At 40.2% G+C, this 72,089-nt stretch overlaps 6 protein-coding genes across 6 annotated transcripts; 1 reads left to right on the top strand and 5 right to left on the bottom strand.

Moving 5' to 3' along the window:
• Window positions 1–4,003: 4,003 nt before the first annotated feature.
• On the bottom strand, window positions 4,004–5,017 carry LOC103666282 (olfactory receptor 4D11). Its single transcript, XM_008694293.2, has one exon. The coding sequence runs from the start codon at window positions 4,937–4,939 to the stop codon at window positions 4,004–4,006; it is 936 nt and encodes a 311-aa protein (XP_008692515.1). The 5' UTR covers window positions 4,940–5,017.
• Window positions 5,018–16,084: 11,067 nt separating this feature from the next.
• Window positions 16,085–17,020, bottom strand: LOC103666151 (olfactory receptor 4D10). The gene has a single exon (XM_008694178.2). The coding sequence runs from the start codon at window positions 17,018–17,020 to the stop codon at window positions 16,085–16,087; it is 936 nt and encodes a 311-aa protein (XP_008692400.2).
• A 10,854-nt stretch (window positions 17,021–27,874) lies between these two features.
• On the bottom strand, window positions 27,875–32,099 carry LOC103666281 (olfactory receptor 4D11-like). Its single transcript, XM_008694292.2, has one exon. It carries the CDS (start codon window positions 28,808–28,810, stop codon window positions 27,875–27,877), a length of 936 nt encoding a protein of 311 aa, XP_008692514.1. The 5' UTR covers window positions 28,811–32,099.
• A 3,615-nt stretch (window positions 32,100–35,714) lies between these two features.
• On the bottom strand, window positions 35,715–37,299 carry LOC103666149 (olfactory receptor 4D6). The gene has a single exon (XM_008694177.2). The coding sequence runs from the start codon at window positions 36,708–36,710 to the stop codon at window positions 35,754–35,756; it is 957 nt and encodes a 318-aa protein (XP_008692399.2). The 5' UTR covers window positions 36,711–37,299; the 3' UTR covers window positions 35,715–35,753.
• Window positions 37,300–52,731: 15,432 nt separating this feature from the next.
• LOC103666148 (olfactory receptor 5A1) lies at window positions 52,732–53,835 on the bottom strand. Its single transcript, XM_008694176.2, has one exon. It carries the CDS (start codon window positions 53,786–53,788, stop codon window positions 52,832–52,834), a length of 957 nt encoding a protein of 318 aa, XP_008692398.1. The 5' UTR covers window positions 53,789–53,835; the 3' UTR covers window positions 52,732–52,831.
• Window positions 53,836–70,000: 16,165 nt separating this feature from the next.
• On the top strand, window positions 70,001–70,957 carry LOC103666280 (olfactory receptor 5A2). Its single transcript, XM_008694291.1, has one exon. It carries the CDS (start codon window positions 70,001–70,003, stop codon window positions 70,955–70,957), a length of 957 nt encoding a protein of 318 aa, XP_008692513.1.
• The last annotated feature ends 1,132 nt before the right edge of the window (window positions 70,958–72,089 follow it).

Genomic DNA, 72,089 nt, shown 5'->3' with positions numbered 1-72,089 from the left:
GAGAGTATTAGATTATGCATAGTGCTTTGAAACACATGCATAATACAGAGTGGGGAGGGGAAATGGACAAAGAAATACAATCGTTCATGTCTTTGCAAGGTCAAGATACAGAGCACAAGAATTTCTTAGAAATCACCCCAAAGGAGACCATCTTTAGGAAACAAGCCGTCACACATGTTGGACAGAGCCTGCAGCCAGAGGGTTACCCTCGTACCCCAGCTTCCCACTGGGCAAATGCTGCCCCATTCTCTACATGGAGTTAAATCTCTCGTGTCACAGTTTTCTTTTTTCCCAATGTTGAAAAGCCTCTACTCTTAATTGAATCCCTATAAGTTTTAGGAGCATGATTCATATTCATTAGTGCATGAGGGCATAGATAAGCGAGCCATTAAAACACCTACCTCAAAGCCCCCAAACTTCCAGTCCCAGCCAAGGAACATACACTGAATTCAGGAATTGTTTTCTTGGTGCTGTTTTTCCGCGGCAGTCACCCTCCTGGGAGCTGGGATATTAGCACCTTCTCAACTACCTTCAACACTTTGAACCTCAACATCCCACCAAGTAGAATATATCACATCCCTGAAGCCAACTCACGTTCTTCTTGTATTCTGCAAGCCCCACTTCCCCTTTTCCTAAGAGTGAAAGAACACCACTTTCATTCGCTTCATTGGAATTTTGGTTTCAATAGGAACGTCCTATACACTTGCAGTGTTTCTGAAAAATCCACGCTGGCAGCTTCTCAGTGTCAGAAGTTCACGCTTACCAACACTAACGGACTTCAGTCTCCAAGTGGGAAATTGATCCTCCTAGGGCGCTCCAGCTGCATACTAGAAAAAGTAGGTTCTGGGGAAATTCTATGTTTAATGGAAAGCCTGCCTCAAAATGAGTGATTTTGTTATTTTCTTCCTTCGGATGGGAAAAGGCAGCCTCAGGGAATCACATCTTACCGACTCTTCAGCTTTGCCTTACAGTTTCTCAGCCCCCTGGATTAGTCCCTCAGCCACAAGCCCAATATAGGAATGAGCAAAGGGAATATTGTTGGTTATGAACATGGAAGCTAAGCGGCCAATTCAGTGGAGTTCCTGTGGGAATCATTAAAATGTCACCAAGCCCTTCTCTCTCTCCCTCATCTCTTCTCTGCCCCCATCTCACACATAATGCAGAGGTCCCAGCGCACAGTCAGGACATACCCTTTTCTCTGGAGGAAGCCTATGAGACGGTGTATTATCCTCTTTGGCTCAAGAAGATAGCATTGCGTTCAGTCACACCAAGGACTGTGCCGTCTTCCTCCTGACCAAAATCGATTTGCTTGCAATGAGCTGGGAAATGAAACTTAAGTAAATGAGTATCAATGGAAAAATCAAAGCCCTGTAGCTACTGATGGGGCAGCTCGCAGAGACTGGGCAGTGTAGATTTATCTGTGCAGCATTGCCCCTATACGATTACTGTATTTTTTATTTTTTTTAAATGATTTTATTCTTAAGTAACCTCTACACCCAACGTGGGGCTCAAATTCACGAGCCCCAAATCAAGAGTCACACGTTCTGCCAACTGAGCCAGCCAGGCGCACCCCCCCAACCCCAAGGAATTACTTTAATCTACTACATGTCTGAGATCCATAGTTCACTTACAACCTAGGGAGGTAGCACAGTCACAGCTCCTGATAGTCGTCCGTTTAATTACTTCGGCATTATTTTGTTATTTGGTTCATGGGTACCCAGAGATGTTTATCACTAACGTGTTTGATTCAGGGAACAATGCAAGAAAGGGTAATTTGGAAGCTACATATACGCCCAGAGTCTGTTAAATTTTCTAGGGTTCTTAGCAGCAGAACTTAAAAAATAATAAAAAGTGATTTAAATGGAAAAAATGCAGTCCAAATTGTGATTTGATGTCACTCAGATAAATGATGCATGTTTGTGTAATCGGATGCTATTGCTTTCCCCTTCCTCTGAATTACCCATCAGGTTATGGTGTACATTTCAACATGGTTTGAGGACGTGTCAGGAGCAATGGTGTGGCAGAGGTGTCTGGGTTCTTGCCCTTTGGGATTATGCTTCTGCAATACAATAATTCAGACCCCATATATCTTTGGTGCCATCCAGTTCTGACATAGCAATAGCAATCTGATCTGAGGGAGTCGCCAGAGATAAGAAGGGAAGGAAAGGACACATTTGCACGAAATGGACTATAAGTGGCTTGTGGTATGTGTCTTTTATAGGCCATTTCATAAAGAAAAGCCTAAGGACTGTTGAGAGCAAAGCTACCTGAGTAATGTAGCAGGACTCCATGAATGGTGCCTTGGCAAGTATGGATTATTCTTAGAATTTTCATGGTAGAGGAAGTAGGTTAATATTGTAAAAAGTTAGAATTGGTTGATCAAGTGACAGGAAATGGCAAACAATTGAGCCAGTTAGTTAATGAATGCGTATGGGGCCAGCCCAGATCCGATGACAGACAGAACTGAAGTCTGTCCTCAACACTCACCACCCTTTGGCTAACTCTCCTTTGGCTCGTTTCTATCTACTGACTCTGACTTTTTGGTCTGGTCCCTTATCTCACTCTCAAAGCTAGGGTTTATCTTTGACTCATTATCTTCTTTTGATCTGAAACTCTCCTGCATTGTACCTTACCAGCTGCAGGGTGTCTCTTTAAGTGGTATAAATAGCACGCAAACCTATTGTCAGGACAGAAAGCTAGAAATGTTAAGATGATAGATGCTTTGAATTCAATGTACATTCCTTTGCTTTTTTATCCCATCAGGGTTTTTTTCCCCACAATAATGAAGAATATGGGCCATACAAGAAAAGAGTGTAATAGGCTAATGGGGGAATGAATGTGTGTGAGGCAGAGCAGTAAGGGTGACATTGAGAAGAACATTTGCCTTGCACTGAACATTTACTATCTGCTAGGTGTTGTATGTTTCATACATACCATCTCCTTTTAACCCTACCAATGACTCCATGAGATGCATAGTAGGAGTATCTTTGTATAGTGAACTATAACCTGTGGAGAGACAAAATAATTTGCTCAAGATCACACAGCTGATGGGATTTGGATCCAGGTCACCATACTTTACTTTTTACTTCTTTACCAGGCTTTCCCAGAGAAAACACCAGCCTGTACCACCTCTTCCCAAACACCAACAGATTGAAAAACGGATTAGAATTTTACCTTCGTTAACACCTCCTCTCTTCCTCTCTGACAGGAAGAATAACTCTTCAATGGTGAAGGTAATCTGAGACTGGAAAATCAGTTCTTCAATAATGAAAATGGGTTGCTTCTCATGTAGGATCCCTTCTGCCTTTTTCTAAATTTATCTTGAGAATGTGAATCTGGTATGTCTGGTTCTGCATGAGATAAATCCTTTTAGGACATATGGGGAAAGCTTCCTAAGATTCTTCATTTCTAATAGGAATCCAGGAGGACCACCATTATATAGTGTTGAGGTTCTCAAAAGGTCACGAGCCCATATGGAGTTTAAGTGGGCTGAGAAAATGTCTTAATCTGTGATAGGCCGTATGTACCCATATATGTGTACTACAGAAGCTCTGATCATAAGATCTTTTCTAGGACAGGATTGTAGTTTTGTATAGACAGTTCTGGTAATGTAACACATTACATTCACATGGAGGAAGAGAGATAGATTAGGTGTCTGAAGACTTATCTCTGCAATTTACTTGATATAAGATCTTGAGCAAATCACTCATATCTAGACTTCTATTAACTTACCTCTTGAAAAAGGATTCAATCAGTCTCTTTACCTGCCATTTAGTTGTCCTCGAATAGAAATACATCAGTCTGTTCAATCCTATAAACACAGTTACTTCATGCTCACCAGAAGCTTGAGTTATTAGTAACCTATTAACTTAAATAGGAAAATAAATTGTTATCTAGTAAGTATAGTTGGTTTATTGACAATGTAATCAAGTACATAAATACGACTCTATAGAAAAAATAATGGAAGGAGTCCTTGGCGATGAAGAGGCTGGAGATTCTTACACTATTCCATCATGAAAGCTTTGAGTCTTCTCCTCAGTCTCCTCATGGATGACTTCATCTCCTGGTTCCTCAGGGTGTAGATCATGGGGTTCAACAGTGGGGAGATGACAGTGAAGGTGACAGAGATGGCTTTATCTGTGGGGAGGGCAGTGAAGGGCCGGGCATAGACATAGATACAGGGCACAAAGTGTAGGGTCACCACAGTGATGTGGGAGGTGCAGGTGGAGATGGCTTTCCTCCTGCCCTCCCCAGTGTGAGACCTCAGCATCATCAAGATGACTGTGTAGGACACAAGCAGGAAAATAAACCACAGGGTAGTGACTAAGCCATTGTTGGAAATCATCAAGAGCTCAAGTGCAAAGGTGTCTGTACAGGCGAGTTTGAGGACCTGGGGGACATCACAGTAGAAAGTGTCAAGAACATTTGGTCCACAGAAGGGGAGGGGCAGCAGCAGGGAAATCTGCACGATGGAGTGGACAAAGCCCCCCACCCAGGAGGCTACAATAAGGGCAGTGCATCGCCCTCTACTCATGATGGTCACGTAGTGCAGGGGCTTGGAGATGGCCATGTAGCGATCAAAGGCCATCACAGAGAGAGAAAAAATGTCTGCCCCACCGAGAAGATGGAAGAAGAACATCTGTGTCATGCAGCTTGTATAGGAGATGGTCTTTATCTTTGACAGAAGGTCCATGAGGACCTTGGGAGCAGTGATGGAGGAGAAGCAGATGTCAAGCACAGCTAGATTGCGGAGCAGGAAGTACATGGGGGTGTGAAGGCGGGACTCACAGGTCACAGTGACCATGATGAGGAGGTTTCCCAGAAGAGTAATCACGTACACCAAACACAAGGAAAGAAATAAGACCAAGCTCAGGTCTTGGGACTGAGTAAGTCCCAGAAATATAAATTCTTTTACCCTTGTGCTATTTCCCAACTCCATTGAATCATGTTTCCTCTTCTTTGTGTAGCTTGAGAAAAATAAAAAATATTATTTCAGAAAGTGTTCACTGTCCCTTAATATATTGCACAGAGTCAGGTATGAGGTCTGGAAACTAGTGAGCTATTACCACGTGAAAAGCTGTCCTGAAGCTATTGCTAATGTATAGAAAATGACATCTGATTAACACAAGCATGCATCTAATTATTCTTCTGTAAATTATAAGTATTTTAGATATGGCATAAAAATAATGTTCTACGTATAGAAGTTCTAAGCATTCGAGATAAATGGGTGGATGTTAAATATTCAGAAAGGGACTACTGGGGCACGAGGAATATAACAATGGGGTCAGTTTGGTGTGTGGGTAAGGCAATGTGCCTGTTTGGTTTCTTTTCCACATTGCATGCTCCATTTATATGGTTTAAGAACCCTATCTGCAAAATGGTTCCCTTTGGACTGAACTTCAGAGAAACACTCCTCCCTTTTTTAAATTGGAAATTTAATTCTATGAAAAATGACACAATTTTAAAGCCATGAAGTTCTTCTCTATTGGTTTATTCTCACTTAACAAGACTTCTTTATTTCTACCTTTAGGTACCAAAACCCCTGCATGTTGAATAGCTCCTCAGCTGTGGAAATGAAAGTGTAACTCAGATCTTCTCTTCTGTTCATTGTTCTAGATTTGTTTCTTAAAAATTATTATTATTTTTTATAGAGCTATCGAGATACAATGGACTCATGTATTTGAAGTGTGTACTTTGATGTTTGGATATGAATATATACCCACGACGTCACCATATTTAAGATTGTTACTATATCTAACACCCGAAAAACGTTCTTGTGACCCTTTATTATATGTCCCCTTTGCCCCTCTTTCTTCAGGCAACCACTGATCTGCTTTTTGTCACTATACGTTAGTTTATATTTTCTAGAATTTTCCATACATTGAATCTTACAATATAGACTTCCTTTTTGGTTTTTTTTGCACTCATGAAATTTATCCATGCGTTTGCGTGCACCAATATTTTCTTCCGTTTAATTGTATGGATAGACCACAGTTTGTTTATCCACTCACTTGTTGATGAACATTTGGGTTGTTTTTAAGTTTTTGGCTATTACACATTAAAGCTGCTATAAATATTCATTTACAAGTCTTTGTGTGGACATATGTTTTCACTTCTCTTGGATAAGTACCCGGGAGCAGAGTGGCTGTAACTCTTAAAATTCAATAATAAGAAAACAAACAACCCAGACGAAACACAAGGGGATGAATGGTTTGAACAGACACTTCAACGAGAAGATTTAGGGACAGCAAATACACACGTGAGAAGCTGCTCAGCGTCATTTATCACTGGGGAAATGTACATTAAAACCACAGCATGCACCTATTAGAACAGCTAACATAAAAAAGACAGATGTATCAAGAACGGGTGAAAATGGAGAGGGATTGGAACTCTGGGAACAGAAAACGGCATGACCACGTGCGAAAACAGCTTGGCAGTTTCTTACGATGTGGAATGCATACTTACCGTATAATCCTACTGCTTTTGAATTTCTTTCTTTTTCTTTGACGAATCCTTGAAATGGGCTTTAATTTCTTTCTTTGCTGTTTATCTCCATTTTCTAACCGTAATCAGAAACAAAAGAAAGATGAACATCACTTCCCTCTCACTTTTTTGGGTGTGCTTTTCAGTTCCAGTGAAGATATTTCTTTTCACTAAGCTCACGTTCCCATCAAGTTTTATTTCACCTGTGTGCAATTTTTGTCCAAAGTCTATTTAATATGGAAAGCTGAAAAAGCTACTAAGAGGTATCATAGCATACAGTGGGTACCTGGGGGACTCTTGCACAACCCACCTGTTCAAATCCCAGCCAGGTACTTGCTGGTTATGCGAACATGGGCAAGTTACTTCACCACTTTGGCCTGAGTCTCTGCATTAGTATTTGGAAACAATAGCATCTCCCTCCTATGATTTTTGTGAGGATAAATGAACTAATCACTGCAAAACCATCAGTACTGAGAGCATTGCCTCATCTATGATCCATAATAAATGTGATTATATGTGTACTACCTTAAAGAAAAACTCTGGGTCGGTTACTCTCACAGACACACAGAGTCCTTAAATGGTCTGACAACCTTTTGGACAGACTGTATATTTCCCGGAACATGTATTCTAAAACAGCTTCATCAGAACATACTGTTTTGAGGAAAATAGGAGATGTTTTTCTTTCAGTGGCAGTAAGAATGGCCCAGAGCATGGTGACAGGATATGATAGCAAGAAGAGAGCTTGCCTGACTTGGCTTCCTGTCTGACATCATCTTAGCAAACCAGAGAAGTCCAGTGCTTGGTCTCTGCAGTGAGAGCTTTCTGGGCTCAAGTCCTGGCTTTGTGATTTGGGCCAAGTGAGAGACTTCACTTCTGCACCCATGGAATGGGGCTTATAATGCTCATCTCACAGGGAATCTATAAGGATTAGATGAACTAACATATGCAGAAGTGTCAGCACACAGGCTGGTTATCTGTTACAATTAGTACTACGTTGGGTAACCTTAATACTGGGACATCATTGGTAAATGGGTTGTGTTGAACTAAATGAAAGCTCAGCTACCAATCCTGACTAGTTTAAAGAGAGAGAAAATGATCATCAGAAAACATCAACTCAATAGTTATTGAGGAGATCCAACCTAGATATGAAAGTCTTCCACAGGGACCCCCATGTAAATAATAGACTCGCTACACAAAAGGGGAGAAGGTACCTCAAACCCCAAGTCAGGTCTCTTAGGAAATGTCCCATGTTCACAAACTACCTTTGGAAATTCAGACAACGTCCTCCAGCTTCTCCATCTTTCTCCTGTTTTATTTTTTTTAAAGATTTATTTATTTCTTAGAGAGAGAGAGAGAGAGAGTGCACACCTGAGTGGGGGGAGGGGCAAAGGGAGAAAGAGAGGGAGAGGATGTGAAGCAGACTCTTCACTAAGCACAGAGCCCAATGTGGGGCTCAACCCCACGACCGCAAGATCATGACCTGAGCCAAAATCAAGAGTTGGTCACTCAACCGACTGAGCCACCCAGGTGCCCCCATCACTTTCTTATTTTTAATCCATCCAATTGTTTAGCAAATATTGATGGGAAAGCTAAGTTATTTGAAAAAAGAAATACAACCAGTGGGAAAAAAATTGAAATCTAATAGTGATATCGGAGTGATGAAGACAGAGGAGCTTCGTGTAAGAAAAGAACGGTTTCTCATTAGAAGCCACGAGAAATCTGCATGGAGAGGGTGACATTTTTGTTTGGGGCACATAGGAACAGATCAAAATGGAGCTCCGGCTCTAGAGGACAACTGGAATATACAAAAGTTGCTTGTAGGGGCACTTGGGTGGCTCAGTAGGTTAAGCATCTGTTTTCGGCCCAAGTCATGATCTCAAGGTCCTGGGATTGAGCCCCACAGTTGGGCCCCACGCTCAGCATGGAGTCTGCTTGAGATTCTTTCTCTTCTTCTCCCTCTGCCCCTCTCCCCTCTTGTGCACGTTCATGCACTAACTCTCTCTCAAATAAATCAAATCTTTAAAAAAAATTTGCTTGTAGGTGGGAAGATTGGCTGGAAAGAAAGGAGGCAAACATGAAGGCATGGAAAGAAAATCATTGCTTGAAAATTTTTATTTTTTGGTAAACCTGAGGAAGGGTATGTGTTTATTGTACAATTCTTTCAACTTTTCTGAAGTTTTCAAATATTTTATTTTTCTCTCTAGTTTTAAATTTAACAAAAGAAATACCTCCCTAGATTTCAGGCTGAGGAGATCCATGTAAGGGAAACAGGGCCTGCAAAAAATCTCTCTGTGCAATTTAGGGGGGGGGGGTCCCAGAAAACAAAATGCCTTTTCTCTGATTCCATACTGAACTTATTTCTCTGTCTCCCATTTCACAGTGCCGTTTTGGTTACTATTCCTTATCTGTGCTGTCACTGAAGGTGAACCTTGGAATGGGGCAGCTCGTATGCACATCACATTTGTAGTCAAAATGTATTTGTGAATATTCATGATTATATCTAGATTTCAGTTTTTCTCACTCTTATTTGTCCCCTTACACATCTTAGGCACAGACATGCAGACACTACAGGCGCACACACTCATGCAGAGTTATACTCCTGACCTCAAGTCTCCAACCTTCTTTCAAGGGCTCCATCTGAGGTTGTGAGGTTCCTGTGAAGCTTGGGAATTCTTCATCCTCAGGAAATTGTGTTACATACCCCTCCGACAGCCAGTGATTTCAGCGGCTCCTCTTCTGCCGTTACGTGGAAAAGGGCAGACTCAGGGAGTAGTATTTTCTTGTCGCTCCCATGCTGATTCACAACGCCCCATCCTATTTACCAATTCCTTAATCCCAAAATTGGTGTGAGAATTATCAGAGGGATTATTGGTGGATGTGGCTGCGGAAAAGGTCTGCTGACGGTGAGGTTGTTTCCGTGGGAGTAATTAGGACATCATTAGGCACACGCACTTACGAACACACATTTTTGTCAGTGCCTCAAATTGTCCAGCAGTGAGAAAGATTCTGTCCTTGGCCAAACTCTACTCAGAATTTTTTAAGCAGGACTCGGCTTTTGGAACTCCGAGTCTGTCTCTTCATTGCCCAATTTTAGCAACAATCCTGCTAAGTCAGGCTGGCCAGAATGCCCCACCCTCCATGTCTGATCACCTCAGCAAGAATCTGGTGAGGTTGGTTTAGCCAGAACCCCCCTTTCATCTTGGTGTTTCCTCTTAGTAATTTTCTTGTTGGTAAATAAATAGCTATTCTTAGGGATTCTGATCAACTTCCTCAGGCAGTGTCACCCATGCAGGGGGTGTCCTGACGTGGGACACACATTAGAAGGACTGTTGGACCTGACAGAGTTATTAGGCAGGAGTGAAGGAACTGATGGGTTGATGACCAAGCTGGACGACCAAGTTCTCACAGGATACACAACTAGCCAGGAAATCCACCAGCAAATCCTACTTGCTCGACCTTAGAGTTTTTCCAGCTTCTCACCAATACCGCCCTTACTACCTTAAGTCATGTCTTTATTATTTCTAATACAGCAGCCTCTTCATTGGTCTCCCTGCTTTTGTCCTTACTCTTCTTCAGTCTATTCATCATCGTGGCCCCTGTGATTCTGTTAAAACATCATTATTCTGCTCTTCGACACCCTCTATCTTACTTGATGGGAAAGTCAAAATCCTTACAATGATCTAAAAGGTCCTAGTGCCAGGTCCTGTGGCCCCACGATCTCTCTGACCTTAACTACTACCTTCTTCCTCCTTGCTACTTCTCAACTAGTTACAAAGCTCTCCTGGCTGTTTTTTGGGTGCTCTGGGCAAAGCCCCACCACAGGGTCTTTGAACATCTGATTTGTGGACTGAGATTTGTATCATGATGTGAACATTTTTCTAGTTTCAAAAATTTTATGGTCTAAGATTTAATAAAATTTCCAGCAGCTATACATAGCATAATAAGTAAACAAATACATCCCGAGTTGATATGTTAAATAATGTGTTCCACGTCATTCTAACCTTTTTGATGTCTATGCATGGTCTGAAGGAGCTTCATACGTTTCTGTCAGTTTTTGGGAGTTATGTTATCAGAGAGTAAAAACGAATCAGTTGTTTTTTAAACCATATCCTCCAATGATTTGAGCTGCAGAAATGATTGAGAAACAATGTGAAATCATTGATTTGTCTTAATTCAACAATTTTTAATACCTTTTTACTATATTCCACTTGATGCTGATGCTGGGGATTCAATACTATGTAAAGCATAAACCTGTGGGGGAGATAGGAAGAAAGCACCAGGCGCTGATGGAATGCAATGCTCAGGTGGCCAACAGGCCTGCGGTTCAGAGGAAGGTCAGGGTACGGACGTTGCACGAGGTCACAGAACTCATAATAGGTGAGGTGCATATTCTTACTCAAGCTGGGCTAACTTCAAGGCACCTACTCTCCACCACTGGAATGTGGGCTTTAGATGGAACAATCTTCCGGTAATACTTAACTTACTAATATTAGAGAGTCAGAGGATGAACTTAATTTGGATGTGTTTATTTCAGAAAGATGTAATTACCTCATGAAAGACCTTGTAGAACTCCAATGCCCAAGATTATGTCTTTAGTATGTGTCTCAACTCCCTTCCTGGTAACAGGGCAGGAATGTAGTGGGAATCTCTGAGTATATACATAGACAGGTGTTTTTTATTTGAAAATATTATTTAGACAATTATGTAGACAACTGCAGATTCACATGCAGTTGTAAGAAATAACAGAGATGCTACCTTCATGCAGTCTCCCCATGATCATTTACATATATCAAAACATTGAGTTGTACATCTTAAGTATGTGCCATTTTTGTCATTTGTTGATCTTGAAAACCAAAGGAGCTATTTTTCCCCCAGCAAAGTGAGCTTATTTGGGAATAGCAGAGGAATTACAATTTGGGACAAGCAAAGGAAGTCTGAAAACCAGAGGGGAGGGGCTTGCTTTTATAGGGGAGAGGAGATAGCTGGGAGGGGCTGTTTTCATTGAATTCTCATTGGCTGGGCTGTTGCTGGGCAAGGAGAAATCCTCCCTTCTCCTGTTGGCTTATATAAAGTATTCTTTGTGGAAATATCAGCAAGGTGGTTTCCCTTGGCCTCCAAGGAATCAAGTTTGGGATACCCAGGGATCTTGATAATGGCTAAAGCAGCTGGTAAGATTATGGCATCTAATAATTCCTGGACATAAAGACCATTTAAAATTTTGTCCCTGTTGGAAGTGAGGAGACCTCACTGCTTCCACAGCATCCCAAAGTTACGAGCTACTCCAAAGGCTTACCTACTATTAACATAGATATTTGCAGTTTTGTCCTTGGTTAAAAATGCAGGCCTGAGCAAAAGTGTAGAATTCAGCCCATTGGGCCAAGGTAGCCAAGGGCAAAGGTGCCACCTCACTGATTTCAAAAGGAGTTTCAAGAGCATTCCCAGCATATTTACCATTTTCATCTCTTAAATAAGAACCACTGGTAAACCAGGAAAAGCCAGTGTTATCCAAAGGAGTTTCCTGTAAGTCATCACAGAGGGGTCAGGAGAAGATCTGTCAGTGTCAAACAGTCATAAGGAGTATCATCTGTAGAGGAGGGAAGAAGGGTGGCAGGGTTAAAATTATTACAGCAAGAATTATATAAGGCATGGTTAGCAAGAGGATTCCATAGGAGGTGAGACAACTAGCTGAAAGGTGTTGAGTGTGATGGGCATTAAGGAGGGCTTCAACTCCATGGGGTACAAAGATTTTTAGAGAGGATCCCATGACTATCTCTTCAGTGGTCTTGACTAAAAGGGTGTTGGTAGGAATGGCTATGAGTTAAGGGGGGTGCGTGTCCTTGTGCCATAGGCTCTAGCTGTTGGCTGTAATACCCTATGAGTCAATGGTGGGGCCCATGTTTTGGGTGAGTACCAAAAGGGTGTTCCCTTCCTTTTCAAATACAAAAAGGAAAAAGAGAAGTTGATAATTGGGATTTACCAAGCTTTCCTTTAGGGCTTTAAAAAGCTAAGTTATCTTGATCTTTCCAAATAATAGGGTCAGGTTTGTTGTTTTTTAAATAACATATATAGGGGTAAAATAAAATAAAATATATAGGGGTTGGGCCATAAGGGATTTTAGAATCCAGTTTTGACAGTATCCAGCCAGCTCAAGAAAAGTTTGCGATTGGCATTTAGTTTTGGGTTTGGGGAAGTTCAAGATGCCATGGAGCTTATTTGGATCTAAAGGTAGCCTTTGTTGTGAAATCAGGTACCCCAAATATTAAGCCTGAGTTCAAGCAAACTGCAATTTCTCCTTGGAGACTTTGCATCCCACTAAGGCTAAAAGTTTTAAGGGGTGGATGCTGTCTTGCTGTGAAGAGGCCTCAGAAAGGGAGCAGAGAAGTAAGTCACCTACATGTTGTAATAAGGTAGAGCCTCCAGGTAACTTTATACCATCCAAATTCGCTTTTAAGGTTTGGGAAAAGTAGGAAATACTTTAGGGAAGACCCTGAGACACTACTGTCCAGGCATATTGCTTTCCTTCTCAAGTGAAGGCAGACATTGACGGGCTTTATCCACTGGCTTTATACTGAAGAAGCTGCTACATAAATCAATCCCAGCGAAAATTTGCTGTTTGTGGAGATGCAGGCTAACAAAATATTGGAGCCGGAACAGCGGGGTGATGAGGAATAACAATATTGTTCATGGCTCAGAGATCCTGGACAAATCTCTATCCACAGTCTTTGGGTTTTCTCACAGGCAACATGGGAAGATCACAAAGACCAGAGCAGGGATGAGGGGGTCCTGAGTCTTATGATCTTTTTTATGGACTTGATGCCTTGAAGAGCCTCTTCAATTATAGGGTATTAATTAATTCGGGGGAAAAAAGGATGAGTATCTCTTAGGAGGTCTAACCAAAAGGGGATAGGTTTAGAGATAGGGGCCTGTTGAGGTTTGAGATTCCCTCTATTTGAATGATTTCAAATGGTTCAGAACCCCAAGGCAGGGGTTTAATAACAGGGGGTTGAGCACGAAGAGTGTAGCTCTGGTGTCAATAGGACAGGGAGAGATTAATTCCCAATCTGGAGAGTTGTTTCTCCAAGCTGGTTAAGAGAAGGATTGGGTGGAGCCCCTGTATTTCCTCGGAGTCCTGTGGGAGGGCGTTGGATAGGCCGGTCAGAGGGCTGAAGACGCTTGGAGCACATTTGTAACAATCTTTCTTGCAATGTTCTGGCTTTTTCCCAATAATAGTAGAGGCCAGGAGGGGTTTTATGTGGGGGACTCCGTTTGTTGGAACTGAAGACTCAGGATCTTAGTGGTCTTCCTTTTCGTTGAATTCTCAACGGTGCAGGTGAGCTGATTTGCTAAATTAACTAAATCTGGTGTGGAAATAGTTTCCCATTCCATCCTGCTCCTTTTAACCAGAAGGGAAAGATGCCAGTTAAGCCTATTACTGAACACAGAGTTGAAGGCTACCTGAATGGATTCAACATCCATTGGAAGGCCAGAATTTTCCTTAAAAATAATTTGTAGTTGATGGTAATCATCAGGCACAGGTTCCCTGGGTTTCTGAGTACAAGCCTGAATCTTAAATCAACAGGTTTTGGGAAAGCCTAGAGGTTGCCAGGGGAAGTCAGTGAGTGATTGTTGAGCCCGATCACGTAACAAGACAGGGGCTTGGCCTCTTGTTCGCAGTTTGGAGATTTCAGGATCATCCCAATTAGCTGCTTTCATCCAGCGTTGGGCCTGGCCTTCACCAGTGAGCATGTGAACTAGCTGGTACAAATCAGAAACCTGGTTGGTAAGTCTGAACCACTGTTAAATTCCTTGGCAGATCTATGATGATCTTCAGTAACTCTAGGAAACTCTTTGACTATGGCTCATAGTTGAGCCTTAGCCCAGGAGACACAGGAAATCATGGGCTTACCATTTAGGATCCTCAGAAGGCCTAACTTTATTTTACTTTTTATATTCTTTTAAAAGATGTTATTTATTTTGAAGAGAGAGAGAGTGAGCACGAGCACAAATGGGGTCAGGAGCAGAGGGAGAGGGACCAGCAGACTCTGCACCAACTGCAGAGCCCAACATGTGGCTGGATCCCAGGACCCTGAGATCATGATCTGAGCCAAAATCAAGAGCTACTTAACTGACGGAGTCACCCAGGCGCCCTAGAGGGCCTAAGTTTAAAGGGACAGGTTCTAATGGGTTCAGAGGAGGAGGAAGAGCAGAGAGGTTTGGAGAAAATGGGAAGTTCAGTGAGAGAAGTGGAGGGTGTGAAAGTGGGGATGGAGAGAAAGAGGATGGGAGAGGGGAAAATGTGTCCTCAGCAACTTGCGTTTTTTTGGTTGCTTGTTTGCCTCAGTTAACTTGGAAATGGCATTCTGTAGAGAGATGATTTTAGAGTCGAACACACTTGGAAGCCTCCAGATACCAGCTGAAATAGGCATCCCATTCCATTTGTGTTTTTTAAAGCTGCAGTCTCCTAAGAAAAGCAAGTTTGGGGAGATCAAAAGTGCCCCCTCATGGCCATTGGAGTTCTAAATTAATTTTGGTTAAGTTGGTCCAATTAATTTAAAATGCTCCTGAGGAGGGACCATAAGTTTTAAACATAAAACCAGACTGGGCCCTAGAAGGAGGACCTTCCTGAGAGAATTTAGCAGATTCAGATGCCATTACTCAAAACCAGAGATTTGGTAAACAGAAGGGGCAGTGTCTTCCTAACAACATAAAAGATGCCAAACACAGTCTTGGAGCTCAGCTAGGAGGGAACCCCCATCTGAGAGGAGACTTTTGGAATCCAAAGGGAAAAGACGACTCAGGGAAGCAGAGAGTGCAAGGGGCTCAAGTGGGTACCTCACATGCTTCCGGGGGCCATTTGTTCCTTAGGGGTTCATCTCCTTCAGGTTCCTTTGTGGTCACCATGTAATAGTGACCTTAAAAAACAAAAGGGCCAGTTATTTTACCAGCAAAATGAGTTTTGGGGAATGGTCGAAACTGCTCTTCAGAACAAGCCAACCATGGCAAACCATCGGCAGGTGGGGAGACCAGGGGAGACGCGCTTGCTTGTGTAGGGGAGAAGAGGAAGCTGGGAGGGGCTGTTTTTGCTGAGTTCTCATTACCTGGGCTGTTGCTGGGCGGGGAGAAATTTTTCCCTCCTCCTGCTGGCACAGTATAGGCTTCTCCTTGCTGGGGAATGAGGGGTGTGCCTCTTACAGCCAATGGCAGTGTGAGATCGCCCCCTTCAGGGCTTCCCGGCTCCATTTTAAATGAGGTTTCCTTTATTTATTTTCACACAATTATACCTCAATAGAGTTGAACATTCCAAATTGATAAAACTGCTTGAGTATATTTTGATTCTGTTTTCCTTATTTCTTCGAAGGCTGTATTGCAAAAGCAACATGTACCTCCCTGGCTAACAACTTGATTTCTTTTGTAACACGGAACCCGTATTTTGACATTATCATTGCGTGCTGAGCAGAATTTTTGAAAGTCCTCCGTATCTTAGTAGAAATATAAAAATTAATTAGAAATTCTTGAATAAGTACAGTTTATTTCACGGACAAATGTTTTCAAGGGTGATAAGAAGGAGCGAACTACCTGTCTATTCCATGTCAGAACCTGTCTATTCCATGTCAGAAGGCACGAGTCTTCTCTTCAATCTCCGCATGGCTGACTTCATCTCTTGGTTCCTCAGAGTGTAGATCAAGGGGTTCAGCAGAGGAGAGATGACAGTGAAGGTGACAGAAATGGCTTTATCTGTGGGGAGGGCAGTGAAGGGTCGGGCGTAGACATAGATACAGGGCACAAAATGTAGGGTCACTACAGTGATGTGCGAGGTGCAGGTGGAGATGGCTTTCCGTCTGCCCTCCCCTGCCTGAGACCTTACTACTAACAATATGACCATATATGACACTAAGAGGAAGAAAAACCACAGTGTAGTGAGCAGTCCATTATTGGAAATCATCAACAGCTCAAGCATAAAAATGTCTGTACAGGCGAGCCTGAGGACCTGGGGGACATCGCAGTAGAAAGTGTCAAGAATATTGGGTCCACAGAAGGGGAGGGGCAGCAACAGGGAAATCTGTACGATGGAGTGGGTAAAGCCCCCCACCCAGGAAGCCACTATTAATCCAATGCAACGGCCTCTACTCATAATGGTCACATAGTGCAGGGGCCTGGAGATGGCCACATACCGATCCAGTGCCATCACCGACAAAGAAAATACGTCCACCCCTCCAATAAGGTGGAAGAAAAACATCTGGGTAAAGCAGCCATTGAAGGAGATGGTCTTCCTCTGTGACAGAAGGTCCACCAGAACCTTGGGAGCTGTGATGGAGGAAAAGCAGATGTCGGCCACAGATAAATTACGGAGCAGGAAGTACATGGGGGTGTGAAGGCGGGACTCACAGGTCACAGTGACCATGATGAGGACGTTTCCCAGGAGAGTCGTCAAGTACACCAGAAGCAGGAAGAGAAATAAGACCAAGCTCAGTCCTTGATCCTGGGTTAGGCCAAGGAAAGTAAATTCTTTCACCCTGGTGCAGTTTTTCAGCGCCATTGAGTCATTGTGTTTTTCTCTTTTGTTTCAAGCGACTTCACATGAAAGTACTTGGCTATTTATTTCCTTTTCCTCCTAAGCACTATGCGTGCAATTCAGAGTCTTGTCCATGTGGCTGTAGTGTTTGCGATTTGTTGGGCTGTCCAAATTTTTAAGATTGTAGTCAGTTTGGTGATCAAATCAAATTATCACATGCAAAGTCATTCAATAATTCTTTTCCTATAAAGCTCATTTTGGAAAGAATAAGCATTTATGTTAAGTAGTGACCTTTATATAGCATACTTTTTAAATTTTGGTTTTTAAATTTTATTTTTTTATTCCACACAAATTCATTGATTGTCAGGAACTATCTGAAACATACAAAGTAAGAAATGTTTCCAACCACTGTAGACTTAGAGTCTACAAGTTTAATGTTCATATTAGCGAATATTCTGTTGACTTCAGGAGGGTCTTATCTTGCTAGAAAAGAATGTTCTGTTTCTTAATTCAATGATGCTGTGGCGTGGGTCACTTTCCCTGCTCTTTGCTGCTTTATGTCAGATTTCTTAAATCTGCAGCCCATTATTCCATGTAGATAACTTGTTACTATGATCATTATTTTATACTAATCAGATTATTTGCTTGATAATCATTTAAAAACACTCAAAAATTGCTATTGGAAAACAGATTGAGAGAATGTATAAATCTAAATCTCAAAGAATCACATTAATTTTTTTTATTGTGGTAAAAACACTTCAACATGAGAGCTACGCTCTTAAATTTTTAGGTGCACAGTGTCGTACGGCAATTTTCTAGAACTTCTTCATCTTCTATAACTGATGTGGTCCTTGCCCAAGTGTTGGTGAGAGAATAAGGATAATGACCTGATTTTGAGAAGTGGTGTATTCTGTATCCATCACACTCTTCTGCCTCTTTTGTGGATCAGAGCTAAGAGAGGGAGAGAACACACAGCAAGGAGAGACATTAATATCATTAGAATAATGCCTGTTTTTTCATACACTGTTAAGGGTAATTCTTACAAATTTTTATAAATTCTTATTTGTTCCACATTGTACTTAGCAAGTAAGTATTTATTGCAATCTTCATAGGTATAAGAATAAATTGGACCACATTTGTCTAAGTGTTTACACCCTAACAAAAGTGGTGATTTGTGTAAATTAATGAACATAATGCATGATAAAATGTGAAATGTGTCATGAGAGAAGTGAAGGTAGATTTTTTAAAAAAGATTTTTATTTATTTATTTGAGAAAGAAAGCACAAGCAGGGGGATGAGCAGAGGGAGAGGGAGAAGCAGACTCCTCGCTGAGCGGGGAACTCAACATGGGGCTCGATCTCAGGACTCTGAGATCATGACCTGAGCTGAAGTCAGATGCTCAACCGACTGAGCCACCCAGGTGCCCTGTGAAGGTATATTTGGTGGGAGAAGAGATATGGTAGAGATACCGTGATTTCCAGGAGCAACAAAAGCTACTACTTGGTGAGTGCTTACTATGTGTGAAGAGTTATAAAAGGTTGATACATTTATTGTATACCACTATCCGTTAGTAAATATTAATGTTATTCTTATTTTTCATAAAGAATATGAGTCTATGTTTGGCTGAAGGGAAGGAAGAGATGGAAATAGGATGGAAGAAATGGTGGGTTTTTTCCCCTTCAATCTCATATAGAGGGTCTAATTTTATATAACAGGAATGTTTGATAAAGTCTGTCTGAAGATAGGAATTTGGCAAAACAGGGCTCTGGAAACCCCATTTACATAGATCTTAGTCTGAGGTGGCCTCACTGATAAGCAACTCAAAGGATCACAACAAAGCTATGATGTCTTCCCTCACACTGAATGGACCACATTTCTGGAATCCCTCTTGCCGACAGTTATCACCCACCTTTGTTGTTTCTGTCGCTGGGAAGATCATCTTGGCTCCGAAGTGTTTGATATACCTGGAAAATATCAAAGTCAGACTATTTATACATAATCAAAATAACAACATATCAATTTCACTATGTATAATGTTAAACTCAGCTAGAAGTTTAACGTCTTTACTGAATTCCTTTGATCCTGAAATTCCAACTAAAAATTGTACAATGCAGAGTATTACCCTTGGAGACTAAATCTTAGTATCTTTGCACTCCTTCCAAGAGAAAATGTGTGCAGATTCAAAGCCTCACACCTTCAAGAACTTTTGTGTCCCTGTCTTATATACAAATCCCTCAGCCTCAGGCCCAATAAAAGAATTGCAAAGGGAATATTATTGGACAAGGAAGTGGAAGTCAGGTGCCTGATTCTGCTGGTGGTGATGAAGTTTCAATGGGAGTTATTAAAAAGTTACCAAGATATGCACATGTGTACACACACGGAGATGGACACATTTTTTATTAGTGTCCAAATTATTTAGAAGCTTTAGTGGCTATCTATCCCCTTAACCACAGCTCAATCAGAACATCGTTAAAACCTGCCAAATGCAGTGCCCAAGAGACTACAAGGTCCAAATTTCATGGCTTGCAAGGCTCAAAGGACATTATCTAAGTTTCAATTAGATTGCCAGAAAACTGCAAGAGAACTGGACATAAAATCCTTTGCTACCAGTCCAATTTCTAATTATACACAAGATGATTATAGTCTCATGATGTTGCTGTAAGTCCCCACATGTAGGGAAACATGACGCAGGTGGTGTTTGGGGAATGCACATTTTTCCTGTTTTCCTACACTCTGCACCTGTGGTATCTCTCAATTTGGATACAGCTAGATAAGTGTGTTAGTAAAGCTCTCTACACAACGACAGTAATTACTTAGGATTAACTCAGTTTATCGAATGGCTTGACTTCATATAGAATGCATTCTACTGTTTCTAGAATGATGATGAGATTGGCTTTACCTGCTTTTCCATTTTGTTTTTGTTTTATTATATTAAACTAATCTACATAGATGAAAAGTGCATGAGGCAGGCTGTATATTTGAGATAGGTAACCCCCCCCCCGGCTTTATCGAGATCTAATAACACCAGTTAAGGCTGCATCAGTCTTAAACAGACACAATACCATTGTGTATGTATAAGGTATACGATGTGTTGACTTGTTACATTTGTATATTGCAAAATGATTACTGTGGTGTTAGCTAACACTTGCATCACCTTACATGATTACTAATTCTTTTTTGTGGTGAGATCACTTAAAATCTACTGTCTTAGCAACTTTCAAGTACACAGTAATGTTAACTATAATCACCATGCTGTACTTTAGGTTCCCAAAGGTTTTTCATCCTATAAATGGAAGTTTGGATCCTTTAACTAACATCTCCCCATTTCTCCCACCCCTCAGCACCTGGAAATCACCATTTTACTCTGTTTCTATGAGTTCAGTTTCCACATACAAATAAGATCATACAGTATTTCTTTCTCTGTCCGACTTACTTCACTTGGCTTAATGCCCTCAAGATTCATCCATGGTATCACAAATGGCAAAATTTCCTTCTTTTCTATGGCTGAGAATATTCCTCTGTGCATGTGTGTGTGTGTGTGTATGTGTCTGTGTGTCGGTGTGTGTGTGTGTCAGTGTGTATTTGTTCATATAAACAATACTTTTCCATTTATCCTTCGATGGATACTTGGATTGTTTCCCTGTGTTGGACATTGTAAATAATGCTGCAATAAACATGCTGATACTTCTTTGAGATCTTGATTTTATTTCCTTTGGATATGTACCCAGAGATGGAATTGCTGGATCATATGATAATTCTATTTTTAATTTTTTGAGGAATCTCTATACTGTTTTCGATAGTGGCTGATCCAATTTATATTTCCACTATCAAGGTATAAAGGTTTCCTTTTCTTCACATCCTTGCCAACACTTACCTCTTGTCTTTTTGATGATAGCCATCCTAACAGGTGTTGAGTGGTGTCTCATTGTGGTTTTAATTTGCATTTCTCTGATGTTTAGTGATGTTGAGCACTTTTCGTGTACTTGTTGGCCATTTATATGTCTTGTCTGGAACAATATCTTCAGTTCCTCTGCCATTTTTTAGTCAGATTGGTTTTTTTGCTGTTGAATTGTATGAATTCTTTATATATTTTAGATATTAACCCTATATGGTTTGCAAATACTTTTCCCCCATTCTATATGTTGTTTTTTTCATTTGTTAATTATTTCTTTTGCTATGCAGAAGTTTTTAGTTTGATGTAGTCCCATTTAATAATTTTTGCTTTTGTTGCTTGTGCTTTTGGTGTCCTATCCAAAATAAACATTGCTAAGACCAATGTCAAGGAGCTTTTCTCACATTTTTCTTTAAGGAATTTTATGGTTTCAGGTCTTATACTTAAATCCTTCATCCTTTTCAAGGTAATTTTTGTCAGTGATATAAGATAGGGATCTAATTTCATTATTATGCATGTGGTTAACTAGTTTCCTCAACACCACCATTTCTTCATTGTATATTCTTGCTTTCTTTGTTGTAAATTAATTGATTGTATATGCGTGGTTTTATATCTGAATTCTCAGTTTTGTTCTATTGGTCTATATGTTTGTTTTTATGCCAGGACTGTACCATTTCGATTACTATAGCTTTGTAGTATAGTTTGAAATCATAATTGTGATGCTCCAGCTTTGTTCTGCTTTCCCATGATTGCATTGGCTACTAGGGATCTTTTGTGATACCACACAAATTTTAGGATTTTTTTTTTCTATTTCAGTGAAAAATACCTTTGGAATTTTGATAGGGATTACATTGAATCTGTAGATCTCTTTGGGTACTATGGACATTTTACAATGTTATTCTAATCCATGAGCATGGAATATCTTCCATTTATTATATCATCTTCCCTTTCTTTCATTTATGTCTCATTGTTTTCAGTGAATAGATATTTTATCTCCTTGGTTAAATTTATTCCTAGGTATTTTATTCTTTTGATGAAATTATAAATGGAATTGTTTTCTTAGTTTCTCTTTCTGATAGTTATCCTCTTTGCTGGTAGGTAGATTTTTTTTTTTTTTTCAAGTTTACCCTTCCACAGAAGGAAGACTATTCAATTCTCTGGTTTCCTGCTTTATATCTATTTTTGGTCCTGAGCCTTTCCCTTCCTTTTCTGTGAGTTCTGTTTGCACTTAAGTAAGTTAAATAAACTAAAGTAAATGTTTCCAAGAAGCTTTTCTAATGCGTGTATTCATGTTTAAATCAGGACTTTATTTCATGACATATGGTCTTTCATATTGCCTGAAATATCTCTATTACATTTTCTCCATGGATATAGTGGTAGACAGGAAGGAGACCAATGGTGTATGTGATTTGATTTTGTATATAACAACCTAGTTTAATTCTTTTGTTATTTTCAATGATCTTTCAGTGAATTTTCTTTATATTATTTTAGGTATATCCTCTCAATATCTGAGAGTAACTTTTTTCCTCTAGTTTTCCAAAGTTCATATACTTTCTTATTTTTCTTGTTTTTAAATTGTAAGTGAATTCAAGTTTAATGACTAATATTTGTGGTGTGAGTGGGTATCATTGTCTAGTTATGTATGGTAATGGAAATTATTTTAATGTTTAATCATTAGGTATACTGTTTGCTCTCTGGTTCTAATAGATATTTTTTAAATCAAGATAACACATTTTTCCTTCAATTCCTGGCTTCATAGGTATTCTGTTCTTCAAGGATGTGTGTTGAATTGTACTGAATATTTTCTGCATCACTGAAATAATCACATTGTTTCTCTTTTTAATCCATCATTGCTATGTGTTACATTAATAGTTCTTATTGAATTTTGGGAATAAACCCCACTTGATGATAATTTGTCATTGTTTTAATTCTTTGGTATGTAATTTGCTAAAGAGTAATAAGAGTTTAACATTTTTGTTCAAAGATGTGATTGGTGGGTACACATATATTAGATACATGATAGTACTAGATACATTAGGTGCTATTATCTAGTTTATAGATAGGGTTATGCCATCTTTATGGAGTGAGTTAAGAAACTTTCTACCATTTGTTAAAAAATTGCAATTACTAACTTTTTAAATATTCATTAAAAATCACTCACAAAGCAGTTTGGGCCTGGTGCCTTTTCAAAGGGTGTTTTTTTTTTTTTTTAAAGATTTTATTTATTTATTTGACAGAGAGCCAGCGAGAGAGGGAACACAAGCAGGCGGAGTGGGAGAGGAAGAAGCAGGCTCATAACTAAAGAGCCTGATGTGGGGCTTGATCCCAGAACACTGGGATCACACCCTGAGCCAAAGGCAGACGCTTAACCACTGTGCCACCCAGGCGCCCCAACCTCAAAGGGTGTATTTTTGATACCTTTTCAATTCAATTATAATTATTGATCTATTAAGATTTTTTCCCCCTTTCCTTTAGTCAATTTTGGTAACCTTTATTTTCCATGGAAATTATATTCTCTCTCCCATCTTGTAAACATTTAATACTGTGTTTCAGTGCACTGAGTCTTTACTTCTTTCCCTTAGTAGGGTGCAAGTTCATGAATTACATTTGTTTGTATACTCGATCGAGAATTTTCACTCTAGGATGTGCCTGGATATTTGGAGAACAAAAGGAGGGTTCCTGGAAGAGAGTATCTTATCGGATTCCTATAAGTATCTTTATGACCTCCAAAATGAGGAACTATAGCAAGAGTATCTTTGGTCCCCTAAAGTGAAGACAAATAGCAGTTTCAAACTTTCTTTTAACACCAAGGAACTGATAAACTGTATTATAGATGATCAAAATTTAGTCATAAAAAAATCTGTTTTGTACCAGTGAATTGATGACAGTCTTATGTGTTCCTAAAGCATGGGGTTAACCAACTTAAACATGCTTGCTTTTTATCTGTCTCTCTTTGGAAAAGTGTTTTGTGTGTGTGTGTGTGTGTGTGTGTGTGTGCGCGCATGTGTGTGCGTGTGCATGCACACACATCAGGGACTGATTACTTATATCTTTAAAAAAAAAGATTTATTTATTTATTTATTTATTTATTTATTTATTTGACAGAGAGAGAAAGAGCACGTGAGAGCAAGCACACAGAGGGAGAGGGAGAAGGAGATGCAGAGCTCAATCCCAGAACCCCAGGATCATGACCTGAGTCGAAGCCAGACGCTTAACTGACACCCAGGTGCCCCTACTTCTATCTTTAAATATTGAATTTCTTAAGTTCGAAGGCGAGCCTTTCTTTTTAATATTTCTTTCTTTCGCATTTTAAAAATCAGCAATAGGATTTTATTGCATCTAGGTAATACTTCAGTGAAAGAATGTGTTCACAATACTATGCTGCTCTTCATACATTTCGTAAAGGAACACATATTAGCTATTTCTGTAAGTGCCAGAACTACTGTGTTATTTCATTTAAAGAATGTAATATACACGCTATAGTGCAAGGGACACACTATGGAACGTCACAAGTATAAAAGTGCTTCGAAGAGCGATAGAATTACGTTGCATCTGGATAGTGTTTTTTCAAGGAACAAATGTATTCAACCCATGGGCAGAATTTAAAACACTCTGTAGTGGCACTAGCAAAAAAGATGTTTCTAAGACTGCCACTTGTATGTATAAATAAGACCATGTTATTTCATTTAAAGATTGTGCTCATCGCACTGTACTGCATTTAAAACAACCTGTACTTGTTTGTTTTGTTTCTTACATTCTTCTTTGGGAGAGAGAGCATGAGCAGAGAGAGGGAGAAGCAGACTCCCTGGCTGAGCAGGGAGCCTGATGCGGGGCTCAATCCCAGGACCCTGAGATCATGATCTGAGCCAAAGGCAGATGCTTAGTTGACTGAGCCACCCAAGTGTTCTGGTTTTTTGCATTTTAATGTCCCTGAAATTAAGATGTGAATCCCATCAATGAATACATGTAACATGGTACTGCTTCATTTTCGCAACATAGTTGTTATTAAAGTGACATTTTACAGTGGATACCCTTTTCAATTCAAATATGGTGTAGTCACGATACAAAATACTTGAAACTCCATCTCTGTGTCTCTTTTCATAAAATGTAGAAGCAGCTTGCTTGTGTCCAGTGGTCTCACAGTTAATCAGTTACATGGGACATTTCAGAGGGTGTTAAATTAGACCTTTGCTTCAGATTCAAATGTTCTATTCCATCCTATTCAGAGTCCATGACGTGGTGACAGGTTGGGGCTGGCTTCTCTAGCCCAGCGCACCTGTACTTGAGATTTGTGCCTGGGTGCAGTGCTCACGCCTGGGCTCCTGCGAGAAGCGTGTGAACACCCTCCCTTGGTTTTTCCCCCTCCTACTCCTAGCCCTTTTTCCTTGAATCCATCTTTCTATTCCTTTCCCTTTCCAGCTCTTACAGCCTCTTCATCTCCAACTGAAGAATTACCCTTGTATTGGTTTCCTTTTGCTGCTGTAACAAAATCACTACACATTTAGTGGCTTAAAACAACACCAATTTGTTGTCTTACAAATTCTATAGGACAGAAATCTGACATGAGTCTCAACGGGGCTAAAGTGAAGGTGTTGGCAGGCTGCATTCCTTTCTGGAGGTTCTAAGCCTGAATCCATCCTCTTGCTTTTCTAGCCTCCAGAGGCTAGCTACATTCCTTGGCTTGTGGATCTTTCCATTGTTAAAGCTAGCCATGCTAAGTCAAGTGCCCCTCACATTGCATGACTCTGACCTCCTCTTCTGTCTACCTCTTCCACTGCTGAGGACCCTTGTGATCATTACGTTGGGCCCTCCCAGAGAACCAGGGTAGTCTCCCTATTTGAAGGCCAGCTCATTAGCAACCTTAATCCCATCTGCACCCTTAGTTTCCTTTGCCGTATAACATAGCACACTCACAGATTCCACGGATCGGGATCGGAATCTCTTGGGGCAGGGGGCAGAGATTATTCTGCCTGTTACAATCCCCTCTTATTCAGTTTCTGTATTTCATTCTGAAGTCTCCAAACTTGGAATGCTGAAAGGTTTTTAGGAAATCATTTGGTAGTAAAATCTCATCTACCTGAACTGATTTTGTGGCAAAATTTGATTTGAATTAGTGTGAGGCCATGCGTGGTTTTTATTGATTACACTTAGTGGGACTATTTATATATTTTCTTTCCTTTTATTTTTAAAATTGTATTTATTTATTTATTTATTTATTTATTTATTTATTTATTTATTTTTAAGAAGAGGGAACGTGAGCGAAGGGAGGAGCAGAGGGGGCGGGAGTGGGAGGGGAAAAGAATCTCAAACAGACTCCTCCCTGAGTGTGGAGCCCAATGCGGGACTCTATCTCAGGACCCTGAGATCATGACCTGGAAACCAAGAACCACTGAGCCACCCAGGCGCCCCTAGTTATACATTTTCTTACTTATTAAAGTGTGTGGATATCAGTTGCTCCCCATAGGAGATATGATATAATACATAATACGTACACTATGTTATCTTTTTAAAGTCTAAGGAACTCCAAATTCCTAAGCCTATTTCGTCCTAATAAATTAGAATAAGGGAATGTGGTCCTGTATTATTAATATTATTAACCTGTAGTTACAGAACCTCTTTCCTTGCTCAGTTTTACTAGGTCCCATGCTCCAGAGGAGGAGAGAGGAGAAAAGAGGAAATACATCCCATGCTTCTGTATACAATTACCAGGCATCCTGAGGGGCTGTCTGGACATACTCAGAGCACAGGCTTATTGGAACTCTAATGAATTTGTACATTCATTTGTCTTGAGTATTGCAAAACATTCATTTGCTCTGGGATATTTCTCTTCAATTGTGCACATGGTTCTCAACAAATGGTTTTGGATCTAACACTTGATTTGGTGATTTTTAAAGATATATATAGATGCTAAGACCTTGAGTATAAGATCATAGTACACTCTGATTTAGCCATTTCAATTTCCTTTGGCTTCCATGAGGAAGTATCTATTCAGAAAATAAAGTCAGTTTTAAATACTAAAAAACAAGATTAAATAGAATTTGGCATCTTCTTACATTCATTTCATTCCATTCCACAGATTTAACCAACACTTAAGCTTTTTACAGGTCAGGCACTATTCTAGGTACTGGGAATATGAAGGAAAACCAGATCTAGTAAGGTGAAGTTTTATGGGGTATTTTAATACACTGTGGTAAGGGAAATGATAAAGGAGTGCACATAGGAAAAATAAAAGTATTTATTGGGTTGGATTCAGCTTTTTCTTTTTTCAACTATCAAACCAGCTTATGCCTTAGGCAGTGGTATGAACAGTAGGAGAGGCTGTTCCAGATTCTTGCCATTGTTGTGTTTATGCCATCTGATTTTGTAAGGCCCCAATATCTAAGTCTCAGGTCACATCCAATCTGACAAAGCCACAGGAAGTAAAAGACAATGGAAATCCTTAAAAGCCAAGTCTTTATGTATCTTGGGTGGTTGTGGGGTTGTGCCAGTGTATTTTATTGGTGAATTGATTAAAAAGAAGGTCCGAAGTTGCTGACAAAGCAGAGGTGATAGAGAAGAATGTTTACAAGCAATATTTGGTACACAGTATATGCTTAATAAATAGTCATAGGGTAACTATTGCTGGACTGGGACCTCGCTGCTGGAGCCCTGCTACGTTGAGATAGATGTCCCTGTTGCCTACCGCATGTGTGGGCATTGCGGTGCTATCCTTCACACTGTTGCTGGGACACCCAAGACCTATTGTATTTCACATTTATACCCTGCTTGCTGTCAGTTGCTCTTCAAGGATTATGTTCTTTTTGTTTAACTTCCTGTTGGTGTTCTTTCTCAATACCAGTGTTTCAGGTCACTGATCCTTTGTGTCTGTGCCATCCTGCTATAGTTAATTGTCTATGCATGGTTGAGCCCCAGTATGTGACAGCTAATATTTTTAAGAATGTATTTGGATTATATGTTTGTATCTTGATCGACAATCTATAATGAGGCTACCCCCTTTCAGAAAACATAAGTCTTCTCCTCAGTCTCCTCATGGATGACTTCATCTCCTGGTTCCTCAGGGTGTAGATCATGGGGTTCAGGACAGGGATGATGACCGTGAAGGTGATGGAGACTGCTCTGTCCATGGGGAGGGCAGTGAAGGGCCGGGCATAGACATAGATACAGGGCACAAAGTGCAGGGTCACCACGGTGATGTGGGCTGTGCAGGTGGAGATGGCTTTCCTCCTGCCCTCCCCAGCGTGAGACCTCAGCATCATCAAGATGACTGTGTAGGACACAAGAAGAAGGACAAACCACAGGGTAGTGACCAGACCATTGTTGGAAATCATTAAGACCTCAAGAGCAAAAGTGCTAGTGCAGGCGAGTTTGAGGACCTGGGGGACATCACAGTAGAAGCCATCAACAACATTAGGTCCACAGAAGGGGAGCGGCAGCAACAGGGAAATCTGCACGATGGAGTGGACAAAGCCCCCCACCCAGGAGGCCACAATGAGGGCAGTGCATCGCCCCCTACTCATGATGGTCACGTAGTGCAGAGGCTTAGAGATGGCCATGTAGCGATCAAAGGCCATCACAGAGAGAGAGAAAATGTCTGCCCCACCGAGGAGGTGGAAGAAGAACATCTGAGTGATGCAACCATTGAAGGAGATGGTCTTCGTCCTCGACAGAAGGTCCACGAGGACCTTGGGAGCAGTGATGGAGGAGAAGCAGATGTCCAGGACTGAGAGATTGCGGAGCAGGAAGTACATGGGGGTGTGAAGGCGGGACTCACAGGTCACAGTGACCATGATGGCAACATTTGCTAATACAGTTGTTACATAAACTACAGATAAAAAGAAAAATAAGAGCAAGCTCAGCTCTTGAGATTGGGTAAGTCCACAAAAAATAAATTCAGACACCCTGGTACGATTTCTCAGGGCCATTGGGTGATATTTCTTCCTTCATGTACAGCTTTGAAAGAAACAATAATATTGCTGAGGCATTAAAATCAAGCAAAGATTTATCTCTTACATGGAAATTGAACATGCATAAATATAATTTTAATCATGTATCTTTGTCTTCATGAACCTGCTGTGTTACCTGGGGAAGTCACTCAGTTCCTCTTGCTTCAGCACCCTCATTAGTCCAAAATATAGTTTGAGCTAGATCATTCGTTTCCCTACTGTATTCACTGGGGCCTTTGGCATCTGTTAAAATCCACCCCTAGAGGTTGTTGAGGAAGAGAACTAAGCAAGGCTTCATGGAAGGAGCTGTGGGTTCCTTACACCTCGGTGAATGGGAGTACCTCTGATTTTATTCTCATTCTACTTTGTTTCTGTGCCTTAAAAGCCATTGGAATAAACCAACCCTCATAGGCCTTTTGGTGACAACATGATAGGGATTGGTTTGAACAGCATGTTATAGTTTTAAAAGTGCTGCACCCCTAATAATAATCAATTTTTCTAATATCCCTCTGAGGTTAGAGGGGAAGGTATTAGCATTCCCATGTCAATTAATACTGAAACTGGAAAAGTGAACTCAATAAGCATTAAGCCAGTTTTCCAAGTTCATACGGAAAATCAGCGGCACAGGAAATGTAACACAAGTCTCTTCTGTCTCTTAGTTCAAGGATCTTTCTACTCTTCTATGCTGCCTGCCAGCTTCAGAACATATAAATCCAAGAATAATTTGTACAGAATTTTTCTAGTCCTTTCAAGAGTGGGTTTCATCAGCCTCTTCATTTCCTCTCTCTATGACCAGGGAATGTTAGACCACTGCCCTTCTATTATCTTTCAGAAATGACAAGTTTTCTTTGTGTTTTTTGTTTGTTTGTTTGGTTTTACTTTTTAAAATTTCATTTCATCGATACCCAGAAATCAGGGTTTAACACAAAGATGACAAGGATGGTATTGGAGATGGTTCTGTTCACAAAGAAGACGGCAAAGTCCAGGCATGAGTGCACAGAGAGAGGGCACGAAGCGTAAGCTTGCCGCAGGGATGTAGGCAACGCAGTACACCCTTCCTATAAAACCTGAGCAGTTTCTGATGAGCGGAGGGTTTGCATTTCCTGACAGAGTACGAAACAACACCCAATGGAACAATGGTAGCTCCCTGTCCCTGGAGGCCCATAGGGTCTCTTACTATAGAGTTCTGTTTGGGCAGGAAGTGACAGATCCAACTTAGAGAATTTTCAATTCATTCTGTTTTGCCTGTGGGGGTCAGGAGTGAGCAACCTTTTATTGCTTGAGGGTCAGTATTGAAAAAAATAAAGTTCCAGGGAGCTTTTAAGTGACATGCAGAGGACATAGAGAAAGCTAGGGGTGAAATTTAGCTTTCAGCACGACACATATTGCACTCGTGCCATTTCAGCTGGGAAGACTTATGGTGGTGGTGGTGGTGACCAAGTGAACTCAGAGTTAAAGGAAAAAAGCCATCTTCAGCCTAAGCACCTGTCTGAGCCCTCTGACACCACCATCTAGGTGGTCCCCAGATTGCATCCATCTGGGAAGCATCACTCTTGGTCTGAGTAGAAGCAAGCTTTGAGAGCCTTGAGAAATTATGTGGATAAATAAACCCCAAACACACGTTGCATCTCCTTTGCTCTGAAGAATATGACCACTTGCCTTGTTTCCTCTTTCATTCTGTCTCGGTGAGCACAGTGGCCTCCACAGCAGATACTGATGGGTAGCATGTTTTATCCCAAAGACTCCTACTGAGCCACTCATATTGCAAGGAACCCGGACACTGTAAAAGCTCTCCTGAGGATTCTACTTTCTTCACCTCTTCCAGTGTGTCCCCTTCCCTTCTTCCTCAGTTAACCCCTTATCATTTCTCCTTAGATGATTGCAAGTTTCCAAACTGGTCTCCTTTCCATCAGTGTAGTTTTCTTTAATTCATCCTGTCTGTTTTTTTCCAGAAATGTAATTACAGGTCACAAATAGGACCATATATTCCTTTGTTTGAAAATCTTTAATGGTTCTCTATTGTCTACAGAATAAAGATTAAATTCCTCTTGGTATTATCCGGCACCCTGTTTCTTTTGATCCTCTGTTTCGGGTGTTTAAATGTTATGCAAATTCTTGCTGGTCCACAACTCTGGATCCGTGTTCCTGTGGCTCGCTCTACCCACCATGCCCTGCCCACTTCCAGAATCTCCTGTTTATCCACCTTCACAGACACTCATTTTTCAACACCCAGGTTCAGAGTCTCCTCTTCTGTGAAAACTTTCCTGACACCCCTTTGGGACTCATCTTTCCCTGCACTGACTTCTCTTCTGGCACTTGTAACAAATCATTCCAACCAAGTTCTTAGGTGTCCGTCTCTCCTTAGTTCAGTATAATTTCCCTATTGCCCGTCAAGTTCATTCTTCCTGCTCAGTGTTTCATTCATCCTAACATCATCAAAGCTTTACCTAGTCTGGGGCATGAGCTAGGTGCTCAAAAAATGTTTTTTGTTTCTTGCTTTTTTTTTTTTTTTTTTTTAGATTAATGAACAAGCCTACCTGGTAAGTGCTCATCATGACTTATAAGCATTGGCATTGGAGTGTGGGTGAGTGAGAAAGATCTTAACAAACATAGGCTAAGCAACTCTTTTGTTAATGTCCTTGACTTGACCTCAGGGATACCAGATAGAGATGTATTTTCTGATCCAGGCTATAAAATAGCTTTGTGACCTTGAAAAAGTCATTCCTCTCTGTGCCTCAGATACTTAGTTGTTAAATAGTGGGATGCCGTGTGGAACAACGTTAAGGGCTTTGGAGTAGGGCATACCTGGACTGGAATTCTGCCTCTTCCTTCTTTTTTATTTGGAGCAAGTCCTCTATTTTCCTTCAGGTTCCTCCTCTGTAAACAGGGAAGCCTAATATTTACTTCATTGGGTGGCATAAAGAGCAACTACGATCACGTCTTTAAAGTTCCTAGCACGTAGTAGGCTTTCAATTAAACTTGATTTCTTTCCCTTTCCACTGAAAACAGGATCTTCCCTGGCTGTCATGAAGAGTTATTTAGGAAGACTTTGGCAGAATGTAAAATGCTGTTCGGTAGAACAGCTTCCCTTTCAGCCAAGTTGCTTGTTTGTATTTCAGTGAGCTTGTGGGTTAACCAAGTGGATCGGTGGTTTCCGTGCTAGGTCGTTGGGTTTGGGAATAAAGCTGCCTCTGGATCAAATGCAAAAGAGACCCAGTGGGTCGTGGGCAATGTGTGGATATGGGACTGCCTTTGAAACCTCTACAGTTTTTTTTTTTTTTAAAGATTTTATTTATTTATTTGACAGAGAGAGAGAGCACCAAGCACAAGCAGGGGGAGCAGCAGAGGGAGAGGGAGAAGCAGGCTCCCCACCAAGCAGGGAGCCCAATGCAGGGCTTGATCCCAGGACTCTGGGATCATGATCTGAGCCAAAGGCAGACACTTAACTGACTGAGCCACCCAGGTACCCCAAAACCTCTACAGTTTTTAAGGGAATTTAGGGCATTTTAGAATCATGTTCTTTTTTAAGGAAGCACTCATCTTGTGGAAAAATGCTCTGTGATCCCCATGGACAGACCCTAAGCTGGAATAAAATCTCCTTAAATGCTGTCCAGTTGCATTTAAGAAAGAAATGCAATCCACCAAATGCAAGTTGCTTTTTCTCTTAGCGTGCTGGCCCCATGTCTGTGGCCCTTCTTAGAAAGACATTCCTCCTTTCCCAATATTTAACACACACTTCATTTTCTCTCACTAAAGAGAGAGCTATTTTTGCAGGATCTTAGGCACCAGGTACATTTTTCATGCTTATCCTATTCATGCATAGTCCACAATGTCTCACACTGACAGTTCCATGTCCTTACCTAAACCCTCCGTATCCAACCAGGAATTCACACCGTCTGAGACTGGGTGGGTAGGTGTCAGCGTATATGACGCTGGGGAACCATCATGTTAGAAGGTCAAGTCCTTCTCAAGATAAGTTACGCTAGTCTTCAGGGTCTTCTCCTCTACCTTCACACTGGAAACAGCAGACTCAGGGAGTCATGTCATTGTGGCTCTTCTGCTTGTCCCACTGTGTCCCTGCCACATGAACTAATATGTGTCCCTCTGGCCCAAGCCTAATATGAGAATTAGCAAAGGGAATTTTATTGGATGTGAGTGTGGAAAGAGAATGGACCTTCTTTGATCATGTTGGAGTTCCAGTGGGAGTTATTAAACCGTTTCCAAGTCATTACTGCATGCAAGTCCACACATATGCACGCACACACACGCACACACACACACACACACACACATACACACAGATGCCCACATTTCTGTTTTCCAAATTCTTGTACAATGCCAGAAGGCATAAAGCTATCTGTTCTGTGATTCTCTGAGTTTTAGGGAAACATATTAATAGAAACATCTAATGTCATATGATCATTCATTCTCAATGAATGTCCCCCAAGGGGGCAAAAATTGGTTCTTGGGGGCCAAAAAATCTTAGCTATTACAAAGAGTCTCAGTACGTAAAAAAATACACAGTATATCTTTGGTATTAAATTTTCTTGCGGGAGAGAAATTAGGAAAAATATCTAATAAAGTTCTTTGGAGGGGGGCGATGATTTTTCAAAATTTGAGAAGCACTGGCATGTGATTAAAAGTCTTGGCCTAGCTTCTTCCCATAAGCAGCCTGAAGTGACTTCTGAAAATGGTTCACTATTCACTTGACCCAGAAAACCCTACAAAATCACGCAAATCTTTGTGTTCACTTTAAGAACACACATAAAACTACCCAGGCCATCAGGGTATGCATATCTGAAAAGCTACCAATTATCTGCAGATACTTTGCAGAGCAATGTGTGCCATTCAGTTGTATAATGGTAGAGTTGGTACATGTGCCCAGGCCAAACCGTGGGCCTGGATACAGGGTCGGTGGCCCAAAAAGAGTACTGAATTTTTACTGCACATGCTTACAAATGCAGAGAGTCATGCCGAACCCAAGGGTTTAGATGTAGGTTCTCTGGTCACTGAGCACACCCAGGTGAACAAAGCTCCCAAGATGTGGCGTGGAATTTACAGGGCTCATGGTCAGATTAACCCATAAGTGAGCTCTCCCCGCCACACTGAGATGATCCTTACTGAAAAGGAGAAGGTTGTTCCTTAACCAGAAGAGAAAGTTGCACAGAAGAAAAAGAGATCCCAGAAGAAACTAAAGAAAAAAACCTTACAGCATGGGAGTAAATTCTGCATAAAATAAAAACAAAAGTAAAAAAGAAGAAGTCTTGGTCTAATGTCGCTGTCTTGCAGGACTCCGAGAACATCACAGATATGTGTCACTTACCAGGACCTCTTAATGTATCATAACAATTTGCAAAAAATTGTTCTGTATGTTGCAATTTCCTGAGCTTCTTTACTAATTGCCTGTTTTTTGAATGACAGTTGTAGCATGAAGGGTGGAATTTGACATGAGCATACGGAGTGAAGAGACATTTATTGTCTTTCTATATAACTTCCGTGGAATACTTCTTAGGAGAGAGGTGGATTACAACATAAACCCAGTGGCTATTCCTTTTTTTTTTTTTTAAAGATTTTATTTATTTATTCGACAGAGATAGAGACAGCCAGCGAGAGAGGGAACACAAGCAGGGGGAGTGGTAGAGGAAGAAGCAGGCTCATAGCAGAGGAGCCCGATGTGGGGCTCGATGTGGGGCTCGATCCCATAACGCCGGGATCACGCCCTGAGCCAAAGGCAGACGCTTAACCGCTGTGCCACCCAGGCGCCCCACAGTGGCTATTCCTAAATGACCCTGCGTATCTGTTGCTTTCCTCTCCTGGTACACAAAACAGGTCTTGAGTGTGTGAAAAGGTATTTCTTAGGGATTTTTGTTGTTGTCGTTCTAAGTGACTTCTCTTGAATTATCAGGCATTCAAAGACAAAAACTGTAGATTTGCTCCAGCTTTAGAAGCTCTGACGGTGAAATGGGGAGAGAAGAGAGGAAAGAAGAAAGTTCAGGTTAACCGAAGATAAATCATCGTGTGGATTTTGTGTATATGTATCCCCAAACCGTACAAGCACTTTTGAGGTTAATTTCAGTGGGCAAATTAGTAGAATGGACCTGAGAAGAGGAAATTCTTGGTCCATGTGTAGATTTGTCCGTGTATATATCTGAGTGAACACAACTTTTTTTTTTTTAAAGATTTTATTTATTTATTTGACAGAGAGAGAGGCAGCCAGCGAGAGAAGGAACACAAGCAGGGGGAGTGGGAGAGGAAGAAGCAGGCTCCCAGTGGAGGAGCCTGATGTGGGACTCAGTCCCAAGACTCTGGGATCACGCCCTGGGCTGAAGGCAGACGCTTAACGACTGAGCCACCCAGGCGCCCCTGAACACAACTTTTAAAACGTTACTTCTCTTTTCACTAGTTGGTGAAATATATTGAAGATTCTGTATTCAGAATATTAAATCAAGTGATTTCAATAATTAACTGGAAATGAGAGTCACTAGAGAGAGCACATATGAAATAAACACACCCACAATCTCATGTGTGCATATTTAGGGTTAGAGGGATAGACAATAGGGAATGTGGATTGTATGCCTGATTAATGAGCAGTGCTAATGGGCAGAATGGCCATCCTCTCAACATTTATCATTCTTCATTCTCATGAACACCTTGTGAACAGACAATGTCATTTATCACAGATCACACCAAAGTAGCATTAGGTAATTGATTTCCATCTTCTACCCCCTGCTTCTCCCAAGTTCACAAGCCCAATAGCTCATGTTCAATCTCATCTCTTCCTTTTGTCGTCAGATTCCTGCTAAGAGAGATGCATGGCTATGAAGGTATGTAGAAATGACTGGTGAGAGAGCTAGCGGTCTGTTGCCTCAGGAGAGCAGTTTGAGGAAACCAGATCATAGATTTCCAGTCTCTGTGTGAGTGCTCACCCCAGCTTACTGCTCTCAGAAGGCCCAAGCCTTCTCTGCAGTCTTTTCATGGCCGACTTCATCTCCTGGTTCCTCAGGGTGTAGATCATGGGGTTCAGCATGGGGGTAATGACCGTGTTATTGATGGACACAGCTGTGTCCATGGGCAGCGTAGTGAAGGGCCTGCAGTAGATATAGACGCAAGGCACAAAGTGCAGAGTCACCACAAGGATATGGGAGGTGCAGGTGGACAGGGCCTTTTTCCGCCCCTCCCCAGAGTGAGATCTCAGCATCGCCAGAATGACGGTGTAGGACCCCAGGAGCAGGAAGAACCACAGTAGGGTCACCAAGCCATTGTTAGAGATCAGGAGAAGCTCGAGGGCAAAGGTGTCGGTGCAGGCCAGCTTAACCACCTGGGGCACATCACAGTAGAAGGCATCCAGGATGTTGGGGCCACAGAAGGGGAGCGGAAGCATCAGAATTATCTGGGCAATTGAGTGCAAACCACCACCCACCCAGGAAGCCACCACCAAGCCCACCCACACCTCTCTCCTCATAATGGTCACATAATGCAGGGGTTTGGCGATTGCAAGGTATCTGTCATAGGCCATCACAGAGAGGAAGAAAATGTCTGCACCACCAGCAAAGTGGAAGAAGAAGATCTGTGCCATGCAGCCATTGTAGGAGATGGTTTTCCTTTCTGATAACAGATCCACCAGGAACTTGGGAACAGTGACAGATGAAAAAACAATGTCCAGGACTGATTTGTTCCGCAGAAAAAAGTACATGGGAGTGTGAAGGTGGGACTCACAGGTGATGGTCACCACAATGAGGGCATTGCCTAGCACGGTTGCTACGTACACAGCAAGGAAGACCACAAACAAGAAAAATTCGAGCTCCTGGAAGTGAGTGAGTTCCAGGAAGACAAATTCCTTCACATCGGTGTGGTTGCTCTGGCCCATGGTGCAGACCATCCTCCTCCAGGGCTACCTGGGGAGAAGCTACGTTAGGGTTAGGAGTAGAGTGTTGTGAGGGGATGGCGTCATTTATTGTATGTTCTTATAAGGCTCTCTTGAGTGTCCAGATCATCATGACTACTCAGAAAAACTGGCTTAGGGTTTCCCCTTTTGTGGCCTGGAAATTCTTTATCCTGATGATTCTTTTCCCTATTGGAAATATCCTGAGTGGACAGCAAGAGCCATCATACTCTGATGCCTTTCCTCTGACAAGAGGAAGATGGCAAGACTATGGTCATTTGACTGATGGCTTGCCTTCTGTCCTGCAAGAGTAGCTTCCTCACACGTGTGCAGCACGTTATACTTTACCAAGAGCTTTCACCTGCAACATCTCATCTTGAGTTTCATTCTCATGATGTCTCTGTGGGGTCTAGAGAGTGGTGATGACCATCTCCATGTCATATTGGGGGAGCTGAAGCTTAGAGCAGTTAATGTCTTGCCCACATTTGCACAACTGCAAAGTTAGTCAGTGGCAAATCAAGGATTCAAATCCAAATAATTTTTAGGACTTGACAAAGACCAAATGTTAATTGGGCTCCTCCAAGCCCTCTTTTCAGCTTAGCCTGGACCTTGGCCTTCTGTGTCTTTTTTTTTTTTGCTGAGAATCCTGCTAAATCATTTTACCAAGAATCCCCTACCCTTGACATCTGATCAAATGTGTCATCCCTGACCCTTGATACCTAACTCCTTGTATCTAAATCCTTGGCTTATCTTTGTAAGAGTCCTGTTCAGTCAGTTTAGCAAGTATTCCTTGGTCTTGATGTGTCCTTTTTCATAATTTTCCATCCACTGACCCCCTCACTCTGCTCATTGGCTATAAATCCCCACTTATCCTTATTGGAATTAAGCTTAATCTCTCTCCTTTATTGCAATCATCTTCACTCCTGTTGCAACGGTCTTAAATAAAATTTGTCTTGCCATTTTAAACAAGTGTTCAGTGAATAATTTTTGTTTAACAGAGTCCAGAAGTTCTCCCCCTATACCATTCTGCCAGATCAGAGAGTCTGGAACTTACTTTGGTTTATCAGAATTATAGTGGGTAGATAAGGCTTAAGTGATTAATTAAATAGCCTGACTACTTAATCCTTACCTCCTCCTTTAAAGGAAAAGAAGAACCAGGACTTCATAAGTACTCCTCCCTGCACTCGGGGACACTTGGACCTCACTGGGCCCACAGGGCTCTTGATAAGAGTGTAGAGCAGGGCACATTCAGGTATTATGGACAAACTGATTGTTAAATCTTGAGGTGACTTAATCAAAGGTCCTCACTTTAGGGGTGAGCAGAGAAGAGTGTTTATTTTTTAAGAACCAGTCTGACTTGGTGAAAGACGGAGAATTTTTTTTTTTTAACATTCAAGTACTTTTCTGTTTTTTTTTTGTTTGTCATGAAAACACTTAAGATCTACCCTTTTAACAAATTTCAAGTATACAATAAAATATTTTAACTGTAGTCACCATGCTGTACATTAGATCTCCAGAACTTATTCATCTTGCATAACTCGAATGTTGTGCTCCTTGGCCAACACCTCTCATCTCCTGCTCCCCCCAGCCCCTGGTCACCACCATTCTACTCTCTGCTTCTATGAGTAGAGCATGTTATGCTAAATGAAATAAGCTGGACACAGAAAGATAAGTACTGCATGATCTCATTTATATGTGGATTCTAAAATAGTTGAACTAATAGAAAGATAGAGATTTTTAACCAGGTTTGATGACTCAAACCTCAGGGATTTTCTACTGTTGCTGTATTCTAGCAAAATAGGTTGATTTGTTTTTTTCAAATCAGATATTTGGCCATCAGAGGACAAAGCTCTTTTCAATAAGAATATCTGTATGTCCAAGGACATACAGCAGATAAGTTTTAAAAAATTCAAATAACTGAGATGACTAAAATCCAGTTAAACAATAGAAAATAGATAGTCTTGGTATCCACAGGAATGAGATTACATCTGAAGAGGATAGGGTAAGAAAGAAGAGAGTAAACTAGACGAAAGAAGAAATGAGCACTTTCCCCGAAATAAAAACATAACAAAACATCCCACAAACAACCTATTTCTTGATGTTTCTTTTTCCAGTTCTGTTCTACTTGAGAGCTTTTTATGATTTAACTTAAGGTTTTGGGACATATAAAAAGCCTCTGGGGGCACCTGGGTGTCTCGGTCGGTTGAGTGTCTGACTCTTGATTTTGGCTCAGGTCATGATCTCGTGGGAGGGATCATGGGATCATGAGGGGTCATGGGATGGAGCCCTGCCTTGGGTTCCACGCTCAGCGGGAGTCTGTTTAGAATTCCTTCTCCCTCTCCCTCAGCCCCTCCCCCCGTCTCTCTCAAATAAATAAACAAATCTTTAAAAAAGGCTCTGAAATAAACTTCTCTGTCAATTTTCCTAGACCCCTTATATTCTTCTCATTAGAACCATTTACTTCCTGTTGAAAAGTGAATTTTTTCTTAAAAGTTTTTTTTTTTTTTTTAATATGATCTGATAGGAATCCTATGTATGCCAGCAACCAGGAATAGCACATTACCTAGAACTGGCACTCTGGAGCTTTTTACTGCCACCTAATAAATATCAGAAAGCCTTGCAAAGGGTATTTTGTATTCAGAATTATGTTATAGTCTTTAACAAAGGTGTCTAGAAAAAAGAGCTCACCTAAGACTGTGTTAAGGGCAGGGTCTATTCAGTGTCCCCCATGTGAGACCACAGGGAAACATTTGTCCTAGACCCCAGTGTAAGGGAGTACTCCCCTGGAAAACCAGTAAGATTCTTCCTCATAGACAATGAAGGCCACATACGGGGCCATTTCCCCTTGCTTTGTCTTCCATACACTCGAAACATATATGTGGCTTAATTTCCTACGCCATACTTTTTCAAGTGTAGTCTCTTAACAGTTTCTTAGTTTTACTGTTTTATTATGTGTGTTTTGTTGCTGTTGCTGTAAGATCTCCCTAATCCTTTGTAGAATGCATTGGGTAAATACATTGACTACTAAGGCAGAGAATGGTTTTCATAGGTATATGGCAATCAGGCAGGTCGAGAATAAGCATTGGTCATGAGGGCTAGACTGGATTGGGGGGTGTTAGCCAGGTGAGCATAACAGTCTTGGGAAACGGGTTGGACAGGGAACATGGAAACCCGGGGTGGGTGGGTGGCATTGGGAGTCAGGCTTGTAGAATATATTTAGGTGAGGGGTCACAAAAGTCATACACTGACCTCTTCAGTTTGCCTAGTTGGGCCCTAATTACTTTTTTCAAATAATGCTGCTCTCAACATTTTGTACATGCATTTTCATATGCATCTCCAAGTCCAGAAATGGGCTTACTAGGTCGAATAATGTTAGTTTTCTAGTTTTAGCTGATGATTGAGGTATTGTAAAGTAGCAGCCTAATTTTAGTTGTGTTTGAGCATTTGATTTCTTTTTCTTTTTTTTGTTTGCTTTCTTTTTAGAGGTAGGTGCTATGAGCTGAAATAAATTATATTACTTTTTTACTTCTCATACGAATAGAAGACTATCTATCTCATAAGAATAGAAGATTTTGTCACCTGAGTCATATAAATGTCAAAAAATTAATTAAAATATTAGAAAGAAGTTTAACTAAATGTTTTTATAATTTTGGGGGTAGAGGACTTTGTAACTATGGCACCAAAGATTATGAGATTTGACTAAATGAAGATAGGAAACTTTAATGTTTCAAAAACATGAAAAATAAGTTAAAAATAAATGAAAAACCTGGGAAAATATATGTAAAAAACATAATACAAAATAGGCTTAAATTCTTTGATGTATAAAGAACTTTTGTCAATCAATAAGAAACAGATACAGAAATGAGTCATAATTGACAGAGGAATGCAGTTGGTCAGTCCACATATGAAGAGATGGTCAACTGCATATATGGTTGGTAGGAGTGTATACATAAGGACAAACTTTCTGGGGTCATCCTGGAAATATGTGTCAAAACTTAAAATATGAAAATCCTTTCATGCAGAAATTCTACTTTAGGAATTTATGCTAAAGTATTAATAAACCACTAAAAACCACTATAAAGTGTTAGTGCTTTATATCATAAAAATAAAAGTTGATCATAGAGGAAATTAGAATTTAAGTTAACATCTGATATCTAAAATTGTTTCAGTAAGTTATGGTACAATAGAACAATCTAGTTTTACAGTCATTCAGATTGATAATGTAGAACTTGTGGATATGGTAATATCCCCTTTTAGTGACAGATGGAAGCGCTGAATGTGTCATACAATGTTATCTTGGAGAAAAAAATCTACGTGCCTGGAAGAAATCTGGAAAAATATCATGACAGTGGCAGCCATTACCTGTGAGTAATTGGGTTTTGGTAATTTTACTCCAAGAAGATATTCTATTGTGTCCAGTTAAAAAAAAAAAAAAAGATTTTAAATGCCTTCTGATTTTGAAAAAAACCCTCACATATTTACAACTTGAAGTAGATTTCCCCATTAATTTGAACTCTGATGTTATGCCTCTTGTATTTTCCTCTTCCTCTTCTGTGAAATTGTCTTAAGAAAGGTGAGTTCTTAAGAAAAGAGAAGTGTAGGGAAGACAGTTCTAAGTATTCTCTTGATATTTAATGGTTCTGTGAGCCATTGGCTGAAGATGTCTAGAAGAGAGCTTGGGACCAACCAAGTGAGATCTCGACACTGGTGTTGAAGTTGCTTACTATTGGTTTCTCTTTTGAATGAATATGATTCCACTCAGTCTTCTAGGCAGTCATCTTAGAATGTTCCAGATTTTAGTGCAATGTCAGGACAGGATAGAATGGTGGCCTTTCTATCTCGTAACCTCAGGGCTGCATTATGAACCCTAGAGGCAGCTGGTTCGAAAGAGCACAGCCTTTGAATTCAGGTTCAAGCATTTTGAATGTTGACTGTGTGACCCTGAGAAACGTAACTTTTATGCACCGCCTAATCTTCCTCTGTGGAAGTCGAAGCATAAGGCTTATCCTGCAAACTGGGGTTTACTTGTGATAACGTAGCGCATTTACGACCTGTCATTATGTATCTATTTGTTTCTGCCTCTTCTTCCAAATGTAAATTCCTTGAGGGCAGAGACTTTGTTTTGTCACCATTGTATCTCCTGTTCCTACCTGGCATATATCAGTTATTCTGTGATTCTGTTTGAATAGAGGAATGGACGGATGGATGCCCAGTGTCTGATATACAGTACTTGTTTATTTTCACTTCATCTCCAGCCTCATCCTAAATGTCCCCCCTTTCCTGCCATTCACTTTTGTTGCTGCAGATGTCCTTCGAATGACAATTCATATGAGAGCACATTGTAAACTTCAAAGCACTATACAAGCATGGGGTATTAGTACCACCATACTGTTAATGACATTATATAATTCTGTTTCTCTCCCTGCATCCTGCTAGCTTTTAATCTCTTTTTTAGAGAAAGACTACCAGTTATTTTTCTATATATTGTAAGTGCTCAGTAATGTTTATGGAATGAGTTTTAGAGAAAAAAAAATCCTTCTAATTTGAATGTGTCTTGAGAAGCCTAATATTTTACATAAGAGGCAGGAGATCTTAATCAGCCGAAGGCTTTTAGCTGTAATGGACAAATACAAGAATTGCACATGGATATGGTACCTTTCAGGCACCAGAGACTGAACGCTATTGAAATTCTAAAGTTGTGTGTGCGCTAAGCTAGGTTGCCTGCAATTGTGTCTTCAGGTACCCTCACCTACCTTTGCATTAGAAAGGGGAGTCTGCCAGGTGCCCCATCTTCACTGCTCTGCTCCTCTTTTCCCAAATGCATGCACAGTGTACAAGCTCCCTGAGACACTGAATTGGAAGTCTCATATAATGATCAGCATAGGGAATAGTGTCAGATATTTGTAGGAAATATATTTTTCAATGGGGAAGCTGGCGTTGCAGATGCAATGGGAGTTATTAAAAAGTTACTAACACGTGTATATATTGGGATTTTTCCATCTATCTTTCTGTTCTCGCTTTCCAGTTTAATCCCACTGTGGTCTGAGAGTTTACCTTGGATGATCTGTGAAGGTGTGTTTAATGGCCCATAATATGGTCTATCCTGGTGAACGTTCCATGTGAGCTTGAGAAAAATGTGTATACTGCTGTTCTTGGACGAAATATATTATACATATGAATTAGATCCAGTTAATTCATGTTGCTATTTAATTCAACTGTATCATTATTGATTTTCTGCCTTTTGGATCTTAAATTACGGGTAGAGGAATGTTGAAGTCTCCAACTGTAATAGTGGATTTGTCTACTTCTTGTATTTCTATCAGTTTTTGCCTCACCTATTTGACACTCTGCTGTTAAGTGCATATACATTAATGATGTTACATACTGGGAAAATTAACCCCTTTATCATCATCACTATAAAGATCTTTTAATCTCTGATAATTTCCCTTGTTCTGAAGTCCATTTCATCTCAAATTAATGTATCTATTCCAGTTTTCTTTTGGTATATTTTTCTCCACTGAATTACTTTTAATCTGTGTCTTTAAATTTAAAATAGGTTTTTTGTAGAAAACATAAAGTTGGGTTTAAAAAAAAATCCACTCTGTGGTCTCTTTTTTTTTTTTTTTTTTTTTTTAAGATTTATTTATGTGGGGCACCTGGGTAGCGCAATCGTTAAGCGTCTGCCTTCAGCTCAGGGCGTGATGCTGGCATTATGGGATCGAGCCCCATCTCAGGCTCCTCCGCTGGAAGCTTGCTTCTTCCTCTCCCACTCCCCCTGCCTGTGTTCCCTCTCTGGCTGGCTGTCTCTCTGTCAAATAAATAAATAAAATCTTAAAAGATTTATTTATGTATTCATTTGAGAGAGAGAGGGTGCAAGCACAGGGGGAGGGGCAGAGGGAGAGAGAAAATCCTCAAGCAGGCTCTCCACTGAGCAGGGAGCACGACGCAGGGCTCAAACCCAGGACACTGAGATCATGACCCAAGCCAAAGGCAGACAGTTTAACTGACCAAGCCATCCATGTGCCTCTCGTTTGTTTTGTTTTTTACACTCTCCATATAAGTGAAATCATATGGTATTTTTCTAAGTCTGATTTATTTCACTTAGCATAATAAATCCATCCACGTTGTTGCAAATGCCAAGATCTCATCCTTTTTGATGGCTGTGTAATATTCCTCTGTGTGTGTGTGTGTGTGTGTGTGTGTGTGTGTGTGTGTGTACGTCACATCTTCCTTATCCATTCATCTATTGATGGCCACTTGGATTGCTTCCATATCTTGGCGATTGTAAATAATGCTGCAATAAACATACGGTATATATTTTTGAAATAGTGTTTTCATTTTCTTTGGGTAAATACCCAGTAGTGAAATTATTGGATCAAATAGTAGTTCTACTTTTAATTTTTTGAGGAACCTCCATACTGTTTTCCACAGTGGCTGCACTAATTTATGTTTCTACCAACAGTGCATGAGGGTTCCTTTTCTCCACATCTTCGCCAACACTTGTTGTTTCCTGTGGTTTTGATTCTAGCCATTCTGACATGTGTAAGGTGATATCTCATTGTGGTTTTGATTTGCATTTCCTGCAACAGGTTATTTTTGAGGCTAGGTTCCTTTTTTCCCCCTTTTTAAAAATTTTTTATTAATTTTTTTATTATGATGTTCAATTAGCCAGCATATATTACATCATTAGTTTTCTCTGTAGTGTTCAACGATTCATTAATTGTGTATAACACCCAGTGCTCATCACCACACGTGCCTATTGGACAATGGGAATGATATTGCTTATCTCATGGGGCTTGAGATTCCTGTTTCAGAAGAAGTACATAAAGTTCAAAGTAAAGTTTCAGGTACCAAGTGAGTGCTCTTGTAGAGGGGCATATTACCAATGGTGGCTATTTGGTATGGATGGAGTATATGTCATGGACTCCATGTTGACATATGCTAAATACAGGAAACCTGGGTCCCTATGAGAGATGCGCAAGTTCAGAGGAAGATGGTTATAGAGGTAATGTTGGGAATTTAGTCTTCTTGAGATTGAAGCATCAGTCAGGGGGCTCTTTTTGATCTTTCTTTTATCTTGTCTTTAAAAATTCAATTTAGAGAGTAGCCTTGAGAAAGAACATTCACAGCTTAAGGGTAGGATTTCCTAGCACCATAAATTCTATTTTCTATTTGATAAGTTGACACCAGAAGGAGAGACATAGGGGTATACTACCCTGAATATTACTTTACAAAGAAATTAGAATGATTTATCATCAGGGATTTTTGATGTAACAGGAATCCCTGAACTCTTATTGTAAAGGTACAGAGACCCTCCGAACTTAGAAGAGGGGATAGTCTTTCCTCGAGACAGAGGGGTAAGTCCCTGCCCTTGCCATAAAACAGAGAATTCAGTCTCAGCAAGAACCACACAGAGAGATGGAAACCTAACATAAATTCCACAAATTACATATATTATATAATTTAATTCCCACACTTACTGTGCCAAATAGATGTGAAATTAAATATTAATCAATTTTAATTTAGTAGCATACCCTTGGTAGATTTAGAGAAGGAGGCTGTAACAGCACAGGTGACATCCATAAATTGTCAGTCGGCAATTTGTGGCTCTGGGATTGGAACCTTGATCATCTGAAAAATACCCACCTGGCAGATTATCATCCTGATTACATAAAACAGCCACTGTGCTATCTAGCACAACGCTCCATGAGTAATAGGTAACCATTAATTCCTTTATGTATACTGTGGGGGAATGGTGGGAGGCATCTTGGGAATTGATCCTTCTCCAATTAGATGATAATACCAGAACAAATATAATACAATATAATTTTATTGGTGTGCAAGACCCAGAATGTTTTACACATCTTACCTCACTGAATTGGCTCTTACCAGTTTCAGATGTCTTAAAATTTATGGCTTGACCATTTGGATCGATAGTTTTGACTTGACAGATGTCTTGACCGTGAAAGTGAAATGGCATACACTGGTATCAAAGTAAGGAACCAGACCTGCTTCAGGGTGGGGTGTGCGCGCTTTTTCTGCAAGTGCGCCCTCTTCTGGTCCAGAACTTGTCCTCCTTTAACTTTCGAGGTGCTTAGAGCCTTCTTTCACTCTCAGATCCTTACTGTACACAGGTCTACAAGACTCAAAGTAACCTCTATTAAAAGGGGGAGCTTGATATCTTAAGAGGGGACAAGCCTTAAACTAACATGAGTTTCAGATGGTAGAATTCGAGGCATCGGCATGCAAATAGGGGGAGTTTGGAGTTTGGGGACTTCCCTTGTGCCTAGAATATATGCCACTCCTAATTTTCTAGGTAGGGGGTTGAGAGCAGGCAACCTCCTTGGGAACTTTTTTTCCCCCTTAATTTCTTTTCCTTGGAGCAAAGATTCAAACATGGGTCAGGATGCTAATCAGGATGTCATCAGAGGAGCAGGAGAGGACAGAAAGACAGAATGTCTAGGGTAATGCATGGAGAAGAGACTCAAGAAGTTTCTGTCCTCTGGCTGAATCTTATAGTTCCCAAGGGGCTCGAAAATAGTAAAGAAGCCTGGCTGGCACATGCACACACAGCAAATGCTGACTGTCTGTGGGCACACTCCCTGCCTCATGCACCTGCCAGTCTGCTCTCTAAGTACTTTGTGCTTCGAGTGACTCTGCTTTGCATACAGTCTAATCAGGCACATGTAGCTCCTTCCTGTCCTCAGGTTGCTGCTTTCTAAAGAGGCCGTGAGAACTTGAATCTGGCTTATTTGTCCATCCTCCTGGGCCCAGGAGGGTGCGTTTGTGGGCAGACACTAGACATGACAAGACAGAGGGAGATTGGAGAGAAACTAACCTTTAAGAAACTCTTTTCCAGAGGAAAACACAGACAGCAACCTCTGTGACCTTGGCCACAGCAACTTCTTGCTAGGCACATCTCCAATGGCAAGGGAAACAAAGGCAAAAATGAACTATTGGGACTTCCTCAAGATAAAAAGTCAACAAAACTGAAAGACAATTGACAGAATGGGAGAAGATATTTGCAAATGTCTTATCAGGTAAAGGGCTAGTATCCAAAATCTATAAAGAACTTATCAAACTCAACACCCAAAACACAAATAATCTAATCAAGAAATGGGCAGAAGACATGAACAGACATTTCTCCAAAGGAGACATCCAAATGGCCAACAGACACATGAAAAAACGCTCAACATCACCCGGCATCAGGGAAATCCAAATCAAAACCACAACGACATACCACCTCACAGCAGTCAGAATGGTTAAAATTAACAAGTTGGGAAATGACAAATGTTGGTGAGGTTGTAGAGAAAGGGGAACCCTCTCACGTTGCTGGTGGAAATGCAAGCTGGTGCAGCCACTCTGGAAAACAGTGTGGAGATTCCTCAAAAAGTTGAAAATAGAGCTACCCTATGACCCAGCAATTGCACTACTGGGTATTTACCCCAAAGATACAAAGGTAGTGACCCAAAGGGGCACCTGCACCCCAATGTTTATAGCAGCAATGTCCACAATAGTCAAACTATGGAAAGAGCCCAGATATCCATTGACAGATGGACCTATAAAGAAGATGCGGTGTATATATATACAAAATGGAATAGTACTCAGCCATAAAAAAATAAAATCTTGCCATTTGCAAAGACGTGGATGGAACTAGAGGGTATTATGCTAAGTGAAATAAGTCAATCAGAGAAAGACAATTATCATATGATCTTCACTCATATGTGGAATTTAAGAAACAAAACAGGATCATAGGGGAAGAGAGGAAAAAATAAAACAAGATGAAATCAGGGAGAAAAACCATAAGGGACTCTTAGTCATAGGAAACCAACTGAGAGTTGCTGGAGGGACGGGGGTGGGAGGATGGGGTAACTGGGTGATGGGCATTAAGGAGAGCACGTGATGTAATGAGCACTGGGTGTTATATAAGACTGATGAATCACTGACCTCTACCTCTAAAACTATAATACATTATATGTTAATTAATTGAATTCAAATTTACAAAAAAAAAAGAACCTTTTCAGTGCCTATTAACACCTGTAGCTTTGGACAGTAGAGAAGGGGTTTCCAAAGTCCAAGGTTAGGGGGTGCATTTGGGGAGATGGTTCTCTATATCCCTATAGATGAATCACTACATTTACTCCTGCTTATCTCTGTGAAGGAAGGCTTTGCCAACTCCGAAGTCCATGGCTTTATGAATTTGTCACTCTCTGGGGTGTAGAGGATACATTCTTGCTTATGTTTTCTAAAAACAGAGGTAATTAATTATATATTCTGGTGGTCAGATCCTCAGATTCCCAGAGTTGATCAATCTTGGACTTTTCCTTTGTGGTCCATGAGGAAAACACACAGGAGGGTCTAAAAGACCCAGCACAGGATAAACAACTGATCATAGAAAACCCTGTTCTCCTCACCTCCAAACAACCTGTCAGCATAGAGAATCTCGTAAGCATTGAGTTTCTATCATTCACCAAGTGTCGGGCTGGGCATTTTGCATATGTTAACATATTAAATCCTGCAAACCACCCATTTACGGATCATATGATGGATGTAGAAAGACACTTTGCACTCTCGTCATGACCCATACTCTGTTCACGCACACGTCGTGACCTTTCCCTCAGGCGACATAGCACACATACACGGGCTTTCCCTGGATTATGCATATGTGTACGCACATGCATATAAAAAGCAATAGACGATCACAGGCTCATAAGAAAAGCAACTTACTTGTTAAATATACATTAAAATTTTAATCTAACAAGCCACTTACTTATGTTAAATAAATATTTAATGTTAATTTGATATAAGTTTTAAGTTAATATAAAAATTTTAGTTCACTTTCTTCATAAACAGAGCATGGAATTGAACATTTATCACATAGGTAAAATTAATAGTAAAAAGGTACAGAGAAGTTGATTCTTTTTTTTTTTTTTTTTTAAAGATTTTATTTATTTATGTGCCAGAGAGACAGCCTGCGAGAGAGGGAACACAGCAGGGGGAGTGGGAGAGGAAGAAGCAGGCTCACAGCGGAAGAGCCTGATGTGGGACTCGATCCCAGATCGCCAGGATCACGCCCTGAGCGGAAGGCAGACGCTCTAATGACTGCGCCACCCAGGCGCCCCAGAGAAGTTGATTCTTAATTCCTGTTACAGCCAGTTAAGGGGAAGAGAGACACCTAGATGAGGAAATGAGGTATGATTTTCAAGGACTACAAGGTCGTTTCAGTTTTTGCCGCCATGCATAGCACCGAGATGGACATCCTTGGATGTCTGTGCACGTCTTAGAATACATTCCTACAAAGACAATAGTTAGGACTAAAGCATGTACATTTTAATGATTTTTTGATACATGTTGCCAAACCTTTAGAAAGACAGTACAGTTTTATATTTTCACCAACTGTATACGAGAGGGCCTATTTTCCTGTACCTTTGTTAGCATTCAGTATTATTTACTTCACACTTTGCCTAGCTAATACAAAATTTTTCTATGGTTACATTATCATCTCTTTGAATATCAGTACAGTTGAGTATTTTCTCATCAAATTATTAGCATTTGCATTTCTCCTTTCGCAAATTGCTTGCTCATAACTGTGCCCATGTTTTCAATTGGTTTATCTTTTTCTCATTTTGTTTGTGAGAGACATTTATATGAACTATTGTGTACTACACGTGGCGTGCATACTTTCCCTGGTTAAACATATGTTCTTTAACTTTCTTTATGTTTTGTTTGTCATACAGATTTTAACACTATTGTGGTCAAACCTGCCCTTATTTCCTTTATGGTTTGCTTTTAGCATTAAATTTAGAAAGATTTTTTTTTCTATCTATGTATTATTATTTTTTTAGAAAGGGAGAGAGAGAGAAAGAGAGAGGGAGAGGAAAAGGGGGGATAGTGGGAAGGGGCAAAGGGAGAGGGAGAGAGAGAATCTTAAGCAGGCTCCTCACTCAGCACAGAACCCAACATGAGGCTCAATCTCATGACCCTGAGATCATGACCTGAGGCAAAATCAAGAGTCAGATGCTTAACAGACTGAGCCACCCAGGTGCCCAGCATTATAACTTTTAAAAAGCACATAGCTCTTCACTTCTTTGCAACTTGCTTTATTTTTTGCAGTGCACGTGAATTTGAAACTAGAAAGAATAAGGTGTTTTGGATTTTGAAACTAGAATAAAATATTTTGAAACTAGAAAGAGTAAAAATTAAGAAGGGGAGACTTTTTAATTTCTGCCTCAAAACTTTTTAAAAAATAAGTTATTTAATGTTTAAATATGCTCTAGAAAGTGTTTCTGGCAAAACTGAGTTTTGTAAATATTTTATAAAATGCCTTTATACTTTAACCAAGTTAAGTCAGTTTTTCATTTCTAGGGGAAAGAGCTATATTTCAGAGATGGAAAATTTCCAAATGAGGGAGAGAAAGCTGGTCTTCAGAGTATTTTGTTCCAGAAACAGTGGATTCATGTTGTGATCCAATGGTCTCTTTTCCCTTTTGTCTACAGTTAAAGAGGAAGGGGGCGGAAAAGGCTAGGCTCACACTTGCTTTTAGGCACAAAGTGGGTTAGATTTCTCAGGCTAGGGAAATGGGTACTCTCATACCTGATTGAAGAATTAAGCCCATTCAAGCCAGGAATATGGTAACACATCTCTTACTGCAATTAAGCAGTTTTACTTAAATAAGTTATGCCTGGAGAGAGCAAAGGTGAAAAGTGATTGAGGATTGATGTATAGGGTGTTTTATTTGCTTTCCCCTTTATCTCTAGTTGTATATTATACTTACAATAATTAGTACTGCCAAAGTTTCAAATTGTTATGAATAACAGTTGAATTAAAAACTCTCTTAAATTTTTTTTTAAAAGAGTAATAGATGGGGAAAAGGATCTAATTTTGTTTGGTGTCTCTTTCATTGAAACAAATCTACAAGAAGCCTTCTTAGCCATACACAAGGCAGTAATATAAGCACTATTCTCAGCAAAAGCCAAAATTACTGTAAATGGTGAATCATTCATTTATTAAACAAACACTTATTCCATGCCTACTATATGCTAGACACTGTGTTAGGTTCTGGGAGAACAGCAGTGAACAAGGATCAGTCTCTGTTTTCAAGAAAAAAAGAAGGATCTGGGTTGAGTTTATTCTAACCTACAGAACTGTAAGATAATAAATTTATGCTGTTTAAGCCACTTAGTTTGTCGTAATTGGTTTGTAGCAGTGATAGTAAAGTAATACACTCAGATTCTTCAGACCAAACTATGTAGAGGCCACGTTTTGTTTCGCTTACATGTAAAGCTCCCTCTCAGGTCAGGTGGAGGTCTATGATGTATGAACTGGTTGTCAAATAAGACAGCTAAGGAAAACAAAGGGCATGCATGTGTGTTTTAACTTGAGGAAGAAGAAGGTAAAATGATTTGATACTGAATAATCTGTCGATTTTCTTTAAGGTAAACCTTTTCCCATAATTTTCATAAACGGAATCACTTCTTTTAGGAAGAAAGAATAATTATCCTTAGTCAAACTTACTCATTTGGATTAAAAAATACCAGAATTCAGGCATGTTAATTCTAAGTTTCAAGGGAATAATCTATTCTTAGGTCCCCAAGTCTGCTCTTTTGGCCAGTCTGGCCCCTCCATTGGATCTTACATCTGAAATAATCATAGAGGCTTCCTCACATTATCCTCTGGCAGCTGGGGAAGATTAAACTAGAGCTATCTGGGGCATAGAATCCATCAATAGAGGTGATTCTCAGAATTTCCAATATGCCATATAGGTCCTAATATTCACAAAGGCAACTGATAAAGGAACTTTAGGAAAAGTTACCTATTGGGTAATACTACTGGGTGTTATTTCTATGGGTCATTTTAAGTTTGCTTGACTTTGGGAAAGAATTTAGAAGACCAGAGACAAACATCTTTCCTCCCCATGCATCCTTTATGGTCTTGCAGACATGAAAGAAATAATTGATCCACCTATACGAACAACAAAATCAAATAAAATCTTTTTACATACTCAATAGACCCACACTATTGGAAAGTGAGTGTGCTGGGAAGGGGACAGAGCAACAAATGAATGAGAGAGGGATTTGCCAGCAGGAATTGTTGTGCTGGCCAACTCCACTGTGATAACCCTCCATGAAGGAGGGCTGACCTGGAGGTGAGAGCCTGAGTGTACCTTCCTGAGATGATAGCAGATAATACTCATTGTAGGTCTTCAGGGGTTAATCTATTAAGAAACAAAGATCTTATAGGAGCAATGGGTTTAGATAGAAGAGAGCAACTGGAACTCAGAATGTGGTGAGAAAAGGAGGGCATGCTGTGAGATGGAGTCAGGGGCTGAACAGGTGGAGGGATGACATGGTAGAAATCAAGGAGATACTGAGCAAGTAGGCAGTTTAGGTGACTGAGACTGGGAAGAAGAGCACTGATGTGATTCTGTGGGGTTCAGAATTTCTAGGCCCCTACATAGCTGAGATAGAAAGGTAGCCAAAGGTAATATCCTTCAATCTTAGCAAATTATTCAGTAGTCATAATGGGAGTCCAGCAGGGATGCCTTGGAAGAGTGTTTAATGGAGTAGGCATCTTGTTCTTTTAATTCACCTCAACCATACACAGTGTATCTTTTTGGGTTCTGCCATTTACCGGTAGTAAGAGTCATACATTTGTACAACATCAGGGCTGTCTGTGGTTAAATGTGGAAAGTAGCATTTGGGCAGAGCATGGGATCTGGAGTTAGGAAGACCAGGGTCTGAATGGGTTCTGCCTCTGACTTCCCATATGGCCCTGGGTAAGTCAGTCTTCCTTAGTGGGACTGCATTTCCTCATTTGTAACAAGGGGATGGTGCTACGTGCATCACAGAACTGCAATGAGTATTTAATTAAATAATGTGCCTGGTACACGTTAAGCACTTAATAAAAGGTGGTTGTTATAATACCAGCTGTGAGGACAGGGTATCCTGGGGTGGTGTTTCTGCTAAAGTAATCTCTTCCCCCTTTTGACTATCCATGGGGGGTCAGCAGGTAGATGGCCATGCACACAGGATATCCCCCTTGTCAATGCTAGAGGTGAAGGTAGATGCCAGGGATCATTTGTCTCTGTCAGTCTGGAGACATATACGTTCAATCACGAACTAGGAAAAACACTTTCCTTTCTCCAACACCTTCCACAGGGCATCTTTGATCTCTCTGTTCCTCAAACTGTAAATGAGAGGGTTCAGCATGGGGATCAGCAGCGAATAGAACACAGACACCACCTTGTCCCTGCCAAGTGAGTAGCTGGAGCTGGGTCGCAGGTACATGAAAAGGGCCGTCCCAAATAACAGAGTCACCACCATCAGGTGCGAGGCACATGTGTTGAAGGCCTTCCTTCGGCCTTCCACTGAGCGGATCTTCAAGACAGCAGCTCCTATGTAACTGTAGGAGATGAGGAGGATGAGGAATGATGTCCCCGCCACAGTGACCACCACGAGAAAATTCACCACTTGGCTAGGGAAGGTGTCAGAGCAAGAAAGTGCCAGGACTGGTGGGAGGTCACAGAAGAAATGGTTGATGATGTTGGGTCCGCAGAAGTGGAGCCGGAATATGGAGCTGGCCTGGACCAGGGAGCTCAGGAAGCCACCGGCATATGCCCCAAGCACCATGCGCGTACAGAGGCCCTGGGACATGATGGCCGTGTAGAGCAGGGGATTGGAGATGGCTGCGTATCGGTCGTATGCCATGGCCGTCAGGAGGAAGCACTCAGTGAGACCCATGCTGACAAAGAAAAAAAACTGAGCAGCACAGCCCAAGAACGATATGGTCTTTTGCTCCTGAAAGCAATCAGTGAGCATCTTGGGGGCCACTGTAGAAGAGTAGCAGATGTCAATGAAGGACAAGTTGCTGAGGAAGTAGTACATGGGTGTGTGCAGACGGGGGTCACTTCTGATCAGAAAGATGAGAGCCAGGTTCCAGGCCAGTGTCACAAGATAGATACCCAGGAAGGTCACAAAGAGAAGAGTCTGGAGTTCTGGATGGTCTGCAAATCCCAGGAGGATGAACACGGTCACTGAAGAGCTGTTCCAGGCCTTAGTTGTGGACATGTTTCCCATGGACCACGAGGACAAGATGCAGACCTGGCATAATAATGATAATCCACATCATGGGTGACGTCAGTCAACAAAAAATTACAAAATGCACGAGAGGGGAGATCACAACTTTATGCAAAGATTCTTTCTCTCAGAAGGCAATTTTAGTCATTGTCTTAAATATTTGTTTTCTTTTTATATAGTACAGCGTGAATGATGTGAGCTCAAGCCTTGGATTCAGACTCCCTGTGATCAGCTCCTGTCTCTACCACTTAGTAGCTGTGTCACTTTGGGTGAGATATCCAACATCTCTAGGCTCCAATTCCTTATCTTCCAAAATGGGTGACAGTATCTTCTTCATATATTTGTTTTAGGAATTAAATAAGGCAAAGTATGTAAAGTGACTGACACATAGCATGTCCCAGGTGAAAGTTGCAGGACAGTTCTGTGTTTCCCAGATGAGTCATGTCATGCCCTAAATTAACTAGTCATCCAACTTTATTCAAATTTCAATTCTGGAGCAGGGAAATTAATGGAGGTTCAGCTCTGAAGTTGTGAAACAATCAGACATTTACAATGTTTTTAATCCAAAGGATTAGACCAGATGTACACAGAAGTGCTCTCGTATTAGATCTGAATACACTAATGTAGTTCCAATTTCAAATTTCTCTGTAGTCAGAGCTCTAAGCTATTGACTTGTTAAGAAATGGGGACTCTGGATTTAGACAGCCTGGATTCAGTCCCTAGGTTTACCACTTAGTAAAGGTGTGATCTTGGGCAGGTCACTTGGACATTCCATCTGTCTCTGTAAAATCAGAGATAATGATAGCACTTACTTTTTTACTAGGATCTATATCTATCTATCTATCTATCTATCTATCTATCTATCTATCTATCATCTATCTATCTATCATCTATCTATCTATCTATCATCTCTCTCTCTATCATCTCTCTCTCTCTATTATCTATCTATCTATCTATCATCTATCATCTCTCTCTCTATCATCTATCTCTCTCTATTATCTATCTATCTATCTATCATTATCTATCTATCTATCTATCATCTATCTATCATCTCTCTATCATCTATCTCTCTCTATTATCTATCTATCATCATCTATCTATCTATATCTATCTATCTATCTATCTATCTATCTATCTATCTATCTATCTATCATCTCCTTTAGGACATATCTAACCTATAGTAAGTACTCTGTGTTTATTGTTGTTGTTGTTTAAACCTAAATACAAAGTGTCCTTGATCAAATTCTTAGAATTTTCAGTGAATGAAGCATCTTTCAGGATCAGGGGTTGATTCCATCCTGTTCACATGGATAAGAATTCCCATCACCCCCTGACACACCCACACTAAGTCTCAATCCCTATAAATCAGGAAAGAATTCCCACTGTCAGCAGATCTCCGATGCTGAGGTCCCGTCCCCACAGGAGGAAAAGTGTGGTCACAGGGGCCTCGTGGCTCACAGTGAATGACTCTTATAGGTTTGGAAAATATCTTGATCCTTTCTCGGGTCTCAACAATTTCGAAATCAGTGAAATTACCTTAACTGTCTTTTAAGCTATACTTTCAGCCTATTCTACCTACTTCTTAACATATAGAGAACCTCATAAATTCCATTTTATTTTTCAAAATGGAAGTGTTATTTTATGAACTTAAAAGCAGTATGTGAGCACTGTAAATAATTGGATCACTATATAACGGAAATGTTGAAACTAAAAATCATGTGCAGTTCCTGATCAATGCAAAAAAAAAAAAAAAAGAAAAGAAAAGAAAAACCTGAAAATTATGACATTCTATTTCCTGAAATAAGAACTCTTAACATTTTGATGTATACCTGTGCAAATATATGTATATGTGTGTGGGTGTTTGTATCATAGAACAGAAACCCTCTATAAATTCCATATATCATACAAGCCATTCCAAGTCAGTCACTTCACAGTTTGGGAAGTAATTCTCTATTTGCTCTGGATTTTCTTGCTCAGTTTAGGAGAGCCATTTTATTTTTGATATCCTTAGTTTTTCAAAAATCAATTCATATCTACCCATTGCCAGTCAAGGTCTCATTGACCTTAACTTTCTTCTTGAAGTTTATACATAGAGAGATGCCCTTGGAATTGGGGTCCGCTCTCCTCCCTCTTAATGGTTTCTGCTACAGACTTTTCAGTGCTAAGACCCTCAAATTTGGATAGTGAGAGAATGCGAAGCCACGATGCCATCGTTGTGCAGAATTTCAGAGATCCCGCACACTTATCCCAATCTTGTCAGTATGGTTTTACGCTTTATACTCAGAGGCTCTGCAGTGGTCTGTGAAAGGTGTGTAACTTCCCAGAATCAGGAGACGATTCTTTCCCCTTTAAGACAAGAGAGAGACCTGCAGCAAAGTTTGGCATCATCTAGTACAGACGTAGAGCCACATGGAAAAATTGTGAGCAAAACGAGACAGCTCTGCTGGAGCCTTGACCCATTCACGTAGGCTCAGCCCTTAGTCAGGTAGAAACCTGAGGTTCGTGATGTGATTCAAGGTCATTTGGAGCCTTTATTCAGGTTAACAGTACAAGGAGGGGAATAAAGTGGTGGTTATGATTCTGGGCAGGCTTCAGGACAAGCCTGGTTCTCATCCTGACTCTGCCACTTGCCAGCTGTGGGATGTTGGGCAACTTACTTAGCCTTTCTGAGTTTCAATTCCTCCATTTGTACAATGGGGATAATCGTGACTTCTTAACAGAGTTGTTGGAGAATTGCTTAAGATAATGTGCAAAAGGATCACGGGTCTTGAGATAAGATCTTTGCTTAACAAATTGGGATTGTGATTGCTATCAGCAGTGAATATTCCTTAAAGAATTCTTTAAGGAATGGAGTCCTATTTGAAAACACTTCCCCTCATGTGGTGGGTTGAAACAAGGGGTCTACTTACGGGGCATGTAGGTTTGTAACAAGTGTTTGGGAGTGAGGTTGAAGACTAATGATCTGGGGGGGCGGGGGGGGGGAGGTGTTGATGGGTCAGCTGCAAGTCCGTTTTTGAATGTTGCCATCAGAGGGGAGACTTTCACATTTAAGGATGAAATTTCCCATCCCCAGAAACAGAGAGTGAATCTGGACAAATTGGAACAAAAGGAAAAGCATATCCAGAGTTTTATTCTCGCCCATGGATGCCCTGAATCTTACCCTAGAACATTAAACGGAAGGTATCTTCAGGGCCCCATAGACCACTTTATGTCACTGAACTCTGCTCACAATGAGGTGCTTCTTTTTTTCAGAGAGAAAGAAATCTTCACTGGCAGCAAACTGGGTGGAGAGCTAGTTTGATCTGAATCTAGACCCCCTACGAACCCTATCATATAAGTATAATCAAAAGCAGCTGAGACAAAGGAGGCTCGGTGACCTCAGTGCATTCAGACGCTGAGCTGCATCTTTATGTAAATCACACTAGTCTTTGGGGCCACAGTGAAGACAGGATAACAGTAAAAACCTAGCACAGTAACTTGCACACAGAAGACACTCAGGGAGTGATGGGAAATGATCAAGTTGATTTTCAGTTCAGCTCATCTTTTATCAAATATCTGCAAAAAGTGCTAAGTCTGCCTAGTCTGAGCTTTCACGTAGTTGGTGATGGCGTTAAAAAATGGTATAATGGGAGCACCTGGGTGGCTCAGTCGGTTAAGTGGGCGACTCTTAATTTTGGTTCCAGTCATGATCTCAGGGTCCTGGGATCAAGCCCAGCATGGGCTCTGACCTTGGCGGGGAGTCTGCTTGAGGATTATCTCTCTCCCTCTCCTCTGCCCCTCCCTCCAGCTCTCTCTCTTTCTCTCTCTCAAATAAATAAATAAATCTTAAAAAAACCCCACACAGTATGACAAGGAGAACTTCAGCCAAATTGGGGAGTAGGAGTGGATCATCTGATCTCCCCATCATTCCTGCTCTGGGCTCTGTCCTCTTTATGACGCCTCCTCCCCTCACCCTTGCAGGAGCCTGATGCCCTCAAGGTCTTCTTCCGGGTCTGTCCTTCATCCAAATGTACAAATAATGGATGTAAATGAAAGAGTCCCTTTCGACGTAAGGTGAGCATTCAAAAGGCACCAAAATTTAATCCAAGAATTAAGATTCAGATGGTAAAATTCAGGCCACCAGTTAGAATAGAGAAGGAGGGTTTTGGAGGTTAGAGGTCTCTGTGGCGTTTGGAAAATCAGCTGTGTAAAGTCTGCCTCAATCACAGCACTTCCAAATTGCTTTTCAAACCACTTACTAATAATTGGAGCTCTATTCAAGGGCGTAACAATTCCTTCCAAAATTTCATTCCCTCTTAATTCTCTTTTTAGTTGCAAGGGCTCCAACATAGTTCAGGAAGCCCATCAGAGCAGTGTTAAGGTAAGATTGTGGCTGAATTTGGGGAAAGACAGAATTGAGAGGTACATGGAGAAAAACTCAAATCCGAAGAACTCCTTAGCCATCTATATGGGCTTGTAGATCTAAAGTGCTCTATAAAGCAAGATTAATGTGGGCATGAAGACAAAAAGTAAAAGAGGAATGACTGCACTCACCCTCTTCCTCTTGTTTGTCTGTCCTTTAGCTGATGCCTGTCTTGAGTTTTGCTTTGTAAGGAGTCTAGTCATGCTTCGGTAACTGCTTCCAATCCCCCACCTGCTAATGAGCTGGGAGAGCAAGCTTGGGGCTGGTTTGTTCATCAAAAATAAAAATATCCGCTTGATGCATAGAATGTGTGTTTGTGGGCAGAAAGGTGGATGGAAAAAATAGAAAAAAGAGAGAGAGAATCTTCAAGAAGCTCTTCTGGTATCTGCTAATATCTGCGTTTGGGGTCATTTTGAAAATGTTTCAAAGCTGGGATTGGAAATGATTTTGAGAGAGGTTTTATCCCCTCTCTCCTTGGAGATGTTTCATTACATTTGCCCCTGAGGGTCTTTTTTAAGAGAAAGAAATAGATCACCCAAACCTCACATATTCGTAGTTAATTGATCTCTGGGGTGGTATGGAGAACAGATACTCATATAAATGCTCTGATGATAAATGCTTATTAAACTCCATCCCAATGGCCAGCTCCTCTGATCCCCCAAGGCTATTCAAAATCGCTTCTGGTAGTCCATGATGAATGACCTCAGGATAGCAGTGGAACATAGAGGACGAGATGAGCACCTACTCTGCACAAGAAAGCAGAATTATGTATTTATATGCAGAAAAGCTAAATAAGTTGCTCAAAATTTTACAGCTAATAAGAGATTGATCCAATATTTGAATCCGTGATCATATGACACCGAACTCTGCATATGAACGGTGCGTGCATCTATTTTGGAACGCAACTGCTCATGACTCTGTTGATAAGGTCCATTGTACCCCTCCATTCATAAATCCATTCTCTTTCCACAGAAACCTGGTATCTTTCTCTGAGAGAGACATTAGATACAGGGCTTTTTCCTCTAAAAATTTTAAAATTTACTCTGGTATAGCATAATGTAGTATAAAGATGTAAGACTCTTATTCTATGGAGGGCCACGTACAAATAAAAATAATTTGAAGCTAGACATGCAACAAAAAGGAAGTCATTAATTCATGTGTTTGGAGAGGGAGGGAGAAAAAGAAGAGGTTTGATTCATTTGTTTCTTAAACCGAGAGTATTGAACTTTGATGAGAATTGGAATGGGGGACATCTGAGTAAGCTCAAATGAAGCTGATAATTTTTTTTTTCTGGTAGTAGTTAATCTTGAACTTCCAGTGATGCTGAACCTTCCTAGCCACGAGCATAGTCTCTTACCCTGTCTGAAGAGCCTACCCCCTTTGGGCTTGGGCAGAAGGATGATTTAAGTAATAAAAAAATGGTTCTTTCCAGAATCACTTCTCTCCTCTCAGGCTGCACTACTGTCCTGAAACTAGATGAGTGCTCTTTGATTCTTCTTTTGGAATCTTCCGTTTAAGAGTTCCTGAGAGAAATTTAGATCCATGGATGTTTAGTCAAAACAATGTTCAAAGTCTTCTTGGAAAACTCATACTTAACATAATGTTGATTTATATGTGTCTTCAAATGCCTTGATAAGTAGGGGACATTTTGTTTTCTTTCCATTAAGATTATTTAAAGTTAATTTTTTTGCTGCCATTTTTACTATATCAATGGTTAAAGATATTTTCATTTTATTTAAGATTCAACACTTTTTTTTAAAGATATATTTACTTATTTTAGAGAGAGTGCAGGAGGGAGGGGCAGAGGGAGAGGGAGAGAGAAATTCAAGCCAGACATGGGGCTCAATCTCACAGCACTGAGATCACCACCCTGAACCGAAACCAAGAGTTGAACGCTCAACCAAGTGTGGCACCCAGGCATCTGATTCAACACTTACAATCTCCTAATGATTCATTTTTTAAAATTTTTATTTATTTTTTGATGTAAAGTTCAATGATTCATTAGTTGTGTATAACACCCAGTGCACCATGCAATACGTGCCCTCCTTACTACCCATCAACAGCCTATCCCAGTCCCCCACCCCCTCCCCTCTGAAGCCCTCAGTTTGTTTCCCAGAGGCCACAGTCTCTCATGCTTCATTCCCCCTTCTGATTACCCCCCCTTTCTTTATCCCTTTCTTCCCCTACCGACCTTCCTAGTTCTTATGTTCCATAGATGAGAGAAACCATATGATAATTGTCTTTCTCTGCTTGACTTATTTCACTTAGCATTATCTCCTCCAGTGCTGTCCATGTTGCAGCAAATGTTGAGAAATCGTTCTTTTTGATAGATGAGTAATATTCCATTGTATATATGGACCACAACTTCTTAATCCAGTCATCTGTTGAAGGGCATCTCGGCTCCTTCCACGATTGAGCTATTGTGGACAATGCTGCTATGAACATTGGGGTGCATATGGCCCTTCTCTTCTCTACGTCTGTATCTTTGGGGTAAATACCCAGTAGCGCAATGGCTGGATCATACGGTAGCTCAATTTTTAACTTTTTTAAGGGACCTCCACACTGTTTTCCAGAGTGGCTGTACCAACTTGCATTCCCACCAACAATGTAGGAGGGATCCCCTTTCTCCACATCCTCTCTAACAATTGTTGTTTCTTGCCTTGTCAATTTGGAAGAAACTCAAACACTTGGAAACTAAGAACCATCCTGCTCAAGAATGATTTGATAAACCAGGAAATCAAAAGTCAATTTAAACAATTTATGGAGACCAATGAGAATGAAAACACAATGGTCCAAAACCTATGGGACACTGCAAAGGCAGTCCTAAGGGGAAAATACATAGCCATCCAAGCCTCACTCAAAAGAATAGAAAAATCTAAAATGCAGTTTTTATATTCTCACCTCAAGAAGCTGGAACAGCAACAGAGGAACAAGCCTAATCCACACACGAGAAAGCGGTTGATCAAGATTAGAGCAGAGATCAATGAATTAGAAACCAGGAGCACAGTAGAGCAGATCAACAGAACTAGAAGCTGATTCTTTGGAAGAATAAATAAAATTGAAAAACCACTGGCAAGACTTATCCAAAAGAATAGAGAAAGGACCCAAATTAATAAAATTATGAATGAAAAGGGAGAGGTCACAACCAACACCAATGAAATTGGAAGGATTATTAGAAACTTTTATCAACAGCTTTATGCCAATAAATTAAGCGATCTGGAAGAGATGGAGGCCTTCCTGGAAACCTATAAGCTACCAAGACTGAAACAGGAAGAAACTGATTTTTTAAACAGACCAATTAATTATGAAGAGATTGAAACAGTGATTAAAAACCTTCCAAATAACAAAACTCCAGGCCCGGACGGTTTTCCTGGGGAATTCTACCAAACATTCAAAGAAGAAATAATACCTATTCTCCTAAAGCTATTTCAAAAAAATAGAAACAGAAGGAAAGCTACCAAACTCATTCTATGAGGCCAATATTACCTTGATCCCCAAACCAGGCAAAGACCCCATCAAAAAGGAGAATTACAGACTGATTTCCCTCATGAATATGGACACCAAAATTCTCAACAAGAATCTTGCTAATAGAATCCAACAGTACATTAAAAGGATTATCCATCATGACCAAGTGGGATTCATCCCTGGGATGCAAGGGTGGTTCAACATTCACGAATCTATCAGTGTGATAGATTTTATCAACAAGAAAAAAGCCAAAAATCACATGATCCTCTCAATAGATGCAGAAAAAGCATTTGACAAAATACAGCATCCTTTCCTGATTAAAACCCTTCAGAGTGTAGCGATAGAGGGTACATTGCTCAATCTCATAAAAACCATCTATGAAAAGCCTACGGCAAATATAATTCTCAATGGGGAAAAGCTGGAAGCCTTTCCCTTAAGATCAGGAACATGACAAGGATGCCCACTCTTGCCATTATTATTCAACATAGTACTAGAAGTCCTTGCAACAGCAATCAAACAACAAAAAGGGATAAAAGGTATCCTAATGATTCATTTTGAGTTTAAGACTTACCTAGCAATTCCCAGAGAGTCTAATATGTTCAACTATTTTCCAGAAGTATGATATCATTCACAAATACTGTGCATAGTAACGCTGAGCTCAAAATAATAAAAAATGACAGTGATAGCAATGACTGTTTATAAAATTATTGTGCCAAGATTTGCTAAACATGAAAGTCTTTTAAAAACTGTGTCCAATATATACAATGGAATATTACACAGCCATCAGAAAGGATGAATACCTACCATTTGCATTGGCATGGGTGGATCTGGAGGGGATTATGCTAAGTGAAATAAGTCAAGCAGAGAAAGACAATTATCATATGGTTTCATTCATAGGTGGAACATAAGGAATAGAGTAGAGGACCACAGGGGAAGGAGGGGAAAACTGAAAGGGGAGAAATCAGAGAGGGAGACGAACCATGAGAGACTGTGGACTCCGGGAAACAAACTGAGGCTTTCAGAGGGGAGGGGGATGGGGGATGGGGTAACCAGGTGATGGGTATTGAGGAGGGCATGTGTTATGATGAACACTGGGTCTTAAACGCAATTAATGAATCATTGAACACGACATCAAAAACTAATGATGTACAATACAGTGGCTAACTGAACATCATAATAAAAAAACTATGTCCAAGTTAGTTGGCATTTTAATTAAAACATGTACATTAGGTAGTTGTTTTTTAATGAAAGCATATAGTTAGCTGGCCACAATAATAATATGTATTACCACGCATTTCTAATAAGCTGGTATCAGAATTCTGCAGCTGGAGGAGTGTCTTCTGAGACACATTGGTAATTTAAAAATCAGAACAATAACTCGTCCCACTTGAATAGTTTTTACATAATGGTTTTCATGTAGGTTTCACATGTGATCCGCACACAGTCATACCAGGCTGGTACATTCGTCCGAATCTCACAGATGAAGGAAGAGGTGATGTGAAATCAGTGGAAACCAGTGGACCACACAGATGACAATAGGCAGGCTTCAGACCCATGCCACGTGTTAACACTACCATTTTTAATTCTTTTAACCCGTGTAACATTTCTAGACTGTTCTTTTGTTGTTATGATGCCTCTTTTTAAGAACTTAAAAATCTGATTTGTTTACAATGGTACCTTGACTGTGAACTTGTGACTTATCTATTCTCAGTTACATCACTCTTCTCTAAATATCTTTGTTCATTAGTGTTATTCAGCATTTTCAATATGCTTAGTAAGTTGTCCATCTCCCTGGTCTGGTTTCTTTCCCAGAATTGAACTTCGTGAAGTATTGAGCTAAGGTACTTGAGGGGGCACATGGTACAGTGCTTAGAGCATGGTGGGTTTATAATGTGTTTGAAGATAATCAATTACTATTGCAATGCTAGGTTCTTTTTTTTTTTAATAATAATTTTTTATTATGCAGTGCTAGGTTCTCACATGGATTTTAGTCCCCAGAGGTCACCTCCTAAGACTGACCCTACAGTTTAGGCATACTTCCACTAGGTGGCAGCAACATTCCATAGGAGGGTCTAAAGTAGTGGTCATCTGTGCAGATAATGATTGTTAATACAGTTATCTCGGTTATAATCATGCTGTTTGGGTTTTTAGAGGTCTTTCACTTTAGTTTTTTCTGTGTTAGAGTGAAAAACTGAGGCCCAGAGAGGTCAAGAACCTAGTTTCCCGCAGCAGAATGGAAATTGGAGCTCAGGTTGTATAGCTTCCAGTCTTTCCTTTTATGAATATATATTACATAAATATATATTATATATAAGTAAATCTATATATTTAAGACCTCTAAAACCTCTATATGTACTTTTGTCTTGTGTATTATCTTTGTTTGGGATGCCTGGTGAAAAGACTTTGGATCTATAAACGGTTGACATTTATACTCCTCACTAGAAGAAATACAAACCGAAATAACATTTCAAACTCCAATTTGAGAATCAAGATTGTGTTTTATTGCCAAGCACCTCTGGATTTTTCCCTGGGATTTCTTTGAAACAATTAACCTCATTAAAATAGTTATGCTAAAATAGTAAATGAACATGAGAACAAATCATATTTCAGGAGAAGCTATCTGCAAACTTTCAGATGCATAGAATCCTAGTGAGATAAATTTTGAGTTGAGTCTTAAAGAATTGCATCCTAAACATTTGTAATTCTATTTGAACTTTATTTTCTTTTATGTGCTGTTTGCCTTCATACTTTTGATGTTCACTTTAACTTTCTGCTTGAAATTCTTAAATTTAATCACACATGAGATCTGATATTTTAAAGTAGGGGTAATGAAAGTTTATGGTTATATCAAAGTAAATTTAATAAGGCAAATTTCCTTCCTCATTCTTAAATTTTTTATAGAATAGGTTGACAAATACATCAAATGTCCCCACCCTACATTTTCCTATCCAAAGCAGACATTGATAATATATAATTTGCCTTTTATTCTTGAGTTTCTCAGCGTTATTTTGCAGGTAATCATTATCACTATGATCAGAGTTGTCGTGATGGATGAAATCTATTACCATCCCCTATTATTAGCTTTTCTTTTCTTTAAAAAAATTTTTTTATTATGTACCAGCTTTTCTAATCCCAAGAAAATGTATAGATCATAATTAGGGATTTACCTTCTAAATTATCTGGGATCTTAATTCAGTATCAAAACACTTTTGTAGTTAGTTGGGCTTGACTCTCCTAGTTTTGGGATCTCCTGGGCTGGTATGTCCCCAATATTATTCAAAATGCTTCTCTTTAAATGGAGAACTTCCTTGACTTTTCTCCTTCACAGTCTATTTTTGGAGTCACTTACCTCTCTTTCTTTCAATGATCTCAGTTGCTAAATTTCTTTCCCTAAATTCAGCCTGTTACCTTGTGTGTCAAGAATCTCAGTAATTATATTCTTTCATATAGAAGATATTTTTTTAATAATAATTTTTTATTATGTTATGTTAGTCACCATACAGTACATCCTTAGTTTTTGATGTAGTGTTCCATGATTCATTGTTTGCATATAATACCCAGTGCTCCATGCAATATGTGCCCTCCTTAAAACCCATCATGGGCCTATCCCAACCCCCCACCCTCCTACCCTCTGAAGCCCTCAGTTTGTTTCCCAGAGTCCATAGTCTCTCCTGATTCATTTCCCCCTGTTTACCCCCCCTTCATTCTTCCCTTCCTTCTCCTACTGATCTTCCTGCTATTTCTTATGTTCCATAAATGAGTGAAACCATATGATAATTGTCTTTCTCTGCTTGACTTATGTCACTTAACATAATCTCCAGTCCCATCCATGTTCCTGCAAATGTTGGGTAGGGTAATCGTTCTTTCTGATGGCTGAGTAATACTCCATTGTATATATGAACCACATCTTCTTAATCCAGTCATCTGTTGAAGGACATCTCGGCTCCTTCCATGATTTAGCTATTGTGGACAATGCTGCTATGAACATTGGGGTGCATATGGCCCTTCTCTTCAATTATTTTTGTCATTTAATCAATTTTTAAAAAAGATTTTATTTATTTGACAGAGAGAGAGATAGCCAGCGAGAGAGGGAACACAAGCAGGGGGAGTGGGAGAGGAAGAAGCAGGCTCCCAGCGGAGGAGCCTGATGTGGGGCTCGATCCCAGAACTCCAGGATAATGCCCTGAGCCGAAAGCAGACGCTTAACAACTGAACCACCCAGGCGCCCTATCATTTAATCAATTTTTATTTTCCGACTAAGGTTTGCTAACTTGATCTTCATGAAACAGATTAAATCCTTTTTGTAAACTTTATTCCTGTAGAAAAAGTTTCAAAAAACAGGAAATCAGTGTCTCAAAATTCTAGATTTTCAGAGCTTGAGGGATCCTTGGAAAGTGAGCTGAATTTACTCAGGCCAAGAGAGGTGGGGGAGGGGTTAATTGACTTGCCCACAGCCACATGTCCAGGTCATGGCAGTGCTGGAAGTAGCACCCAAAATATTAAAGGGCAGAGAAACTGTTTTCATCACAATAAAATGTCAAATAGATAGGAAAGAGGTCTTGGCCACAGCCCTAGAGACAGAGTTAATGACGTTATTACTCAACATTCATCGAGTGATTTCTATTCATCGGGCACTGTGCTAAGACATTCTTATTCATATCTCATTTCATTATCACAACAACCTTTTGAGATTGGTATTATAATTATTACACCAGTGTTATAAGGGAGAAAATTAAAAATTAAAAATTTGTGTATGTTTATATAGATAAAATGGCAGAGCCAGAATTTGAACCCAACTCTCTTGTGTGTGGTTTACTTTCAGTGAAGGGTCTCAAAGTGGAAGGCTGCCCACCAAAGCAAAAGGACGTCTTCCTGGACCCAGGAAAAGCTCAGAGGAGAATAAGGCAGGGGACTGTAAATAAGACTCTGGCAGTGGGTGATTGTCCCTGTCCTTATCACCCCAGAGAACAATTAGTGCTCAGAAATGTTTAGTTCTAATGATTGCTAGGCTTTTACTTTGGACCCAGGAGCGAGTGACAGGGCAGCCACATGGAGGAAAAGTGTGGCTACCCATGCCCATTAAAATAATGAACTCCCTAAGGCCATTTTGAAGACTTGGTAATAAAGGAGCAGGGATTCCAGAAGCAGATATTACTCTTCATATAAGGCCAAACTATAAAAAATTGACTGAACCAGAAACCAGGCATAGAGCAGTGGGAAATACAGATAAACTGAAGTTCGTAAAAAATGTTAGTGGAGGAAAGCAACCAATAATTCTTCCCTAGGATGAGATCTCAGGACTCTTCTGCCTGAAATCATTCAGTAAGTTCAGCTCCTTCCTTCCCACCTCATTCACCCAACAAATGACAATTATAACTTATAGCCTATTCCGCATTTCATCTGTAAAAGGGACAGAGTAAGTCTACCCGCTACCAGGGAGGATTAAATGAGTTAATATAAGTCGAGTCCTGAAAACAGTGCCTGGTACTCAATACGCCTTGAATACATGTTTGTGATTGTGTTATATATGGCGTATTATATTATTATAATTGGGCACACGTTATAAGCCAAACACTCTGCAAAGCTTCTGCAGATAAGCAGTGAAAAAATTCATTCATTCAACTAATACTTACTGTGCCTATGTCACAATCACTGTTCTAGGTTAGCGATAGGACAAATCAATAAATAGATCAATAAACAGATCTCCCAGCCTGCCTTTGAGTAGCTTACATTCTGGTAGGGAAGATTTCATTAAGATAAGAAACACCAAACTTATGTTATTTCCTCTTTGGTAGGTTCATAGATTGATGTCATAGTGAAGAGCTGTCTTGGCTTTTCTTGATTTTGGCCGCTCAGTCAGTGAGTGATAGTGGGGAGATTTAAAATTTTAGAAAACACAAAGCTAGGAGTAGTACGTACTTATTTTTAACAACTTAATTGGGATGTCTTTAACATATAGAAATTGTATATATTTAAAGTGTGCAACTTGATGTTTTTATATATATGTATACATTGTGAAAAGATCACCACAATCAAGCTAAATAACTTATCTGTCATCTCTATATAGTTACTCTTTGTGTGTGCGTGTGTGCGCGCCCGTGCATGTGTTTTGAGATTTAAGATCTATCCTCTTAGAACCTTCAAATATACAACAAAGTAATGTCAGCTGTTGTTACCGTGCTGTTCATTAGACATCCAAAACTTATTTATCCTGAATAACTGAAACTTTGGACCTTTTGACCAACATTTCCCCATTCCTGCTCAACCCCCAACTACCATTCTACTCTACTTTTATGAGTTTGACTTTTTAGATTCCACGTATAAGTGAGATCATGCAGAACTTATCCCTCTGTGTCTGGCTTATTTCGCTTAGCATAAAGTCCTCCGAATTCATCCATGTCATTGCAAATGACAAGATTTCCTACTTTTTAAATGACTGAATAATATTCCATTCTCTCTCTCTCATCTATCATCATCGTCATTATCACCACCACCATCATCATCACCATCATCTACCTCAAGTTGTCTTTTTTTTTTTTTTTAAGATTTTATTTGTTCATTTGATAGAGAGCACAAGCAGGGGGAGGGGGAAAGGGAGAAGCAGGCTCCCCACTGAGCCCGGAGCTCAATGTAGGTCTCGATCCCAGGACCCTGGCTGGGATCATGACCTGAGCTGAAGGCAGACACTTAACTGACTGAGCCATCCATGCACTCTATCTCGAGTTTTCTTTATGCATTCATCCATTGATGGATGTTTAGGTTGTTTCCATATCTTGACTACTATGAATAATGCCACAATAAACATGGAAGTGAAACTATCTCTTCAAGATATTGACTTCATTTTCTTTGGATAAATACCCAGAAGTAGGATTGCTGAATCATACGGTAGTTCTATTTTTAATTTTTTGAGGAGCCTCCATAGTGTTTGTCATAATGATTGCAGCAATTTACATTCCCACCCACAGTGCACAACACTTTTCTCTATATCCTCACCAACACTTATCTTTTGTCTTTTTAATAATAGCCGTCCTAACAGATGTGAGATGATAGCTCATTGTGGTTTTGATTTGCATTTCCCTGAAGATTAGTGATGTTGAGCAGTAGAACTTCTTGTAGAACAGTTTTTAATATGATGAATGATAGCGAAACACAATCAGATAGTTGCAGTTGGTTGCAAACATGCATGGGTAGTCAAATTCCATAAAATGATAAAATTCAGCAACTTTCATTTTACCCCTGAGTCTTCCCCAGGGTACTTCTGCCTTTTCATACCCATCCCATTTATATTTCCTCATTTTGAACTTATATCAGTGCCAGCTTATCTTTCTTAATGTAAAATGTATATGGGCTTCCCTGTCTTAAAAATGATAATCTAGTCTGGCCTGATGACATCAAGGTTGTCCCATGCCTATCCTTAAATGTTATCCTTAAATATCGAATGAGCCCTTTCCAGCTTTTCTTGCTCAGAAAATACTGGTTTCTTTTTGTTCTTGACCACCATGGCTCATCCAATTTCAGTCAACTTTGGTGTTGTTCCACCATTCCTCCAACCATGGAGATATTATTCACAGCCCTTCTATCCCATAATGGTGCTGGTTGTGTTCATCCAAATTTTGGTCTTTTTATGCATTTTATGCAGTTACTTGTGTAAAAACTTATTCTATAATTACAAAAAATTTTCTAGTTCTAAGCATATATGCGATTTATATAATATATGTGTATATTTTTTCTCTTAGTTTTCTAACCCGAAAGAATGGATTATCTTCATTATGGGTTAGAGTTGCTCCCTCAAATGGAATATGTCAAATATTATAGCCTGTTGTGTTTAGCTCCTTTTCCAGATTCTTATACTAAAGATATATAAAATACAAGAAATTCCTAATGTTATTGTTAATCTGGGTTTATATTTTCAAGTCAGAAAGTCTAAAAAACCATAAGAAACCTAAATCTAAAGAAACCTTGAGACTCATCTGACTCAAGCTTCCCATTTTTCAGTTGAGAAAATGAGAATCTGGAGAGGTGAAGTCACTTTTCCACAATCCCTTGGGAGTTAGGAATAGAGCTGAGGACAAAACCCAGATTACTGACTCCCAGTCACTCGCTACTCCATTAGACAGACCCTCTTCTAATCAGCAAGATATATAGCATACAGATTTTAAATAGTGCCAAGAAATTATCATGGGCGGACTTCCTCCAAGAAGAAGGCATAGCAGGTGGCTGTGATGTTAAGTTGGTGTTAATTGTTTACATGATCTTCCAGGAAATACCCACTCATATAATGACAAACATAATCAAACATAAATGATCACAGGATTGTTTCTTTCCTTTATGCAGGAAGTAGGTCTATGGTTATAGGAAGGAACAACACAATTGTGACAAAATTCATCCTCCTGGGATTTTCAGACCATCTGCAAATGAAGCTTTTCCTTTCTGTGTTATTTCTGGGGATTTATCTCCTGACCTTAGCCTGGAACCTGAGCCTCATTGTCCTCATCAGGATGGACTCCCACCTGCACACGCCCATGTATTTCTTCCTCAGTAACCTATCCTTCCTAGACATCTGCTATGTGTCCTCCACAACTCCCAAGATGCTCTTTGACCTCATCACAGGGCAGAAAACAATTTCCTTTGTTGGCTGTGCCACACAGTACTTTGTGTTCTGTGGAATGGGGCTGACTGAATGCTTTCTTTTGGCCGCCATGGCATATGACCGCTATGCTGCAATCTGTAACCCATTGCTCTACACAGCTCTCATTTCCCATACACTTTGTTTAAAGATGGTGGCTGGGGCCTACATGGGTGGATTCCTCAGTTCTTTGATTGAAACATACTCTGTCTACCAGCATGATTTCTGTGGGCCCAACATGATCGACCACTTCTTCTGTGACCTTCCTCCAGTTCTGGTTCTGTCATGCTCTGATACCTTTACCAGCCAAGTGGTGAACTTCATTGTGGGTGTTGTTGTTGGAATGATGTCTGTCCTTGTGATCCTCATCTCTTATGGTTACATTGTTGCTGCTGTCCTGAAGATCAGCTCAGTTAAAGGTAGGACCAAAGCCTTCAGCACCTGTGCCTCTCACCTGACTGCTGTGACTCTTTTCTATGGTTCTGGTCTCTTCATGTACATGCGACCCAGTTCTAGCTACTCCCTAAACCGGGACAAGGTGGTGTCCATATTCTATGCTCTGGTGATCCCTATGGTGAATCCTATCATCTACAGTCTTAGAAATAAGGAGATTAAAAATGCCATGAAGAAAGTTGTGCTGGAGCATGTGCTTTCTCATGGGCCTTTGTTTTTCTGACCCAAAGCTAATGTTAACAAAGAGGCTGTGAGCTGGGTAAATTGTGCAGATTTTCATGTAGTTTTGGACTAGTTGATTTACACAATGATTTGTGTTGACTAGACTTTTTCCCCCTTTCCAATATTCCCCGAATTAGTTTACCTATTGGTTATGGGAAAACGGTTTGGCCATTATTGGTTTCTAGAATGAATAGCATTGCATATACTAAGATTATAAATGCTCAATTTAGAAGAAAACTTCACCATGACAAAGACTGAACAACCAGGAATATCAAAATAGAGTTTGTGTCTGTAAGAGGAAAACACTGAAAAGAATGTTAGTCTAGCATTCAGGATGGTGATTTTTAAGGTAGTTTAGGGATATATAGCATAATAACCTGAGGAGTGGGACACTTTTTCTAAAAACAGTTGACTTTCCCTCTTATGTAATTTAACATGCTTCCTTTATGGCATGCGAGCACCACAAGGCAGATACCCTCTCCGGTTTGAGAATCCAGCTATTGTGAGCCACTGTGGGTGATGGGGGTATAGAACTGACTCCTTAAATATGTTAAGGTAAAAGAGATAAAAAACCTCTGATTAGGACCTCAGTGACTGAACAACCTCATGGCTATTTCAATCAGCTATACAAAGAGCAGTCCCTGAGATGATTTAAGTAAAGCCAGGGATTTGTCATTTTAGTCCAAAGTAACTGCTTTCCAGCCAACACTCAAAGTTTCTTAGGAATCTATAGAAGAGGAGCATACTGTCATTTGGGGGAAAGGTTCTATGTTTTCACCAGTTTTGTGATAAGTTCTAGGATGGAATTTAGCCTAGGAATTGAAGAGAGTGATTTTTCTCCTCCATATTATCTCGGAACTTGTTATGTGTCCTTGAACCACCAGTAAACAACTGGCATACATATATTCAGCTGTACCTACACTTGGTTGGTCATAAGTGAATAAATAAGTATCTCCCTGTATGTCCTTGGACAAGTTACTTGGGCTCTGTGTGCCTTAGTTACTTATCTATAAAATAGGAATAATAATAGTAATTATCTCATTGGCTTATTGTGATGAATTAAATGACTCAGTATATACGAGCGCTTAGAATAGTGCTGGTGGATAGCAAACGCTTAAGAGGTGAGTATTATT

This window comes from Ursus maritimus, unplaced genomic scaffold, assembly GCF_017311325.1.
Source record: "Ursus maritimus isolate PB19 unplaced genomic scaffold, ASM1731132v1 scaffold_23, whole genome shotgun sequence".
NCBI classification, from domain to species: domain Eukaryota; kingdom Metazoa; phylum Chordata; class Mammalia; order Carnivora; family Ursidae; genus Ursus; species Ursus maritimus.
The sequence above is the reverse complement of the archived record's forward strand: the minus strand, read 5'-3'. Positions and strand labels throughout refer to the sequence as shown.

Bases quoted from the DNA above. Each gene is read 5' to 3' on its own strand.
- LOC103666282 (XM_008694293.2), bottom strand. From the start codon at position 4,939: ATGGAGTTGGGAAATAGCACAAGGGTAAAAGAATTTATATTTCTGGGA.
- LOC103666151 (XM_008694178.2), bottom strand. From the start codon at position 17,020: ATGGCGCTGAAAAACTGCACCAGGGTGAAAGAATTTACTTTCCTTGGC.
- LOC103666281 (XM_008694292.2), bottom strand. From the start codon at position 28,810: ATGGCCCTGAGAAATCGTACCAGGGTGTCTGAATTTATTTTTTGTGGA.
- LOC103666149 (XM_008694177.2), bottom strand. From the start codon at position 36,710: ATGGTCTGCACCATGGGCCAGAGCAACCACACCGATGTGAAGGAATTT.
- LOC103666148 (XM_008694176.2), bottom strand. From the start codon at position 53,788: ATGGGAAACATGTCCACAACTAAGGCCTGGAACAGCTCTTCAGTGACC.
- LOC103666280 (XM_008694291.1), top strand. From the start codon at position 70,001: ATGGTTATAGGAAGGAACAACACAATTGTGACAAAATTCATCCTCCTG.